Below are 72,089 nucleotides of genomic sequence, written 5' to 3'. Positions count from 1 at the left end.
TATCAACATTCGTGAGCGATTCACCCAAGGCAGTAATTAAAAATTTTAAAGCATTAACTAACACACCATTGTAAAGCAATTATACCCCAATAAAGATGTTTAAAAAAATTTTTTTTAAAGCATTAAAGTCCTACATAAAAATATCTGAAAACTTGATCAAAAGTTCCACCTTAAGAAACTACAAAAGTAAGAACAAATTAAACCCAGATAAGCAGAAGGAAGTAAATAATAAAAATAAGAGCATAAATCAACAAAATTGCAAAATTTGCAACTCAAAATATTAACTGCAGATAGCAAAATAATTTGTATGGCACATATTAATTTGTACTTATATGTATGCCAGATGCCTGCAGTGATTTCTGTTAGACTCTTAGTTCTCCAAAACCAGCCCCTGTCATCTGAGCAGAGGTGACTATAACCGAAGTCAATCTCGCTAAATGGTGCTCACAAAAGGTATGCAAATTCATTTAATCATCCTGCTTCACTCAAAATCCTCACACACAGGTGCAATCTAACTCCTGCTTCAGTATTCAGAAGAAAAGAATGGACAAACTCCATCACTAGCAACCGACCTCTGCTGAACTCAACTTCTCCATTCATAAAACAGTTATTTGCCAGAGTGCAATTATTGGCTTGTCAAGTCAATACTATAAATTGTTAAAAAGTAAATTAATTATTTAAATAAAATATATGTTCAGGGACAATGTTGGAACACTGTTTGGCTTCTGAGATTTAGAAGAAAGGTTGAAGTATAATTAACAAAAGACTATTTCTTAATATTTCTCCCCAGGATTACTTTTTCATGGATTTGCATGAAAGGACATTTATGGCAAAAAAAAATTATTAAAAATATATTATTAAAGCAAATCCAAATATTATGGAAATTGCCAAATTTTCTGAAGTATTGAATTCCATAAGGGCAACCGTGAAATCAGAACAAATTGTTCTAGAATTCCAGGTGCATGTTTTGTTTTCAGGGAGAGAACGAATGCCCTTAAAACTCTAATAAATTCAAAACTGCTGTTACATCTCTTTTAATTAATGTTTTAATTTACACAACTATCAGTGAAGGAGAAAATAGAAATCATACTAATGAAATCAAATGAGTATATTTCAACAATAAAAGAGAAAACATTAATATTTGTGACTTTAATCCATTGCAAACTACAATTAGTTGATTCTCCTCTAAACTATGCTGAATATTGCATACAAATTAAACCATTTACAGATTATGCCTACAGCAAGTAAGCATGCTTAGGTTAACATGTTTGACAAACTATCTCAAATGTAATCGTTTGCAAGATTGTTTCATGTGATTTTTAAGAGTTTGCAAATCACAATATATAACATTTGCTAGCAAAAAAATAAAGTTTTTATTAATTACCAAAAAAATAAAACTAAGTGAAAGCAAACTTGCAAAGCTTTGTCTTGAAAACACCAGAGGAAGATTATTATTATTATTGAAATATATTCATTTGCTTTGGCTCCTCCTGACTGCTTATAGAAAAATTGAGTAAAGAGAAATGACTTAAAGATAAAATTGTTAAACAAAAAGGAAGCAGAATTTCACCTCACACAAGTCAGAATGGCTATCATCCAAAAACCTACAAGTCGGGCTTCCCTGGTGGCGCAGTGGTTGAGAGTCCGCCTGCCGATGCAGGGGACACTGGTTCGTGCCCCGGTTTGGGAGGATCCCACATGCCGCGGAGCAGCTGGGCCCATGAGCCATGGCCGCTGAGCCTGCACGTCCGGAGCCTGTGCTCCGCAACGGGAGAGGCCACAACAGTGAGAGGCCCGCATACTGCAAAAAAAAAACAAACAAAAAAAACCTACAAGTAATAAATATTGGAGAGGGTGTGGAGAAAAGGGAACCCTCCTACACTGTCGGTGAGAATGGAAATTGGTGTGGCCACTGTGGAGGAGAGTATGGAGGTTCCTTTAAAAAACTGAAAATGTGAGTCAGCCATCCCACTCCTGGATATATTTCTAGAAAAAATGAAAACTCTAATTCAAAAAGATACATGCACCCCAGTGTTCATAGCAGCACTATTTACAATAGCCAAGATATGGAAGCAAACCAAGTGCCCATCAACAGGCGACTGGCTTAAGAAGATGTAGTGTACACACACACACACACACACACACACACACACACACACACACACACAAAATGGAATATTACTCAGCCATAAAAAGATGAAAGGGGCTTCCCTGGTGGCGCAGTGGTTGAGAATCTGCCTGCTAATGCAGGGGACACGGGTTCGAGCCCTGGTCTGGGAAGATCTCACATGCCGTGGAGCAACTAGGCCCGTGAGCCACAACTACTGAGCCTGTGCGTCTGGAGCCTGTGCTCTGCAACAAGAGAGGCCGCGATAGTGAGAGGCCCGCGCACCGCGATGAAGAGTGGCCCCTGCTTGCCACAACTAGAGAAAGCCCTCACACAGAAACGAAGACCCAACACAGCAAAAATAAATAAATAAATTAATAAACTCCTACCCCCAACATCTTAAAAAAAAAAGATGAAAGACTGCCATTTGCAGCAACACGGATAGACCTAGAGAATATTATACTTAGTGATGTATGTCGGACAGAGAAAGACAAATACTGTATGATATCACTTATATATGGAATCTAAAAATAATACAAATGAATCTATATATAAAACAAAATAGACTCACAGACATAGAAAACACACTTATGGTTACCAAAAGGGAGAGAGAGTGGGAGCAGAGAAATTAGGGGTATGGGATTAACAGGTAAAAACTGCTATACATAAAATAGATAAGCAACAGGATTTACTGTATAACACAGGGAATTATATTCAGTATCTTGTAATAACCTATAATGGTAATTATAATCAGAAAAAAAATAACTGAATCTCTTTGCTATACACCTGAAACTAACACAATATTGTAAATCAACTATACGTCAATTTTTTTAAAAAAGAAGCAGAATGTAAATATTTGGAAAATTCTCAGCCTATCCATATTGCAAAAAATGAGAACACTAAGGGTGTGGCCAAGTGACCATTTGATAGGAAAATCAGTCTGAGTATAATCTGCATACTTTATCAGCAAGCCCAGGAGGAAATCTGCCATTTTTGAACTGAAAGGGAAGGAGATGAGAAGGAATAAAGAAGACTGTTGAACTTCTTGGCTTTTACAGGATAGGACCGTAGAGGTATATGGCTGAGCATGTGTGCTATTCTTCAAAAAAGGAGAATGACCCTGAAAATGATTCAGAGATCATTAGGGCTGCCTCCTCAGTTTCAAAAGGGGGGAAGGGGCATTGCTTTGCTTAAACAAAAAAGGCAAAACAACTGTTCCAGTGTGCCCAGAAGACAGGATTGCCGCCCCAGTGGGCCTGAAGGGCAAAGCGTGGAGCCAAAGGAAATTATTCTAGAGCCTTAAGATCTCATGGAGTTTGTCTTGCTAGATTTTGGACTTGCTTAGGACCCATCACTCCTTCCTTCTTTCCTATTTCTCCCTTTTGAAATGGGACTGTCTATCTTATGCCTGCCCCGGCATTGTATTTTGGAAACATAATTTGTTTTGTTTCTTATATTCACAGCTGGAGAGGAATTTTGTCTCAGGATGACTCTTACCTTGAGTCTCACCCATATCTGATTTAAATGACATTTAGATGGGCCTTTGAACTTCAGACTTTAGAGTTGATACTGGAACAAGTTAAGACTTTTGGGGGTTGGGGGGTGGAATCAATGTATTTTGCATGCTAGAAGCACATGAATTTGGGGAGGACAGGGGCAGAATGTTACAAACTGAATGTCTGAGTGTCCTCCAATTCATATGTTGAAACACTACACTCCATTGTAATAGCATTAGGAGGTGAGGCCTTTGGGAGGTAATTAGCATTAGATGAGGGCAGAGCCCTCATGAATGGGATTAGTGTCCTTTCAAAGAGTTACTGGAGTTTGCTTCCCCTCTCTGCTCTCCACCATGTGAGGATTCAGTAAGTCAGCAGTCTGCAACCTGGAACAGGGCCTTCACTCAAACCTAGCCATGCTGGCACTCTGATCTCAGACTTCCGGCCTCCAGAACTATAAGAAATAAATTTTCTGTTGTTTAGAAACCACCTAGTCCATGGCATTTTTCTTATAGCAGCCCAAACGGACCTGTATTTACAACAAGAAAAAAGTGGGACAATCTGAAAATCGATGATTTTTCTCTTAGATCCATCAGAAAACTGAGTTGAGAGTCATCCAGAAGTCTGGAAAGACAGGTGAACCCAGAGTCACAGCCAATATCTGCTTACCTAGAATAGAAGCCACTGTGATCATAAACTGGTAAGAACACTAAAATGGTAATTTTGATGAATTTCTGTTGGCTTGCCACTAACAAATGATCAATCAATGGCAACTAAATTTAGTGTCTATTTTTTTATGCTGTATACATTCATATTATAGATACATAGGGATTATATTAAACCAGTCCCAATTATTTGCTTCAAATACTTCAGTATTGAAGAAACTGCAGTGATCATCCCTGAACATAATTTTTGGGCACATGAATAGTTATCTTCTTTAAAAACATCTGTAAGTGAAATATTTAATTCAAAGAGTATTCATTTTTTTGACATATAATTCATACACCATGAAATTCATCCTTTTACAATGTATAATTCAGTGGGTTTTAGTATGGTCACATGGTTGTGATACCATCCCACTATTTAATTCTGGAACACTTTCCTCTCTACAAAAAAGAAACCCCACTCCCACTAGCAGTCATTATTTGTGATAGTCAAATATTCATATTTTCATCTTTTCATTTTGGGGTCCCCAAATAGAAGCAGGGGAATTCTCAGCAGACAAAAGAGTAAACTGTTGATACACACAACAATATGGATGAATTACATAAGTAATTATGTCAAGTGAAAGAAGCCAGACAAAAACAGTAAATACTATCTGATTTATTGACATAAAGTTTCATAAAATAAAAACTATTACATGGTGACAGAAAGCAGATCAATGGATGCTTAAAGATGGAGTTGGAGAGAGAAGCAGAAGAGGGTTACCAGGAGGCATGAGGAAACTTCTGAGTTTTTTCTTTCCTGAGCAAAACAAAATCAAATTTAATGGTCTTCAGTGCAAAAGTAAAAACAAAAAACACAAAAAAGCAAATGAAAATTAACAGAACAACCCTAAACGTCAAGGCAGTTATGAGGAGAACTTTGAGCGTTAATCTTTAAAACTACAAACCAAAGATTTTTATTACTAGATAATTGGAAAAAAGTAGTTTTCTGCTGAGTGTTCATATGAAAGCAAAATTTCAAACAAAATCTGATGAACATAGAAAAAATTGGGGCGCTCACAAGATGGGATATGAGAAAAACAATGCTCAAATACTTATGTGTTACTAAAAAGAAATAGAAAAATCTTACGCATTCAGGCAACGTTAAATGCTCTTGAAAACTGGAGAACTGATAGTGAACCACAGTATCAGGTGTGTGTAGCACCACACATGCTAGGTGTGGACAGAAATTTGGGACGTGAGGGTAACAACTCTTCTCCAGGTGTGCCTGGAGCTTAGATACGACTTGGAATACACTGGACTTTCCCTGAAACTCTGGTCCATTCCCAGTGGCACCTGCACTTGTGAAACACCCAGATATGTTCACTATCTGGATTTTTTTTTTTTTTTTTGCGGTACGCGGGCATCTCACTGTTGTGGAGCACAGGCTCCAGACACGCAGGCTCAGAGGCCATGGCTCACGGGCCTAGCTGCTCTGCGGCATGTGGGATCTTCCGGGACCGGGGCACGAACCCGTGTCCCCTGAATCGGCAGGCGGACTCTCAACCACTGCGCCACCAGGGAAGCCCGACTATCTGGATTTTGGTTAAGGTTTCACAGGTGAATACATAGGTCAAAACTAACCAAATTGTATACTTTGTGCAGTTTACTGTATGCCAGTTGTATTTTAATAAAGCTGGCTTTAAAAATACCTTCTATGAGAAATAAAAAGCCACTTTGGAAAAGATCTTTTGGAGGAGGAGATTATTTCATCACTGGCATTACTTAGAAATGCTGGAGTATGGTAATGATAAAAACAGACTGGCTTTTACTTGGTTTTAGTCTTGCTTTAAAATTCTCTACAATGCTGTCCTTTATTGCCTGCATGGAGGGGGGTGGACCACCCCACTCCTCACCCTTGGGAGGCCACCACTCCCCTCCAAAGTTTCTTAGCAAGAAAGCAGTCTTACCAATGCCAGGTTTGTGGCATCTGGTTTAGTTTCCTACACAAAGGAAAGGATATGCATCAAATACATTAGAATAACTGCCTGGGAGAATGGGGCTGGGGAGTGGAAATAAAAGGCAACAGACAGTGAAGAAACAGGAGAGGGTCCTGAACCATTAACTCGAGGAACATGATTAACTCAATCCTCAATCCAGACATGAGTCAAAACAAAACCCCTTCAAAGTGTGGAACAACCAGCCACAGGTGGGGAACAACCAGCACAAAGCACAGAACAACCAGCCACAAGGACTCAAGAAATGGAGAGGATGACCCCCTGTCAATCCAAATGCAGAGACAGTGCCAAGGTCGGATGCCCCTACCCATGATCCTCCTCTTCCTCCTGGATCCCCCACCCCAGACGCCTATGCTGTCCGTGCAGAAGGCAGCCAAGCAGGTACACTTGATATTAAAACCCCTTCACCACCATCCCCCGAAAGTAAAGACTTGGGGGAAGAAGAGTATTTAATAACTGACATTATTTATAAATGTCATGGTGTGGAGGTGATGATAGAAACAGGACCAGCTTTTACTTGGTTTACTTCTTATATTAAAATTCTTTGCAGACTGTTCCCCGGCTCCAGGGGCAAACCACTCTGCCCTGTCCTGGGAGGCTACTGATCACCCCAGGTATCTTAGCAAGAAAGTGGCCCAATTAGTGTTGGGTGTGTGGTCTCCAAATACCTTTAGTCAATGAGGATGGTGTGCTGCTGGTAACTTTTAGTGGGATGAGTTTCTTAGTCCTTGCTTACAGCACAGGGTGGAAAGTAACAAATATCACTATGAGGTAGATGGCCTGGAGTCAGTTTGACATTTGTGGGTGGGAATGCCACCCACACACATCACAGTCTTCTTTATCTGGGTTCTAGCAATCTGAACTCTGATGCCTTCCCAAACCTCCATCCCATTGCATATTTGCGCCTCCTCCCACACACATACACTCATTCATGCAAACTCCAAATCCTTTTCTTCCTGCCCATGGGATAAAGTGTTCAGGAGGAATCTGTCTTCAGGTCTCAGTCCTCACCTCATCTTTATCCCCCATGTCTGGCTAACTGTGGGCCTGCAGGTCTGGCCCCTGACTCGGCAGGACTCTTCTCCCAGCCCTCAGACACACCTGCCCCTCCCTTCCCTCCCTCCCTCCCCACCAAAACAGAGAACTGGCACACGTATCCCCCCCCACACACACATATCTCTTTCTCAGATCCTGTTGATGTTATTTCAACCATCACCACCTGTGTACGCTGTTGGCGCCCACTTTGGTGTCTGCAAGGGTGGCCGTTTCTCCACGGGCTCCTCTGGGGACGCAGCAGACAGCTGCTGGTGTCCAGGCCTCTCTAGACACAGGGCGGTCTGGGACGGGCCGGGTTGTCCGCGGCGTCTTGGTTCTGCTCCGGCTGCAGCCGTGGTCTCTGATTTTGATTCCTTCTGCTCATCAGCTGGAGGTAACAGTCGGAGGTTGTTGCCCTTGTTTCTCTCGTGCGCTTTCCCGAACAGGTGATAGATGGTTCAGGGGATCTTGGGAGTGCACACTCTTGCAGGGACATTTCTACCCACCTGGCTACCTTCTGCACTGGGTGGGGGGTGGGGTGCAACAGGTGAGCACGGAGCACAGCACTAGTTTGGGGGCAGAAGATGGAGACTGGATGGGGAGGGGGCTTCACACGGAGTGCAAGCTGAGGATGGGGTTTGTGCCTGGCACAGACAGCATAGGCGTCTGGGGTGGGGGATCCATGAGGACGAGGAGGAGCATGGGTAGGGGCACCTGACCTTGGCACTGTCTCTGCACTTGGACAGGGGGTCATCCTCTCCATTTCTTGAGTCCTTGTGGCTGGTTGTTCCCCACCTGTGGTTGGTTGCTCTGTACTTTTAAGGGGTTCTGTTTTGACTCTTGTCTACAATTAGTAGTGAGCATACCACCCTGTCATGTGATAATTTTAGGAAAAAAATCAGCAGATTGCATCAAATAGGGCAGGTCAAAAAATGATGTTAATTGTTGGAGGTAACAGCCTTTCATTTTCTTATATAATTTTTTTCTAAATTTGTTTACCAAAAATGTCTTGAAGGGTCTGCTGCTACTCAACGCAAATTTATCGAAGTATTAGGAACACATTCAGTGCATATCTTGTATTAAAATGTTGCAATTGACTTTATAAAGTAACTCTCATTGATATCTTTAGTGATTCTCTTTTACATTTTCCACCAAAATGAATGACAAAAAGTTAAAGGTCCTCAGCATGCACTGGGTTCGTTTTTACTGAAATTTTCCATTTCCGACATGTTCAGTTTTCAAGAATATTCTTCCACCTTCCAGGTTGAGGAGCACACTCAAGGTGACTCTCCCACGTCACACTGCACATCAGAGACACATCCAAGCCCAGAACCAGGGGCGCCTACTTCCTTCTTCAGTTCTTGTTTTCTGGGCCGCTGTACAAGTGGTGATATAAAGTGACACTCATATCATTATAATAATAACCCTCAACTACTTTTGCAATGATTTCCTTCACCGTCTTGTATGTTTTAACTATAGAAGGCAGGTTTAGACACTCCACAGGGCACCAGATACAGGATGGAATCTGCTTGAGCGTTTGCTTCACTCTGGCCACAAAGGGCAGGTGTTGGAGGTCAGCCATCCATTCTCGAGTCCAAGCACAAAAGACAGGAAAGAGCTGTGTGAGGACGATGGGAGGGGTACTTCCCACACACTTTGCCAGGATTCGCCACGTGGCTTTGGACAACACCAGAGCCTTCACCTCCACCGCAAGCTCCCTGCCACGTAACACGCCTACTGCTGGGAGCAGATTCCTGCACAAAGACCCGACCACGTACAGGCTCTGTCCAAGCATCCAGTACCAGTCAGAGTGCAGGAAACAGGACGCATAGAGAGACAAGGAGCTGGGAACAGGGAGACTGTCAGGGAGAGGGCAATAACACAGAGCTCGCAGCAGCCCAGCCGCTGTCACCTCAGACCTAAAGACACGGGAAGAGGGAGTGGTCACCCAAACCTGGAAAGATCACTTATCATGAGGACAAGGCCATCTTGGGAGGAGCATTGACCTCTCCAAGAGACTGAGCCAGTCCTCGATGACTAGCAGGGAGGGAGCCGGGAGATGAAGCACCCTGCCCCCACTCTCCTCCCCCCAACTGTCCTTGGGGCTCCCCAGCCGCCAAACCCAATGGAGGTCCCGGGGACCCCTTGATATAATCCACAGGACACCGCCTCCCAAGATAGAGAGGGGTGTGCAGAGGGAAGATGCCTAGCAGAGATACAAGATGCACAGCAGTCGCAGGAGGTGGGTACCAATTACCGTTCCCACTGACAGTTCAGGGAATTGAGGCTCAGAGAAGCCAAATAACTTGTGCTACACTGTGAGGGAGGACCAAGACTCGGGTTCTCCAGGCCCTGCGTCTCGTGTTCTCTCTGGTCATCTGGATAAACCACATGCCCTATCTAGGCTCCAGTTCCCCATTCATGGGACGAGGGAATTGGGATAACTGATGCTAACCTGAGAAAATGTGCTATGGTTCTATAATTCTCACTTTTAATAATATTATGATTCCTCTAAATTTTCATCACTATGATTCTAGCCAACCGGTCTTACAACCCGGAAGTATAAAATGACAAGCGAGGGGCCATCCCGGCTGGAGCTGCTCTCTTGCTCCTTCTGATTCACTCATCCCTGGACGGACACCAGACCCAGTCGGCCCCTAAGAACAAGGTCTCTGGTTGAATCTGGGGGATTATCCTGGAAAGAGGGCGCTTTAGACAGAGGTAAGCCATAGAACAAAGACTGTTAAGCCACTCAACAACCCTTGAAGAAGCATGTGTTCTTTGTCGAGCACAGAGATACAGAGACCAATAAGACGTGGTCCTCGTCACACACTTTCTGAAGAAAATGTATCTGCTCCATGCCTTCCCGAATGGGTACTTCTGCATATGGCATCGTGAAGAGACGTCTCAAAGTCATTACCATGCTAATAGAAAATAAACCTGAACTCTTAAATCAAACATTATGAATATTCAGACATTTCCTACAATGCTCAACACTTTAAGCTTTTTTTTCCTCTGAAATGCCTAAGGCTGTGGAGTGTGACCCTTTATTACTAAGCCTAATATGAAAAATGCTTTAATGCCACATGATGGATGGAACATCAGTTTGCAGTAAGAAATACCTTCAATTGTACATATCAAAGAGAGAGAAAAAAGCATTCTGATTTCTTTTTACCCCGTGGCCTGACAACTTGAAAGAATATTCTTCTATTCCAAAGAGGCTATTTAGGGGCACTTTTCTGGAAATAATTGCTAGGTATTTAGGTATTTTGAGAGTGAACAGAAGATTGTGCTGTTAAAAGATTTTGCCTATCGTAATAACAAATCAATAAAATAAAAACGAAGAGACAATACATATAGGAACAAAACAAATGTGGATTCTTTAAAAAGACTAATAAAATAGGTAGATATTCAACAAGAATGAGCAAGAGAAACAAGAGAAGGCACAAAGAAACACTGTTGGGCATGGAAAGGAGCCATAACTATAAATACAGTAATGATTTTTTTTTAAGTATGAGAATTCGATTCTCTACTTTAAAGCAGTAAAACTAAAAACAGATGAAATGGAAAATCTCCTAGAAAAATATGTTACCAAAGTTGACACCAAAAAATAGAAAAAGAACAAAAGCTGCTGAATGTATCTTTATAAGTTCAGTCTAAAGCTATATTTTAGAAGTAGATGGTACAAAAAAGCAAAGCAATAAGGTCAATCTCAGTTAAAAACATCAATGCAAAAATCCTAAATATGATATTAGCAAACATATCCAGCAGTGTGGTGTGTGTATAAATGTATATTTATTTTAAAATATGTTTTTTGATATGATATACATCATGTATCATATATATCATTATCACATATATCATATTTATCACATGGTAAATATACGGTATGCGTGTGTGTTTGTGATGACCAGTAAGGTTAATCCCAGAAGCTCAAGGAAGATTCAACATTAGAAAGTCTTACTGTAACTCACCACACTGACAGATTAAGGAAAGACTAATCATCACAACAGATGCAGGAAAAAACATTCATAAAATTTAGTACCCATTCATAATTTAAGAGTACAGTAAAATACCTAGCCAACCAAGAATAGAAGGAAGTTTTTACTAAGCAGTTTCTACTAAAAACCTACAATAAACTTTAGGAACATATTTCCTTTAAAGTCAGGAACTAGACAAATATGTTTTTTCTAACACCACTCCACTCATCATTGTGTGACATATCTGGCTGACACAATAAACAAAGGAAAAGGAGTTAGAGAAATAAGGATTTGAAATGGAAGAAAAAAAGAAGAATCATGTGCACATAAGATTGTCTACATAGAGAATCCATGAGAAACTACAAACAATTAAAAGTCATAAGAGAGTTTGGCAAGAATGCTGGAGACAAGATTAATATACAAACATCCATGGCATCCTTACCAGCAACAATGAATTAGAAAATGTAATTTTTAAAAGATCCCATTAGCAATAACAATAAACTATGACAAACCTAGGAATGAATCTAAAGAAAGAGGTGCAAGAGTTAAATGAAAGCAAATTATGAAACTTCACTGAAAGTCCTAAGACCTAAATAAACAGAGATATATCTCATGCTCAGAGATGAGAGGATTCAACATCAACATCAGTTCCTCCTAAGTTAATACATAAATTGAATGTAATTCAAATTAAAGTCCTAGAAAGGTTTGTTTTTGTTTTTGTTTGCGGTACACGGGCCTCTCACTGTTGTGGCCTCTCCCGTTGCAGAGCACAGGCTCCGGACGCGTAGGCTCAGCAGCCTTGGCTCACGGGCCTAGCTGCTCCACGGCATGTGGGATCTTCCCAGACTGGGGCACAAACCCGTGTCCCCTGCATCGGCAGGTGGACTCTCAGCCACTGCGCCACCAGGGAAGCCCCTTAGAAAGGTTTTTCATGAACATTTTTAGCTGGTTTTAAAATTCATATGGAAGAATTAAGGTCAAAAAACAGCCAAGGCGATATTGAAAAAGTGTAAGATGGACACTTGTCCTACCAGATATGAAGACATTTATTAAAGCCTTATAATTAAGACACAATAAGATTGGTGCAGGGTTAGACCAACATAATAGAGAGAGCCCCTCTGTGTATAGGAACTTGGGATGTGACAGAGGTAGCATTATAGAACTGCGGGAAATGACTGAACTATATATTAAATGGTCCTGGGACAGTTGGTTATTTACAGGGGAAAAAAGTAGACCCCTAATTCATGCTGTATCCAAAAATGAGTTCCAAGAGAATTACAGTTAACTTTAAAAGATTTAGGAAAAAATACAGACACTATTTTTATAATTCCAGACTAGGCAATGACACAATAGCACAAACCATGAAGCAAAAAAAGAAGAAAATATTGACCAACATGATTTTAAAACTTATGTGACAAGACAGCAAAAAACAAAGGTTAAAGGCAAGAAATGGAGAGAGCTGGAAGCTGTAAGAGGCCAACCTTGCTGACACCTTGATTTTAGCTCTTTAAGACTCATTTTGGACTTCTGACCTCCAGAACTGTAAGAAAATTAATTTGTTCTATTTTAAACCAAACCAAAACAAAACAGAAATGGAAAGAGTAGTTTTGTTTTTGTTTTTTAAGTGTCCAGGATATATAGTGAACATTTGGTAACTGTAAGGAAAAACACAAATAACCCACTATAAAAAATGAGCAAAATCTATAAACTGGCAATGCATAGAAAAAGAAACCCAAATGACCAACAATCATGAGAAAGAAAAGCATAAATCACCAGAAATCCAGAGAAGTATAAATCAGTACCACAATGAGATACCTTTCAATCTATCAGATTAGCAAAATGTAAAAGCCTGATAATGCCAAGAGTTGGAGAAGATGCAGAGCAACAAGAACTCTCATACACGGTTCTGGAAGTGTAAATTGAGAGCAATTCAGCAACATCTACCAAAGTGGATGATGTTTGTCCCCTAAGACCCAGAAATCCACGTCTGCATCTATACCTTTGGGAAGCTCACATGTCCACATGGAAACAAGCCCAAAGAAGTACACAACAGGGGCTTCCCTGGTGGTGCAGTGGTTAAGAATCTGCCTGCCAATGCAGGAGACACGGGTTCGAGCCCTGGTCTGGGAAGATCCCACATGCCTCGGAGCAACTAAGCCCGTGCGCCACAACTACTGAGCCTGCGCTCTAGAGCCTTCGAGCCACAGCTACTGAAGCCCGCGAGCCTAGAGCCCGTGCTCCGCAACAAGAGAAGCCACCGCAATAAGAGAAGCCACTGCAATGAGAAGCCCGTGCACCGTAACGAAGAGTGGCCCCCCGCTCGCCACAATGAGAGGAAGTCCGCGCACAGCAACGAAGACCCAATGCAGCCAAAAATAAATAAATAAATTTATTAAAGAAAGAAAAAAAGAAGTACACAACAGCTCTGTCTGTAAAATGAAAAGGTGGAAACAAACTAAACTCCCGTCAATTAGAGAATGGATATATTATGATATATTCATTGAAAGGAATAATACAGCAGGTAAGGAAACTAACTCTACATCAATTAATTAGGGTAAATCCTAAAAACGTAACTTTGAGTGATAAAGCAAGCTGAAGAAAGATGGATTACTGAGTAAGAACATTACCATAAATGTTTTAAACTCACAAAATAATACTAGTTATTGTTATGACACATAGCCGGGAGCCAAATGCAACAACATGTATGTAACAACACAACCTTGGAAGACTGGCTCCCTCTAGGAAAGCTGCAGGGGAATGGGATCAGGGTGAGGTAGAAAAGAGGCTTTAACTGCAACATTTTCTGCAAAAAAAAAAAAAAAAAAACTTTAAAAAATGTGGCTAAATGTCAACATTTATTAAATCTGATTAGAGGACGAAACAAAAAAAAACGTTTTTGCCTATCAATATTTAGAATATTTCTTATTTTACTTTTTTTAATTAATTTATTTATTTATTTTATTTTTGGCTGTGTTGGGTCCTCGTTGCTGTGCGCGGGCTTTCTTTAGTTGCGGCGAGCAGGGGCTACTCTTCTTTGCCGTGCGCGGGCTTCTCATTGCAGTGGCTTCTCTTTGTTGTGGAGCACGGGCTCTAGAGCACAGGCTCAGTAGTTGTGGCGCACGGGCTTAGTTGCTCCACGGCATGTGGGATCTTCCCGGACCAGGGCTCGAACCCGTGTTCCCTGCACTGGCAGGCAGATTCTTAACCACTGCACCACCAGGGAAGCCCCTATGTTAATTTTGTCATGTTACCAGTGACAATGTAAATAAAAACCTAGAATAGTACAGAATTGAAATTTGCCCCACATTTTTCTTTACCCCCACGTGTATCCTGATGAGAAGAACTTCCTGTTTTACTCATATTTTAGACTCAATCATCTTTCCAAGGCCTTCTGAACTCCAAGCAGAAAAGTACCACCTGAAGGGCAGTTCAAAGACAGAGGTACTTAGGTCTGCAGTCCACACATGTCTCCAAAGTGAACCCCAAGGTGTCTTGTCCTTCTAACCCATGTGAATACACCAAGAAGGGGTTTTATTACTATAAAGATTAAACTGTTTGACATTTTAAAAATCATTTTATCAATTTCTATAGCCTTAATTAAATTATAAGTTTCAGGAAATTATAGTACCAAGCAGAAATGTCATAAAGCCAATAATAGCCTCGCTGGCATAAAAGATGATCCCCATGGCTCCACGCATAACCCACATCACTACTGTGCAGCCCACGTTCAGCTTGAAGTCAGCTCTTCTCACTTACCCTGGTTTACTTTCCTCTCCAGCTGATGGCTATTCTGAATGGGTGCACTTGGCAGATATCAACATATTGGCCAGGCATACTTACCTCGGTTAGAGACTATTGAGTTCACTACCCCAGGAACATAAACATTTAAGATGCATTGAAAATTTTGTTTTAGAATTTCCTTTCCAATCATTAAACAATAAGCAACTTTTTCCTGCTATTTACTTACACGTAAGTAAGATATTTTCTGTTGTATAGCACTTCACATTTAATAGAACATTTGCACTTTATAAAGCATATATTTCTAACAAACACAGGAACATATAAGTATAGGTAGGATGGGTGGCGGTTCTTTCTCATTTACATTCAACAGAACAGCGGGCTCCAATGGGCCACTGGATGAACATACACAGACCTCCATTTCTAACAGACCGGTTCTGTTCCTTCCACAGGGGACACAATCCACCTTTCACCTAAGGTTCACACACTCCTGAAGCCCTTTTGGTTCAATCAGAATCAAGAGCTGTCGTTTGCCAAGCTGTCAGGATGTCACAGAGGAGAACATGGATTCCACATGCTCTGCTGGGGGGATTCCAGGACAAGGAGGAAAGTAAGGGCAGACAGATATCCACTTTTCCAAAAACTGGACCTAGAATTAGCAAAGTTCTCACTCGGGATGAGCTTGGCTCTAGGATCAATGACAATTACCCACTGGCAATGATAGGGAAAAATATGATTTTCACTAATAATGGTTTGTTTCAACAGAAGTCTGCAGTTAAATTTATTTTGTCCTTACGTGGGAAGATGCTTACATTTCACCAGGATCAATCTGATCATGAGAAAAATTGTGGGTGCACTGCTGACAGATAACAAGGATTACAAATGGTGACAGAAACCCATGAGGTCACCCCCAGAAACAGCCAAAGTCATGAAGACATCCGTGTCATATTACTGGACATCCAGACGCACTTGCAGCCAGAATGCATTCTGCCCCTAGGAGCCCAGCATTGGATGCCCGCACCAGAGAAGCTCATGGGGACGCCAGGGTCCACTCCTCAGCATGTTCCCCATTGAAATCCCTGATCATCTCCTGAGCTCCTTCCCTGGGCCAGGCACTGAGCTGTGAGGGACACCCCGATGAATTGACATGTAGCTTCCATGGGAAATAGCATGTGATATGGCATGAGCAAGAGAGACAGTTAAAGAGGGGTAGGGGACATTGTCGGGGCTCAAAGAAGGGCAGATCATATATTCACAATGGCCAAGATGTGGAAACAACCTGTGTCCATCAATGAATGAATGAATAAAGAAGATACACACACACACACACACACACACACAATGGAATACTATTCAGACATGAGAAAAAAGAAAATCCTGCCATTTGCAACAAGATGGATGAGTCTTGAGAGCATTAAGCTAAGTGAAACCAGTCAGAGAAAGACAAATATGTATGATCTCACTTATATGTGGAATCTAAAAGAGCCAAACTCGTAGAAACAGAGAATAGGCTGGTGGTTACCAGGGGCTGCCAACTGTCACTTATCAATGAGTTTCTGCAGCTACTTTTTCTTATACCGATTATATTTCATTAATTTATGTTGCCCCCCGCAGGCCTTGACTTTGCAACGCCTGTTCTCATCCAATCTCCTCCTTTTCCAGATAAGAACATAGCAACCCAGAAGGAAATGAAAGGACTTACTTAAGTCACACAACTGCTTTGTGGTGGGTGGGGTTAAAACTCAGGTCCCTGACTCTCAGTCCAAATCCCATACAGCATCATCCAGTTTCCCCCTCACTCTAGAAAAGGTTTTATAAATGTCTCATACTGTTTATTTTGTTCAAAAATAATCAGGAACAAATTCAAGAACAGCAAACACATAGTATCTCCAGAGGGCCAGACACTGCCCTGAGTGCTGGTGGAGTAGAGATGGAGCAGACAGGACCCCTTCCTGCTCAAAGAAACTCTGTAAAAGTCTGTGGGAGGACGGAGGAAGGAGCCCCTCAACCTCCTGAGGAGCCAGGAGACAGCAGGGAGAGGCTGATAAGATGGAGGGAACTACACCTTTGCCCAGTGGAAAGTCAGTGGGGGCACATAAAGGGGGAAAAGTTACTCTGGACAAAGAGAGTCAATCATCTTTTTCCTTAAAATTCTTCATAGCATGTAACAATATAGGAAGTCAATTTTCCCTGGCAGATCTATATGCTTGCAAAAACAGGTCCAAACAACTCAAGTCATATACTTGGAGTTGGGGATGGAGTGAAGAATTTGACCCCTCACGGCTCAATGCCAACCGAACATCTGTTCTTGAATCCTCTTTTAGTTCAAATCCCAGCCCCACATCAGATTAGAGAACTGTACATCCAATGAAAATCAGCTCCACCTGTTAGGCCACCCTCTGGCAGAATAAGGGCACCTCATGTCTCACCAGTCAGTAGAACCCACCTTCAGACTGGCGTTACTAGCAAAGTTAAAAATCACTCAGGAGAACAGATGGTCCAGAAGTAGATAATCATACATAGACAACAGATGTTCAACAAAGGCAAATCAATGGAGAAAGAATAGACTTTTCAACACATGTTGTTGGAGCAACTGGACATCCATACGGAAAACAAAATTAAACCTCAACCTAAACTTCATACCTTATAAAAATTAACTAAAATTTGTACATGGACTTAAAAGTAAATTTTAAAACTATAAAGCTTTTATAAGAAACCATAGGAGGAAATATTTGGAACTTAGGGCTTGGTGAAGAGTTCTTAGATATGACACCAAAAGCATGGCCCATAAAAGAAAAAAATGAATGAACAGAACTTAATCAAAATGTGTAAAAAAAAACCTTTACTCTGAGAAATTCACTATTATGAGAATTAAATGACAAGCTACAAACTTGGAGAAAATATTTGCTAATCTTTTTTTTGGTGTGCATATATCTTTTATCTTTTAATTGGGGTAAGTTTCTTTACAAAGTTGTGTTAGTTTCTGCTGTACAACGAAGTGAATCAGCTATATGTATACATATATCCCGTCCCTCTTGGACCACCCCCACCCCATCCCACCCATCTAGGTCACCACAGAGCACCAAGCTGAGCTCCCTGCACTATATAGCATGTTCCCACTAGCCATCTGTTTTACACATGGTAGTGTATATATGTCAATCCCAATCTCCCAATTCATTCCATCCCTCTTCCCCCCCCCCACCGTGTCCACACATCCATTCTCTACATCTGCGTCTCTATTCCTGCCCTGCAATATATTTGCTAATCTTATATCTGAAAGAACTTGTATACAGAGTAAAGAACATTTAAAACTCAACTAAAAAACAATTTTTAAAAATTGGCAAAGCTGTGAACAGACCCTTCACCAAAGAGATATAGAAGGCAAATAAACACATTAAAAAGGTGTCATTAGGAAAATGCAAATTAATGCCACACTGAGCTACCACTCTACCTGTTAGAACGGGAAAATAACAATCTGGCAATACCAAGCCCTGACAAGGATTCAGAACGACTAAATCTCTCATAAACTACTGATTGGGATGCAAAATGTATGACATTTTTTGAGAATTATTTTGCAGTTTCTTATAAAGTTAAACATATATTCACCATATGACCCAGCAATCCTACTCCTAATGTATTTGCCCTAGTCATTTACCCAAGTGAATTATGTTCACATAAAAACCTGTAACTGAATGCTTAATAGCACCTTTATTTATAATCATCAAAAACTGTAAATAACAGGAATGTCTTTCTGTGGGAGAATGGACAACCAGAAGTGGTACATCTATATAATGGAATACTACGCGGTGATAAAAAGGAACAAACTACTAATATAAGCAACCTGGATGATCTTCCAGAGAACGATGCTGAGAGAAAAAAAAGATAATCTCAAAAGATTATACACTCTAGGATGACTTTCTTAAAAAGGCAAAACTATAGAAAGAAGTACAGATCAGTGACTGTCCGATTTTCTGGCTGTGCGAGAGTTTGACAATAAGGGGGCGACATGAGAAAATTTTAGGGGGTGATAGAACTGTTTTGCATCCTGACTGTGTTGGTACTTATGTGAATTTATGCATGTGTTAAAATTCATAGAACTGTACACACCAAAAAAAGTTAATTTTATAGTATGTTAATTAAAAACAATCACAGAGACAAGACTGGAGTTGGGGAGAGTTAAGTATGTGAAAAAAAATAGTGGTATTAGTCAGGATTCTCCAGAGAAAGAAACCAATAGAATGGAAGGATGGATGGATGGATGGACAGGTAGAGAGATAGATAGATGACAGATACATAGATATATAGATACACAAATAGATATATTTATTATAAAGAATTGGCTCATGTGGTTACGGAGGATGAGAAGTCCCAAGACCAGCAGTCAGCAAGCTGGAGACCCAGGAGCTCTGATGTGGAGATCCAGTGTGAGTAGAAAAGCCTGAGAACTAGGAGAGCCAATGGTATAAATTCCAGCCCTAAAGCTGGCAGTCTCAACTGTCCTTGAGATCCAAGTCTACTATGGATGCTTTTATTCCTCCTCTTCCTATTATGAGACTTGTTTGGTAATATTGCTAAACCTACATCAACAATGGAGGCTAGAAACCAGTGGCATGGACATATATACACTACCAAACGTAAAATAGATAGCTAGTGGGAAGCAGCCACATAGCACAGGGGGATCAGCTCGGTGCTTTGTGACCACCTAGAGGGGTGGGATAGGGAGGGTGGGAGGGAGGGAGACACAGGAGGAAGGAGATATGGGAACATATGTATATGTATAACTGATTCACTTTGTTATAAAGCAGAAACTAACACACCATTGTAAAGCAATTATACTCCAATAAAGATGTTAAAAAAAAAACCCAGATATGAATTGCTTTAACGTCTCAGACAGCAAAATCTGATGTAAATTCCCCAACCCTAGTGCTATAGACTGAATGTTTTTGTCCTCTCAAAATTCATATGTTGAAACCCTAATCCCAATGTGATGGTATTAGGAGGTGAGGCCTTTGGGAGGCAATTAGATCATGAGGGTGGAGCCCTCAGGATGGGATTAGTGTCCTATAAGAAGAGAAACAAGAGGGACATGGCTCCCTCTCTCTCCCAAGATGGGAAGACGGCCTTCTGAAAACCAGGAAGAGGGCTCTCACCAGACACTAGACCTGCTGGCACCTTGATTTTGGACTTCCCACCTCCGGAACTGTAAGAAATAAATGTCTGCTGTTTCTGAGGCACCCAGTCTGCGGCATCTTTGTTACAGCAGCTCGAACTCATGAGGACCCCTAGCAGCAATGTGAGTGCCTCGCGGAAGAAGGAATAGGTGACTCGGTCAGTGTTTGACAGGATGAGGTTCCGGGATCTATGGGGAAATCCAAGTGGAGACGCCAAGGAGGAAGCTGCGTCTCTAGAAGATAGGCGTGCACGGCGGATCCGGGTGTGAGGGTGTCGGCAGTGAGGGTGAGGGTGAATGAGGGCCCGTGACCACGTCTGAAGAGCAGGAATGCCCAGTGCACTCAGGGCAGAGGTTCAGGAAACATAAACTTTTAAAGTGTGAGTAGTGAAAGAGGATTGTCCGGCAGAGTCTGAAGAAGGATTGCACTCAGGACTGCAATCAGGAGAGAATGGTTTCACACGAAGAAAGCATATCAGGAAGAGGGTGGTCACAGTGCCAACGACTGCAAACATTCCTATAGGAAGAAAAAACGGGGAAGAAGAAAGTATCTCGTTCATGGATTATTTGAAAGAGTCCAGACCACTAATTTTCTACTGTGCACCCACTTTATCCAGGGAAGGTAATGTTCTTCTCATTCGAAACGACAGAGCAGACAGTTCAAGGAGGGAATGGCAGCCACAGGTTAATCGGGAGACGGCAGGAGATTATTTAACCATTTACAACACATACAGGCCCTCCGGTCAGCCTAACGACTGATGTTCCTGCTACTAAAGGACCACACAGGTATCATCTCAGTCACTGTCAGCAAATTTTGTCATCACTTGTAGAACAGGGGACAGGTGACAGGAGATTGGGGATGGGCAAAGGTTGCTGAGAATTTCAAGACAAGGGAAACAAATGGGGACTTAGAGAATAACACTGTCAGTCTGGCCCTGCATCCTAACAAGGTGTTTGGAAGCAGGAGGGGTCAGAGGTGACTCCAGGGCTTAGGACCAGGTCACTGATTGATGGTGGGGACATCAAAAACTAACATAGAAACCTGGGCCACACTTTTGCAGGAAAGAGAATGTAACTTGGCTCTCTTGGGCCCGAGCTGATGCTGGGCTGTGCACATGTAAACACTGCAGATGAGGTGACACTCCAGAGAAGAGGACCGTCCCAGCTGCAGATTCACACATGGGAGCCCCCGCATGGCTGATGTTTCCTGTTATGGTATGAAAATAACCGTTCTCAGAAAGTGGTAGGAAGAGGAAGGCCCTGGGCTAAGGACTGGGCCTCGAGTGCTTCGTGCTGTTGGCAGTGAGAGGAGAAGGATGCTCAGGAAGGTCGGGGGAGAAGCAGGAGCAGGCAGCGTCAGGAGTCCCGTGAGCGCACCAGCCTCTCACTGCCCCACTCGTGACCTTTCACGACTTGTCCCCTCTACCTGGGATGCCCTTCCCCCACACCTCAGCCCATCACCAGGGAAACTTCTCTTCCCCCTTAAAACCGCACCTCACGTGTCACCATCTCCAGAGGACCTTCCCTGACCCTCCTCCCTTCTGCCCCCTCAAACACACACACACACACACACACACACACACACACACACACACACACAGCTCACCCCCACCCCATTCCTTTCCTGTGCATGTGTTTTTACAGGCGCGCACACCACACGAGTATCAGTTGCCTGTGAGGGAAGGATCTTCCCCAGGCCTCTCTCCTTGGCTTGTGGATGGCCGTCTTCTCCCCCGTCTCTCACATCATCTCCCCTCTATCCATGCCTCTGTGTCCACATTTCGCGTTTTCATAAGACACCAGTCACATGGGATCTCATGGTGTTTACTTGGTTACCTCTGTAAAGACCCTGTTTCCAAATACAGTCACATTCTGTGGTCCTGGGAATTAGGATTCAACATGCGTATTTTGCAGGATACCATTCCACTCTTAACGATGTCCAAGCTGAACCGGTTTTCTAAGGGCTGGTCTTCTCCTTACTACCCATAAACAAACAGAACAGAAAAATAGTGAATGATGATATCCTATGTAGAGGGTCCAGTCCTCAAATCCTTTCCATTTTATGTGAAAGAAAAACAGAAACGTTGGTATAGACCCATTTGATCACATGCGCAAACACAAAACCAAAGGAGTTCTGGAACTTCAGCCTCGTCTACAAATGCTTCCCTGGAACAGACCCTTCCCTGCCTTGGCTGCTCGGCTGACTTAGGGTTACTCATTCACCAATAGCGTGAGTCAGAGGGATCTCAGAATAAGCAAGACGTCCACTGCTGCCAAACAGAACAGGTCCCAGGAAGCCCACGGCCAGGTAGAGCAACAGAAGGGGCCAGGCTGAACCTGGGAAAGTCTCCTCACCTCTCTCAGCCCCAATTTCCCATCAGTAAAGTGCAGATGAGGATAATAGTACAGCCCACTGGCTCATTCTAAAGATTAAGCAAGATATGGAGCTAAAATGTACATCACAGTGCCTGACAAATAGGAAGTGGTCCATAAACGTTAGCTTAAAACGATGTAAAGCGTAGCCAGGTGTGAGCTAAGTACTCATTCTTCCTGGTTCACTGGATTTAGAAGCGATAACCAGGTGGCCTCTTACTTCACTTAGCATCCTCTGGAGGCCCAAATGCTAGCCCACTCCCATTGCTGGAGTTTAATGTGTTAAGACAGCTTCACTCTGATGATTCCTCGTTTCATAGAAGCCTTGCTTTGAGATCCATAATACAAGAGGGGTTCTCCCAAACACACTCAGGCAGTATAGACCGAGGCAAACGTTTCCATGACAACAAGGAACGTAGGAAAGTGACAGGTAAATTTCTGCCACGTCCGTGCCTCATCCCACTCTTCTCACAGGTGAGTTTTTTGCCTCATGGTTTTGAGACACTGAAAAATCCAACAGCCCACCTTAGAATATGCGCCACAGAAAAGATACTTAAAAGGCAAGTCCAGTCTGCCTAAGGTTTTGACTGGACATCAATCATTCCTTTAGATTAATGCAGATGTCAGACCAAGGGTAAGAGAATGTGTGTATAGGGTGGGGGGCATTCATAGCTTGTCATTATGTGTTGAAACAATTCTTTTTTTTTTTTTTTTTTTGCGGTATGCGGGCCTCTCACTGTTGTGGCCTCTCCCATTGTGGAGCACAGGCTCCAGACGCGCAGGCTCAGTGGCCGTGGCTCACAGGCCCAGCCGCTCTGCGGCATGTGGGATCCTCCCTGACCGGGGCACGAACCCGTGTCCCCTGCATCGGCAGGCGGACTCTCAACCACTGCGCCACCAGGGAAGCCCATGTGCTGAAACAATTCTTGATTTCACTGAGGATAGGCAACAAGAAGCTCTTTTCTTCAGGTCAAAAAAGTCTGGTCAGGTGAGCTCTGGGGCGCTTGCTTCATTAAAGCAGAGGCAGGAGATAAAAACACAATATGCAATTGCAACTGGTATAGCTACATTAACATGAAATAAAATAGAATTACAGCAATATCAATTAGTAAGGAGAAAGACTTTAACTTCAGAATGATAAAAGGCTTAATTAATCATGAATATATAACAAAGTGTCCATCATTTTGTTTGTGCTAAAAATATGGCCAACAATATATAAAAGGATAATTAGTAGAATTATAATAAAATTGAAAACTTTTCAAACATTGCATACTGGTCTCCTTAATGGATAGGTTGAGCAGACAAACATATTAGTAAACATATTGAAAACTGGAATTAAACCATTAACAATTTGAACTTTATAACTGCTGTGTAATTCCTGAAGAATACATATTCTAAAAACCATACACTGAACACTTGTAAACATTGCCTATATCCTTGGCTACAAAGCTCATCTCAATAAAAATCAAACAATTTCAGTTATGGCATATTCTCTGTGATCACAATGTCAGAAATCAACATCACAAAGATAAAATGAAAATTCTTGCTTTTCAAAATTTTTAAATATGCTTTAAAAATCTTTAGGTGAAGAAATAAGTCTTAATGGAAATTAGAACTATTTTGAAATAAAAGTTAATACAAATGCTATATCTAAATGTGTGGGATGAAGTTAAAGCCATGCTTAGCAGGAAATTTATTCCTTAAATACATATATCAGAGAAAAAAATAAAGGATGAAGATTAATGCAGTAATAGTCTATTTTAGTAAGTTTAGAAACAAAATGGAAGAATTAACCCCCAGAAGATAAAAAAGAAAATATTAAAGATGAGAGCCAAATTAACGAACCAGTACATGAATATACAATAAAAGAGGGTCAAGAAAACCAAAAATTTGTCCTTTGATATAAATAATAAAATTGATAGACTTCTGGTTTCAGCACTTATAGGAAAAGAGCTTGAAAGTTGCCATTTCCTTTCTTACAAAAAGAAAAAAGCTGAACAATTGAAAATCAACAACTTTTCTTGGATCCTTCAGAGAATCAAAGTATCAGAGCAAACTACCACCCCAAAGTCTATAATGACAGGCAAATACAGAGACTCATAACAGAGAACAGCTAACTTGTAGCAAAAGGCACTGGAGATAACACTTAAATGGTAACAGACAAAATGTTGGAGTTTGAGTGTGGCCTAGCCAGAAAATGAGAAACTTCTGGGGACCCAACCTCAGGGAGAATCCCATGCTTTCATGGGCTTTCACTCCAGGAACCACACCATGTTCTCCAAGTAAGGATCCAGGAAAAATTTTCCCTCCGTTTCTAGCAGGAGGGGAAACATAACCTCTTTGAAATATTCCCAGAGAGTTCTCCACAACAAAGACCTACCCTCCAGCAGAAAAGACTTTAACTGAGCCTTATCCCACCTGGGGGATAGAGCATGTGCCTGACTGCCGGCACCCTCTGTGTGTCACCTAAAAGGGGGATATCTGAGAAGCGCTTCCGAAGCTCACAGTTCAGGGACATAGGACCACTAAAATTTTAACTGTAAGATTATAGAACATTTACCCTCTGACACACACCACCACCATACCAATATAATTCACAGATGGAAGCAGAGACCCAGAGGAAGTATTTTCATGGAAGCCAATAGACAACAGGGGAGACAAAAAGAAAAAAGAAAAAAAAAAAAAAGACATGACAAGAATTTGAAACCTCTGTCATCTACAGCTACAGCAAACATTAAATATAGGCAAACTTAACCAAAATGCATAAAACCTCACACTACAAGTTTATTTAACTTAGTTTGTATTACTCAATACATCATGCCTAGTTGTAACAACAAATTACAAGGTATGTTAAACAAAAAGAAAAAACAGTCTGGAAAGACAAAACAAGCATCAAAATAAGACTCAGATGTGACATATACTTTGGAATTATCAAGCAGGAAATTTAAAATAACAATGATAATATGTTAAGGAGTCTAATGGAAAAGTAGACAATATGAAAAAATAAATGAGTAATGTAAGCAGAGAAACAGACACTATGAGAAACAATCAAAAGAAAATTCTGGAAAACTAAAACATGGTAACATAAATGAAGAATGCCTTTGATGGGCTCATCAGAAGAATGGGCATGGCTGAAGAAAGAATCAGTAAACTCGAAGATGTGTCAATAGAAACTTCCTAAATTATAATACAAAGGGGAAAAAAGAATGAAAAATAAAAGAACAAAATAAGAATTCCAAAAATGTGTAACACATGAATAATTTGAATATCAGAAGGCAAAGAAAGAGAACAAAGTAGAAGAATATTTGAACTAGGACTTTCGATGTCCAAGGGCAAGAGAAGGTGGATGTCTCAGCTCAAGCAAAGACAACAAATTCACCCTTTCTCCACCTGTTTGTTCTATTCAGGGGCTCAAGGGATTGGATGATACCCTTCCACATTAGTGATGGAAGATCTTCTTTACTCAGTTTACCAATTCAAATGCTAATCTCTCTAAGAAACATTCTCACAGACACACCTAAAAATAATGTTTTACCAGCTATGTGGGCATCCCTTAGTGTAGTCAAGTTAACACATAACAAGGTTAGGGGGCCTCTCTTATTTTCTAAAGCCTTCAACTAGTTGGAAGAGTCTCACCCAACTTATGGAGGAAAATCTGTTTTACTCAAAGTCTGTTGATTTAAATGCTAATCTCACCTTTAAAAAAATACCTTCACAGTGACATTTAGACTTGTGTTTGACCAAATAGCTGGGTACTGGGCCCTAGCCAAGTTGACACTTAAAATTAACCAGAGAGGGGCTTCCCTGGTGACACAGTGGTTGAGAGTCTGCCTGCCAATGCAGGGGACACGGGTTCGTGCCCAGGTCCGGGAAGATCCCACATGCCGCGGAGCGGCTGGGCCCGTGAGCCATGGCCGCTGAGCCTGAGCGTCTGGAGCCTGTGCTCCGCAGCGGGAGAGGCCACAGCAGTGAGAGGCCCACGTACCGCAAAAAAAAAAAAAAAAAAAAAAAAAATTAACCAGAGAGGACTTCCCTGGTGGTCCAGTGGTTAAGACTCCCTGCTTTCACTCCAGGGGGTGTGGGTTTGATCCCTGGTCAGGGAACCAAGATCCCACATGCCATGTGGCACGGCAAAAAAGAAAAAAAAAAACAGATTAATGAGGGATATTACATAATGATAAAGAGTTAAATTTTATAAAAAGACATAATGATTCTAAACGCATATGTTGCTAACAACAGAGTGCCAAAATACATGAAACAAAACCTGATTGAAATTTAAGGAGAAATAGACAAATCATCTATTGGGGTTGGAAACTTTTGTCAAATAAAAACAAATCTGGACTTAGATAAGGAGAGATTTTATTCAGAAGAAAAACTATTGTAACAGGGAGATCTACCCCATCTCAGAAATCTGCAAGCATCTCAAAATCAAACAAAAACGTAAGCAGTACCTTTGGTACTGCCAATTAGAAGAAATGCCCAGCAGGGTCTGACAGGACACGTGTCACACTGTGGTCAGCCAATTCTCAATATAAACTGATAAGGGAAGATGTTCTGCACTTTAGTACTTGCTCACACTTGGGGACAAGCAAAGTTCAGGGGCCCTAGGGAAGAGAGAAACCTGACTAAATTTTGGTCAAGACAGAATAGAGAGCAAGGAATAGACAACTGTGGACACTTGGTCAGTCAAAACTCCCCTGTTAGTAATTGATAAATCAACCAGGTGGAAAATCAATAGGATGTAAATGACCTAAACAGCACTATCAGGCAAACTGGTCTAATTGAGACTTATGAAATACTCCATCCAACAAGAGTAGAATTCACCTTCTTCTCAAGTCACATGAATTTTCTCAAGAACAGTCACCAAGATAAACCACTTTCTAGGCCATAAAACACACCTTAACCCCTTTAAAGGAAAGCGTATGGAGTGATATCAGCAAGATGTTGGAAACCATGGATCCTCCTTCCTCCCACAAACAAACTGGTTCAGCAACAATTCATGGACAAATTCCCATTGTGAGAAATCTAGAAACTAAGAGAAAGTCTCCTGCACCCGAGGAAAACTAAGCCAGACTCACTGAAGCGGGTAGGGAGATTTGGGACACCTCTCACTGGGGTCCCTGATCCCAGCCCAGCTCCATAGGATCCGGAAGAGATCCCCTAGCTCCCAACTTCACCCAGGGAAATGAAGGGCTTGGTTCACATATCCAACACCCCAACTTTTTCAAAGGGGCTCCCTAGAGGACTGGCTTTTGTCTTGCTAGTTGGACTTCTGACAGGTCCAGCATAGTCTAGCAGCCAGGGGCAGAGCTGAACTGATGGCTTGGGCTGGTAGATGCCATAGATTCTTTCCTCTGCTCAGCACAGAATGAACAGATGGAAAATCCCAGCTTTCAGCTTCCTCCTGGGGAAGGAAAGAGTTGATCCCTGCAGCCAGCTTCCCAACTTCTCCTGAGATGCCCAAAGACCTAGCATCTATCTCTCTAGTCCTAGAGTTCAAACAGGTCCAGCACCATCTACCAGCCCCAGGAGAGACAGAAGTCACACAGCTTGGGCTAGTAGATGCCTTCTCTTGCTCAGCACACAGTGAGCAGATAAAAAGCCCAAGCTCTCAGTTTCCCCCTGAGGAGGGAAAGAATTATTAGAGGCCCCAGAACCTCTGGCAGGACTGATTTGTTGGAGTCTTGTCCTATACGTGGCCAGCCCATGAAGACTGGGAGAAGTGCCTGCTTTGTCTAATGCACAGACACCAACACAGAGAGTCAAGGAAAATGAAGAAAAAGATATCCTAAACCAGTCAAGTCTAAAGAACAAGGCAATTCTCCAGAAACCAATCCTAATAAAAGAAATCACACAATGTATATTCTCATACCACAAAGCAATTGAATGAGAAATAAACAGCAGGAAGGTAGCTCTAAAGTTCCCAAATATTTGGAAATTAAACAATACATTTTTAAATAATACAACAAACAAAAAGTCTCAAGAGAAATTTTTAAAAATACTTTGAACCTAATGAATATACAATACAACTTAGAAATTTTGTGAGATGAGTGGAAAGTAGTGCTTAGAAGGAAATTCGTGGTATAAAATACATATTTTAGAAATGAACAGTGATCTGTTATCCATAATTTAAGTTTATATCTTAGGAAACTAAAGAAAAAATACATTTAAGTCTAAAACTAGAATAAAAATAGAAATAATAAATATTAGAGCAGAAATCAATAGAATTTAAAACAGGACAGAAATAGAGAAAATCAAAGAAACTTAAAGCAGTTTCTTTGAAAAGATAATAAGTGGTAAACCTGCAGACAGGCTAACCGAAAGAAAAAGAGAGAGTACAAGATACAAATATCATAATGAAAGAAGGATCATATAACTGATCCTATGAAAATTTAAAAGATAACAACAGAATACTATTAACAATTCCATGCCCACAGTTCTGATAACCTGAATGAAATGGACCATTTGTTTGAACGACACAAACTACAAAAAGTCACACAAAGAGAAACAGATAATCTGGGTAGGCCTAAAACTACTACAGAAAATAAAAATTAATAACCTTCCAAAAAGGGAAGCACTAGACCCAGATGATTTCACTGGTGAATTCTACCAAACACTTAATGAAGAAATAATATCGAGTCTCTATAATCTCTTTTGGTAAATAGGAACAGAAGGAACACTTCCTAACTCATTTTATGAGGCCAACATTACCCTTTTATGAAATCCAGATAAAGATATCACAAGAAAGAAAAACTATAGACCATTCTCCCATGAGCATAGATACAAAAATCTTCAACAAAATATTAACAAATTGAATCCTGCACTGTATTAAAAAATATACACCATGATAAAGTGTATATGCAAGGCTCATTCAACATGCAAAAATCAATCAATGCAAACCATATCAATAGTCTAAAGAAAAAAATAACATGTGATAAGATCAATTGATGCAGAAAAGCATCAGACAATAACTTACATCCATTCATGATAAAAACTCTCAGCAGGGGCTTCCCTGGTGGCGCAGTGGTTGGGAGTCCGCCTGCCGATGCAGGGGATGCAGGTTCGTGCCCCGGTCCGGGAAGATCCCACATGCCGCGGAGCGGCTGGGCCCATGAGCCATGGCCGCTGAGCCTGCGCGTCTGGAGCCTGTGCTCCGCAACGGGAGAGGCCACAACAGTGAGAGGCCCGTGTACCGCAAAAAAAAAAAAAAAATCTACAAACAATAAATGCTGGAGATGGTGTGGGGAAAAGGAAACTCTCTTGCACTGTTGGTGGGAATGTAAACTGATACAGCCACTATGGAGAACAGTATGGAGGTTCCTTAAAAAACTAAAAATAGAAATACCATATGACACAGCAATCCCACTACTGGGCATATACCCTGAGAAAACCATAATTCAAAAAGAGTCAAGTACCACAATGTTCACTGCAGCACTATTTACAATAGCCAGGACATGGAAGCAACCTAAGTGTCCATCAAGAGATGAATGGATAAAGAAGATGTGGCACATATATACAATGGAATATTACTCAGCCATAAAAAGAAACGAAACTGAGTTATTTGTAGTGAGGTGGATGGACCTAGAGACTGTCATACAGAGTGAAGTAAGTCAGAAAGAGAACAACAAATACCATATGCTAACACATATATATGGAATCTAAAAAAAAAAAAAGGTCATGAAGAACCTAGGGGCAAGACGGGAATAAAGACACAGACCTACTAGAGAATGGACTTGAGGATACGGGAGGGGGAAGGGTAAGCTGGGACAAAGTGAGAGAGTGGCATGGACATATATACACTACCAAATGTAAAATAGATAGCTAGTGGGAAGCAGCCGCATAGCACAGGGAGATCAGCTCAGTGCTTTGTGACCAACTAGAGGGGTGGGATAGGGAGGGTGGGAGGGAGGGAGATGCAAGAGGGAAGAGATATGGGGACATATTTATATGTATAACTGATTCACTTTGTTATAAAGCAGATACTGTTACACCATTGTAAAGCAATTATACTCTAATAAAGATGTTTAAAAAAAAAAAGAAAAGATGAATAGAAGTAACTTTACCCTGGAGAAACCCTACCTCAGCCATGTGATCAAGGTCATTAAAAGTCATAAGTCTTGTTGATAGTGTATAACCTAACCCCAGTCTAATTATAAGAAAAGCATCAGACAAATCCCACTTTAAGGATGTTCTATAAAATACCTCACCAATACCTAAAAATGTTGACACCGAAACTACAAGGAAAGTCTGAAAAATTGTCACTGTCTTAGAGGAGCCTCAGGATACATGACAGCTAAATGTGATGTGAGATCATTGATGGGATCCTGAAAGAGGAAAAGGACATTATGTGAAAAGTTAAAAAAAATTGGAATAAGGTATGGACTTTAGTGAATAATAGGATACCAATATTGGTGGCTTGTTACCAAATTTATGATACTAATATAATATGTTAATAATAGGGGAAACTGGGTGCAAAGTATACAGGAAGTCTGTACTGTCTTTGCAATTTTTCTGTAATTAAATTTTGCAATTTTTCTGCAATTAATTAAAATTAAAAATAACATTTATTCTAAAAATTCAATAAATGCCTGCCAAAACACATTAAGAATGAACAACAGGGATTCCCTGGTGGCGCAGTGGTTGAGAGTCCGCCTGCCGATGCAGGGGACGCGGGTTCGTGCCCCGGTCCGGGAAGATCCCCCATGCTGCAGAGCGGCTGGGCCCGTGAGCCATGGCCGCTGGGCCTGCGAGTCCGGAGCCTATGCTCCGCAACGGGAGAGGCCACAACAGTGAGACGCTCGCGTACTGCAAAAAAAAAAAAAAAAAAAGAAAGAATGAACAACAAAAGATTGTCACAGATCTTTCAGATATTAATAAGGGAATGTCATGAACAACTTTATGGTAATACACTTAATATTTAGATACAATGTATAAATTTCTAGAAAACTATAATTTACCAAAAATTACCCAGAAGCAATTTAAAACTGAATAGTTCTTTAATGATTAAAGCATTTGCATTAGTAATGAAAATCTTCCTACATTGAAAGCTGCAGGTACAAAGAGCTTCACTAGTGGTTCTACCAAACATTCAAGACAGCAATAATTTGAGCATTACACTAACTATCATTCCCAATAATTGAATAAGAAGGTACAGTTTGCAACTCATTCTGTGAGTCTAACAGCTTGTTAAAAACTCTAACAAGAGTTGTATAAGAAAGGAAAATTACTTGTGAATCTCATTCCAAAGTGTACGTGCAAAAATCCTCACAAAGTATCAGCAACAGAAAAAAAGGATAATATATCATTAGATTGTGGAGTTATTTCAGAAATGCTTGTTCTGTTTTGCTTTAAAATTTTAATTAATGTAATGTACCATATTACCATATTAAAATGGGAGAATCATAGGATCATCAAAATAGGTGGAGTTAAATCACTTGATATAATTAATAACATAGTCATAACAGAAAGACTTGGCTAAATTTCTATAAGAAAACTAACTTCCTTTAAGGGAATTCCCTGGCAGTCCAGTGGTTAGGACTGTGTGCTTTCACTGCTGAGGGCCTGGGTTCAATCCTTGGTTGGGGAACTAAGATCCCACAAGCCACACAGTGTGACCAAAAAGAAAAAAAATTTTTTTAAACTTTCTTTACTTGAAAACTGACGGTTACAAAAGATACTTAATGGTGACACACTGAGCAATTTCCATTGAAATGTGGAACAACACAAGGAGGCCCACTACCGCCACTTCAACTTAACATTTGTACTGAAGTCCTAGCCAGCATGGTCAAGTTATATTCATCAGAAAGGGTGCAGGGGAAGATGACATTTTATATATATATATATATATATATGTGCACATTATATATATAATTATGCACATAAAAATACAAAATAATATAGAGATAAATTATTAGAATTGATAAGTAAGTTTAGCAAGTTCTCCATAAAAAAACACGTAAAAGAGAATGGTATTTCTATGTACCATCAACAACAGATAGAAAGTGACATTTAAAAAGATAACATCTGGGACTTCCCTGGTGGTGCAGTTGTAAAGAATCCACCTGCCAATGCAGGGGATATGGGTTCGAGCCCTGGTCTGGGGAGACCCAACATGCTGTGGAGCAATTAAGCCCGTGAGCCACAGCTACTGAGCCTGTGCTCTAGAACTTGCAAGCCACAACTACTGAGCCCACGTGCCACAACTATTGAAGCCCATGTGCCTAGAGCCCATGCTCTGCAACAAGAGAAGCCACCCCACAATAAGAAGCCCGTGTACCGCAAAGAAGAGTAGCCACAACTAGAGAAAGCCCACGTGCAGCAACGAAGTCCCAATACAGACAAAAATTAAATTAAATTAAAAAATAATTATAAAATTATAGTAATTAAGGCAGTGTGATATTGGTATAGGGACAGTAAAATGGGCAGAGCAGGAGAAGGCAGAAATAGAGTTGCTATAATTGTTTGGGTCACCAATTTCCAATGTGGTGAGAGGGGTTTTTCCATACCAACAATTTTTGGGACACCAGCTGGGTGTCCTACAAGTTATCTCAATTCTGACACTATCTACCTGGAGACAGCATCACATTCCACAGGTTAAGGGCTCAGTTCTACAAGACTGCTCCTGACCCCAACTTCAGAGGCCAGTCTCAAGTCCAAGTTATCACCTGTTCTTCTGACCAACCAGCTATAAATCAAAGGTTCCCACAATCCCCTCTTTGGGCTTGATTAACTTGCTACATCAGCTCACAGAACTCAGAGAAACGTTTTACTTACTTGATGGATCACCGGTTGGTTATAAAAGGACATGACTCAGGAACAGCAGGATGGAAGAGATGTATAGGCAAGTCATGTGGGAGGGGGTGCAGCGCTTCCAAGCCCTCTCAAGGCACACCAGGCTCCCCAAATCTCCACGTTTGCCAAACCAGAATCTTTCCAAACTCCGTCCTTTTGGGGTTTTATGGAGGTTTCATTACATAGGCATGATTGATTAAATCATTGATCATTGGCAGACTGAATTCAACCTTCAGCCCCTCGGCCCTCCCCAGAGGTGGGGGAGGTTAGTGAAAGTTCCAACCCTCTAATCACGTGGTTGGCTCTCCTGGCAATCAGCCCCCACCCATAAGTTTCTTAAGTACTCTCCAAAAGTCACCTCATTAACATAACAAAACACCATTATGGCTCTCATCCTTAGGAAATTCCAAGTGTTTTAGGAGCTCTGAGCCAGAAACAGGACAAAGACCAAATACATACTTCTCATTATAAATCATAATATCACATAGAACCTTGCATAAATGGATATTTGATTTTTGACAAAAGTAGCACTGCAGAGGAGTGGGGAAAGGTCAGGTTTTTTTTCTTCTTAAATGGTGCTGAGACAATTGGGTATACACAGGGAAAAAAATGAACTTTAACCCTGATTTCACCACACACACATACATCAATATACACAATCCCTCCTCATTATTTACAGATTTGGTACTTGTGGATTCATTTGCTCACAAAATTTCATTGTAATCCCAAAATCAATACTTACCGTGTTTTTGTGGTCATTTATGATCATGCACTGAGTGGTGAATTTAAGTCTTTCAACACAGACATTGCCAGCTGAGGTCGAATAAGGCAATGCTCTCTGCCTTATTTCAGCTCTCATACTGTAAACAAGTGTTCTTTTCAAGGTCTATTTAGCGCCATATTTCTTGCATTTTTTTTTCGCTTGTTTTCAGTGATTTTGCTGTCTAAAACGGCCTCCAAGCACAGCATTGGAGTACTGTCCAAGTGTTCCGAAGCAGGCTATGATTTGCTTTATGAGTATTAATAAACTTTGTTCAGGCATGAGTTACAGTGCTGTTGGCCATGAGTTTGTCAACCTAAATAAACCTAGGAGGCAATAATCAAGTAGAAAGCATTTATTTGTGTCGACTTAAAAAATACACAACGTGAGAGTTGCAAGTTAAGTTTTATTTGGGGCAAAATGAGGACTGGAGCCCGGGAGACAGCATCCCAGATAGCTCTGAGAAACTGCTCCAAAGAGGCAGGGCGGAAGGCCAGTATATATGTGATTTTGGTGAAGGGGGAGTACATGCAATAGAGCACATATATTTTTACAGAAGGTTTCTGCTTGTCTTGTGCAGGTTACTGCTAGTCACAAGGAGCAGTCGTCACCATGAAGGCTTTTAGTGCTTTTCTAGATACGAGGAGATGCAAAAATTGGGCTCATAAAATCAGCTCCTGGAAATATCTAACTATCTGAAGACCTGTTCTGCCAGTTTTTCCCAGAGCACAGAGTGCCTCATTTCTGCTCTCCACCCTGAACTGCTTTCAGGGGTGTTGAAAGTCAGCAGCTGCAGCAGCACCTGATTTAATCCTTGTAGCGATAGATGGCAAGTGCCAATGGTGAGTGCCAATTCGTAGTTGACATTTGAGATCAAAGAAGTGCAACTGGGGCACACAGATTCGGGTTGCAACCCAAAGTGTCTCACCAGGGCGTAAAAGTCAGGAGCTTTTAAAGGCAAAGAAGAGGGTTTTGCATTACAAGGAATTTTAATTGGAATTAGAGGCAGAAGGGAGGTAAAGTTCGTTACTGTGACAAGTTGCAGGTGTTCTTGCCGACTCCCAGTCCTTGGTTTGTAGTTTGACCCAGTTCAAAAGTTCATGGCTCTGAAACCGTGCAACACAAATTGGGACTTGAACCCACACGCTGGGACTCGAACCCAGCCAGAACCCAGATTGGGGTTCCACCCAGTTGGGACATGCATAAAGTCCACCTTGGTAATGGCCTCCCAGCTCTATTTTAAGACCCCTTAACATAAGTGACTCCATTTTATTTCACAAGTTCACAGTTGATGAGCCAACGATTTGGTATATCCAGAAAAAGGAAGAGGAAATTTGTCCATCTTTACATCAGGCAGCTCTGGAAAGTGCTAAAGTAACAGCTATAGTGTGTGATGATGCTATGGAAAAGATGGAAGAGTGGTTAAGTCTGTGGATTTATAAGATGATAACCAATTAATAAAAGCATAGTGGGCCTCAATGTTGTGAGGCTGAAAGCCAAAGAAATTTACAGTCAGATTACTCAGGGTTAGGAAAATATTAAACCCTCTTGACTAATCCTGGCTGACTGGCTTGCTTGTTTCAAAAGGCAATATGGTGTGAAAAACGTTAAACTTGTAGGTGAGGCAGGTTCTGCAGGTCAGGAGGCTGTGGAAGAATTTTAAAAGTATCCACTAAGTGTTGTACAGGAAAAGAGTAATGGGAAGAGAAGATTTACAATGCTGATGAGACTGGCTTATTTTAAAAGGACATTGGCAAAGAACCTATACAACACAAATGACACTTCAGTCAGTGAAAATGTCACCAGAGACCCGTAGGAACCTAATCCTGTATTTTTCCTAAGAGCATAGTTCATAATTTGCTAATTCAGTGTTTATGGTGACTTTGTAGAACATAACTATTGTGAATAATGAGAATCAGGTATATATATTTATAGATAATCTTACAAATCAATAAGGAAAAGACAACAAAGACCTCTACAGAAAAATGAACAAAAGATTTGAACAGTTCCTTCAAAACAGAGTAATTCCACATGTCCAAAGATCATTTGAAATGGTACTCAACTCAGGAAAATATAAATTAAAACCACAGTATCAGAGGCCTTGCAGACGCCGCCGCCCTGAGCCTCCCGCGCTGCACACCTTGGTCAACTCCATTGTGTTCTTCGACATCGCTATCCAGGGAGAGTCCTTGGGCTGCATCTCCTTCGAGCTGTTTGCAGACAAAGTTCTAAAGACAGCAGAAAGCTTTCGCGCTCTGAGCACTGGGAAGAAAGGATTTGGTTACAAAGGTGCCTGCTTTCACAGAATAATTCTGGGATTTATGTGCCAGGGTGGTGACTTCACATGCCATAATGGCACTGGTGGCAAGTCCATCTATGGGGAGAAATTTCATGACGAGAATTTCATCCTGAAGCATATGGGTCCTGGCATCTTGTCCACGGCAAATGCTGGCCCCAACACAAACGGTTCCCAGTTTTTCATCTGCACTGCCAAGACTGAGTGGTTGGATGGCAAGCATGTGGTCTTTGGCAAGGTGAAAGAGGGCAAGAATATTGTGGAAGCCATGTGCTTTGGGTTCAGGAATGGCAAGACCAGCAAGAAGATCACCATTGCTGACTGTGGACAAATCTTATAAATCTGAATTGTGTTTTATCTTAACCACCAGACATTCCTTCTGTAGCTCAGGGGAACACCCCTTCACCCCCATCTGCTCGAAATATCCTACAATTTTTGTGTTCTTACTGCAGTTCTTTCGGTTCCATATTTTCCTTATCCCCCTCCAAGTTTAGCTGGATTGCAAAGTTGTTTATGATTATGAAATAAAAACTAAAAAACAACAACAAAAAACCCGACAGTACAAGATCATTACCCACATTCCAGACTGGCAAATTTTTACAGTCTGATAATATCCAGTGGTGAAAAACATATAATTCTAATACTCTATCAGTGGACGTGTGCAATTAATATAACCACTTTGGAAAACAGTTAGGAATTATTTAATAAAATTGAAGACACACGTACTCCGTAGCCCAGCAATTCCACTCTTGAGTAAATACCATAGAAAAGTGCTTGTATATATGCATCAGTTTTCTTAATAAGTATGGAAAATGTTAGAGCTCAGAGCAGCCTCCAGAGAATGGTAATGTGCTCTAGTCTAGAAGTAACTGAGATCTTTTTACCAGATTTGCTCTATTTTTAAAAGCATAACAATTTTCATTTTCTTAGCTTAAGATTCCATTTAAAATATTTTAAGTGTATTAGCATATTAAAATGTACAGAAAGCTAAAGACGCATTCCCCTGCTGTTGTTATGTTAATGGACATGTCATTTCTCATTTTAAGTTTTATTGTCCTTACCTATTAAATAGCGATGAGCCAATTCCATTAGCTAGAAATGTATTAGCAAATAACAGAATACCTGAAGAACAGTGGTTCAAATAGGAGTTATCTTCTCTCACAATAACAGAAATCCAAAAATGAGCAGGCAATGTTTGAATTAAATTGTCTTTGAATTAAAAGACTTAGTCCTTTGAATTAAAGGACTAAGGCTTTTTGTGTTTCACCATCATTACTGTAGGGGAGTAAAACTTGCCACCCCAAAATGTCTCTTTGGCATGCGGATTATTTGGAGCTGAAAACAATCAAGGCCCAAAAGACTCAGGAAGAACCTTTGACTTTCCCCCTAAGTGCCTAAAAGAATGTAGATAGAGGACCTGTTCCAGGAAGGGAGCTATCCCTAAAGATAACTACAATTACGAACTAGGTGTGTGGACAGGGACGGACTTAGCTAAGTCTGTTGGTTAAAATTCCTTTCTGTGGCCCAATGTCTCTGCCTGGCCCAGCAAACGTTTATTTACCAAACATTTGCTTTTCCATCTCCATGTCAATTGCCTTTCTCCCCCATGAAATCCCAAACCACTAACTACATCAACATCCTCTTTTGCTTTTAGCTGAGGATGGTATATAAGGTGAGGGTTTCAGCCATTTTGGTGAGTTACTCAGTGTTCCTGGGTCTCTTCCATGCATACATGTTATTAAACTTTGTTTGATTTCCTCCTGCTAATCTGTCTCATGTCAATTTAGACTAGCCAGAAGAACCTAGAAGGGTAGAGGAAAATTTCTTCCTCCCCAACATTGCCATGTGGCTGTACGATGGCTCCTGTACTTCCAGGCATCACATCTGTGTGTTATAGGCAAAGAGGGTAAAGGAATGAGGCTAAACACATGTTATCTGTCCTTCTTTTCATCAGTAATCAAAATGATTTCTCAGAACACTACTTAGATTTTTCTTTCTTTCATCTTTTTGGCAAGAACTATGCCACAAAGTCAGTCTTGGTTGCAGGGGAGACTGGAAAACAAGAATTCATCTTTCCAGCCTCTGGAGTAGAAGAATGTAAAAGAGAAATGCTTAAGGAATGAACACTGTATGAGCCAATACAATGCCAGGTACACTCACCTTATCTACCCCAAAGGGTTGTTATGAGGATCAGTTGTGCTGTCAGATTTGAAAACCTTTAGAATTTACAAAGTACTAAACACATGTAAGGAATTATTATGCTCATCTTTTGGAACGAAGTATTATTTGGTACGTTAGTGAACAGACATTATGATTCAATGATTAATTACTGAGAAAAAGATCTTCTATGCAAATATTATACTAGATGATTTAAATCTATCTATTTTTATCTATTTTGAACATCAGCTAGCAACTGCTAGCTTGGGACTTTGCTCAGGATAGGATATCTCTACTTAATGAACCAATGTAAAAAATTCCTTTCTTTTCTGGGAGAGGAATCTGGAAAGCTTGTCATATTATTTGTCTCTGACTAAAGATTCTACTGAGGATGGATGGAAGGCAAAGAGAAAATATTCCCTATAGAAATAGGCAAAGGAAAACTGATACTGATTTTTAAGATAAATTCAGAGCAAATCTCACAGGCTCTGGGTATATCTAGGTCACTGGAAGAAAAAAAAAGACTGTAGCACTTTGCTGACAGATAAGAGAAATATAGTTATTTCTTATACATGGTTATTAAATGGATTCAGAAATTTTTATTATTATACCAAGATTATTTCAACCAAGTAGGAACTACATACATATATGAACAGAATGCAAGAAAATAATTTTGACAATACTATGCATTTAGATCGGTTTTGAATAAGGAACTTGTGGTTAAATTAACTTTAAAATCCCAAATAAAATGACTTCCAAATTCCAATCATTTCAAAGTGGCAGCTACTTCACACATGATTATGTGGTCCAAACAGAATACAGTGAATTCGTCAGTGGTTATTTCTCTCTCATCCAACTCCAAAATCCTTCAAGGTACCGCAGGGCCATTCTAGGCGTTTTCAGAATTACTAGCCTTAAGTATTGACTGAAGTGGTAATTTAGCAATCTCAACAAATGAATCCAATGGACTAGAAAGAAGAATACCTTCATTAGTTAGGAGTAAATAATAAAGTTAGCAATAACATCTTTAACTACTTAACCAGTCAACAAAGATATATTAAGCACCTAATACGTGGCAAGCTCTACACTAGGCACTAGGGATACAATGGTGAAAGAAAAGACATATCTGCCATGTCTTTTTATGCTACATACAGTGGAGGGTAAAAGACAAATTTTAAACGTACACTCAAATGATATCGTTCTTAAGTGCTTAACACAATTCCTAGCATATAGTACTCATTCAATAAATGTGTACTACTACTATTGATGATATAAAAACAAACAAATGAATAGTGCTATGAAAGCATAAAGTAGGAGGACTAAATCTATTCTGGAGAGGTCAGAAAATGCTAGATCTGATATTTAAAGTAAGTTCTGAAGGGTGAGTAGGTATTAACTCAGCAAAAAGAAGGCATACACACCTTATTCGTTTCTAAAATGAACACTATATGCAGATTGCTCTATTCTCTGATCCCTAAAAATTTCTTACAGTTACACGCTGATAACTTTGCTCAAGTCAATATCCCCTATTAAATGCTTTCCCTCCACTTTTTCACCAGTTCTGATCTCATTTCTTTTTCAAAGCCTAAATCTGTGGAATTACTCTGCAAAATTATGCCTTATTCCAAAAGTGATATTTGGTCTTAATCATTAGTTATCTAGGAGCTAAGATATTTGGAATGTATCAATAGATGTGGTACTTTATTAAATAAGTCTTAAATGTGTACAACTGGACTGTAAAAAGAAAGCCAGAAAAGGACAGAAATAAATATTTGGAGAAACACTGGTGAAGAATTTTCCAAAATTAGTGACAGCAAACCAGAGACGCAAGAACCTCAGAGAATAAAAACACACACACAAACCTCGAACAAATATAAGCGTATCATACTCAAAAACAAGGACAACTTCCTATTTCAGCTTCAACATGTAGAGAGCTTAGAAATCATCATTGCCATACATACAAGAAAAAAACTGAACAAACTGAAAACCAGTGACTTTCCTTGGAACCATTAGAGAATAAAAGTTGCAGGGCAAACCTCTATCCCAAAATCTGGAGAGAAAGAAGAAGAGTTGAGATCAATTTACTTGGATTAGATGCCAGTAGAGTCATAAAGTGATAAGAACACTTAAACCATAACTTTGAGAAATTACTGGAAGCAGTGTGTAGACTAGTTTGAGAGCGAGGAATCCTTAGGGACTGCAGTCTTAGGGAGGCGTCCACACTTGTGAGTTTTACCTCCAGGGATCCCACCAATTTCTCATGTTAAAAAGCCAAGAAAAATTCTTTCATTTCTATAACAAGGGTGGGGGAAGTAACCAAGACCCAACTCTATGTTGTTTACAAGAAACTCACTCTAAAGGCAGAGGTTAAATGTAAATATATGGAAAAAATATACCATGCAAACATTAAGCAAAAGGAAGATGAAGTAGCTATATTAATTTTAAATGATGCTGACTTTGGAACAATAAAAATTATCAGGGATAAATAGGATCATAATCATAAAAATGTCAACTCTCCAGGGAAATAAAAAGACGTGTGTGTAACTTAACGACAGAGCATTAAAATTTGGGAGACAAAAACTGGTAGAACTGCAAGGAGAAATAGAGAAATCAACTATTATACTTCAACAACTGTCTTTCAGTAAGAATATAGTTAACCTGAACAGCACTAGCAATCAAACTGATCTAATTGACTTTTATAGAATACTCTATCCAGCAACTACAGAATACGTGTTCTTCCCAAGCTCACACAGAACATCTGCCGAGACAGACCACATCCTGGGCCATAAAACATACCTTACCAAATTTAGCCTGCTGTATAGCACAGGGAACTCTTCTCAATACTCTGTAATGGCCTATATGGGAAAAGAATCTAAAAAGAGTGGATATATGTATATGTATGACAGATTCACTTTGCTGTACCCCTGAAACTAACACAACATTTAAAATCAACTATACTCCAATAAAAATTTTAAAAAACCTTACTTTACCAAATTTAATAGGAATTATGCAAATTATGTTCTCAGAGAGCAGTAGAATTAAACTAGAAATCAATAACAGAAAAATACTTGGAAAAGTCCCAAATATTTGGAAGTTAACCAACACACTACTAAATGACATATGGGCCACAGAAAAAGTCTCGAGAAATTTTAAAGTATTTTGAACTAAATTAATATGAAAATACAACCTATCAAAATTTGTGAGATACAGGGAAAGCAGTGCTTACAAGGATGTTCATAGTCTTCAATGCATATATTAGAGAAAAACAAAGATCTACAATCTATAACTTATGCTTGCATCATAGAAAGCTAAAGAGAGAAGAGCAATTTAAACCTAAAGCAAGTATAAGAAAGGAAATAATAAAAATTAGAATAGAAGTAAATGAAACTGGAGATAGCAAAATAACAGAGAAAATCAAATAAATCAAAGCTGGTTCTCTGAAAAGTTCAGTAAAATTGATAAACATCTTCCATGCTCACCAAGAAGAAAGAAAGAAGATGCCAAACACCGATATCAGAAATTAAAAGGGGTACAGCGGAGATTGGCACAACGTTGTAAATCAAGTCTACTTCAATTAAAAAAGTTAAAAAAATTAAATAACCCCAAAACAATAAATAAATAAATAAAATTGATGCAAAGAGAGAAAGTTAAAAAAAGAAAAAAGGGGCCATAGCTATTGATCCCAATGAACATACATAGAACTTTCAATTATGATGATGGGGAGTCTGTCTTGGTTTTAATTATACAATGCTTTGGACACATGAAAGGTTGGAGAGAAACAAAGAAAGATGAAGGTAACAGTTCTGTTTTATAGTAGTACTAATCAACTGGAACAATGAGTACAAAAACCCGTTGAAAATAGAGATAATAATAAAGTACCAAAGAATATTTATTAAGAAAAATTCAGGAAAAGTATTAAGTAAAATGCAAAAATTTACACTGAAAATAATTAACTCATTTAACAAACATCTACTGAGTACTTACTATATGTCTGACACCATTAGAATTTCTTGGGTTATAGCAGAGAATAAAACACTCAAATATCTCTGCCCCCATGGACTTTACATTACATTGAAGAAGAGAGGTAATAAGCTGTCAACATATATAATAAGAAAATTGTATATTAGAATTTGATGACTGCTATGGAAAATTGAAATATGGAGAAAGATAAAAGAGTAGGGATATGGCTACAAGTTTAATACAACACAGGGTGGTCAGAGTCAGCCTCGTTGTGAGGTTGAGACTTTAGCAAAAAAATAGAAGGAGGTCTTGAGGCATAAAGTAATACAGATATCTGGGGGATAATGTTTCATGGCAGAGGAAACATGGCACAGGCATTCTAGGAAAATCAAGTTCAATGTGGCTGAAGAAGAGTGAGAGAAATAAAAGGTTAGGTCATATAGGCAACAGGGGATCAGATCAAATAGGTCTTTGTAAGACCTTGTGGAATTTTTTACTTTACTTTGATTGAAAAGAAAAGCCATTAAAGAATTTTGGGGAAGAAGATTAATACAGTATAGTTTTGTTTTTGTTTTTGTTTTTTCGGTACGCGGGCCTCTCACTGTTGTGGCCTCTCCCGCTGCGGAGCACAGGCTCCGGACGCGCAGGCTCAGCGGCCATGGCTCACGGGCCCAGCCGCTCCGCGGCATGTGGGATCCTCCCGGACCAGGGCACGAACCCGTGTCTCCTGCATCGGCAGGCGGACTCCCAACCACTGCGCCACCAGGGAAGCCCTATAATATAGTTTTAAAGGGATTATTCTGGCTACTGTGTTGATCACAGACTATACAGAGGCAAGGGTAAGATGCAGAGAGTCCTGTTAGGAGGCAATTTCCAAGATTTTGGCCTGAGCAACTAGAAGGATGGAGTTGCTAACAGCTGAGACGGAGTAAGCTCTGGGTGAAGCAGGTTCATAAGGGAAATACTAGGAGTTCAATTTGCAATGTGCTGAATTAAAGAAGCTTATTAGATATCCAAGTGGAGACGTAAACAGTTGATATACTATTATAGTTTAGAGCTGGAGAAAGTAGACTGAGGGATGTAAATTTGGGAGTTGGTATCGTAGAGCTATGCTTCCACATGAGATAATCAAGGAAGAGAGAGGAGAGATGAGGACCAAGGCCTCAATATATTCAAAATTTAGAAGACAGAGAGACGAGGAAGAACTAACAAAAGAGACTTAGAAAGAATGACCAATAAGGTAGAAGTAAAGCCAAGAGAGTGAAATGGAATGCCTAAGGATTGAATCCAGGAGTATATGCATATTTAACTCTCTTTATGAGAAGATTTACTGTTGTAAAAATGTTCATTTTCCCCCCAAATGCATTACAGTTTTAAGGCAAGTAAACAGGGAGAGACTAAAAATCCCAGCATTATATTTTCCCCTAGCTTTTTATTTTGAAAAATTTTTTAAATACTCCAATGAATACCTGTATAACTTAATCTAGACTCACCAATCGTTACATCATACCATACTTTCTCTTTTTGCTGACCCATTTGAAAATAAATTACATAGATCTTGACATTTGACCCCTAAATACTTCAGCCTGTAATTCCTAATAATGAGAATACTTTCTTACATACAGTAAGAAAGTTACTGTAAATTCAACATCATCTAATATCCGGTTTAGATTTGTATTTCCTCAATTATCTTCGGAATTTTCATTTATAGGTATTTAATTTTCAATTCAAGGTCAAATCTAGGGTTATATTTTGTCTTTGATTATTATGTCTCTTTAGCTTCTTAATCTAGACTAGTGTTCCTGACTTTATTTCTCCTATGATAGTGATAATTTTGAAGAACCCAGGTCTATTGCCCTTTAGAATGTCTCATGTTCTCAACTGTCTGTTTCTACATTAGTAGATTCAGGTTAAACATTTTGACAAGGACTTTATATGATTTCTATATTTCTTATATCACATCAGGAGACATATAATGTCAAATGTCCCATATTGGTGGTAATAATTTTGAATACTGGATTAGAAGAGTGACGGCCAATTCTCTCCATTTTAATAGTATCTTTGTTTCTTTGTAATTAATAAGTAATCTTCGGGGTAATATTCAAGGCTATGTGAATACCTCATTGCTCAATAACCTTTCATGCAATTGGAATCTTTTGAATATACTTGATTGAATCAAATATTGCATTGGGAATTGCACAGTGGCAATTTAAAAATTCTATCATCATTTCTTATGTAATTATTAGTTGGCATCGGTACAAAGGAGATTTCCCTCTGTCCTTCTCTCCCTTTTTTTAAGATATCATGATAGACTCATGTTTTCTTTTAATCCATATATTATAATCCATTGTAATAATTATTCTTTTTTGAAGTCAGTAGAATATAATCAATTGTTAGAGCTCATGCAAAAAAGAGGTAAAACTGAGATAAATTCCAAAGAGATGAATAATAAAGCCATTATTAACACCACTGAAAGATCAAACTTTTATTTAGCATGAGATAAAAACACCTAACAGATATATAAGAAGACAAAATATGTGGCTCAGATTCTTTGGAGAAAATTTTACATTTGAGGAAAAATTAATATATATATAAATGCAATGTATACTACAGAGACAAAAATTTCTTCTAGAGAAATAAACATAAGATTTTGAGATTAAATTAATTTGCAAAATAATACACAAACACACACAATGATCTTGTTATTATACATAGAATGAACAACAAAATTTCTATGTACTGAAGTGAGAATAAATTACATTCATGTGTGTATATATTTGCACAGCTGTGTACTGATTTGTTTGAGCATGGAGAAGGATATCCCAGGATATGTACCAGGCTATTAACATTGAGTAGTACCCTTGGGTGAATATAGTGGGTTGTAGTAATGGGAAAGTTTTGACCAGAAGCAGAATAATGGAGGAACGTCATTACTTATCTGTATTTATTTTTGCAGTTTCTCTAGCAACAATGACCATATATTCCTATTGAAATAACAATGTTAAATAAGAAAATATATCTTAAAAGATGAAAAATATTGGATTATCACTTTTTCACTTTTTGTGATCTTACAAAAGGTATTTAACTTTTCCTCTTCAGGTGTCCTTTTATGTAAGCAAAAGAAAAAATTTATTACTAATAAAAAGAGCAATAGCAGCCTCCATTTATTTATTACTTATGAGGACTCAGCTACTATGTTTCATGCAGTTATATGGATTGTCTAATTTTAGTTACCGCACAATAATAATAATAGAAACTACTATTACTATATTAAAGGGTTGTTGAAAAGATAAATGCTCACATATATGTTTTTTTATTTTATTTTATTTATTTTTGTATACAGCAAGTTCTTATTAGTTATCCATTTTATACATATTAGTGTATACATGTCAATCCCAATCTCCCAATTCATCACACCATCACCCCCACATATATGTGTTTTAATCATGTAAGCTGATAATCAGGATATAAGTTAAGGGGTTATAAGTATCATGAAAGTACTTTACAGCATAACAATACATGATAATAGGTTGTATGCTTATGTAAGGCCTACATATTTACTGCATAAGAAGATAATGTTAGAAACCATCCTACTAACTTGTTGCCTTTACCTTTTGCTACAAAATTCCTTTTATTCTGCCATAATGAAGGATCACTAGTGAGTTTAGGTTTTATGAGTAGGTATTATAGTGCACACTAAGTACGTTATCTGAGAACCTATAGCATGGTTGAGACATAAAACGCAGTTATATAAGAAAGGAATTGTCTGGGTGGAGAAGAGGGAATCAGTGCCAGAAGTATATCTGCTGTCACATTTGTTCTGTATGACCAAATATAGCATAAACTGAATACGATTCATTGAAATGTGAATTGTTTCCAATACTACAAAGCTTCAAACACATTGATGATATTATAATTACCTACCTAGAAAAATCTAAAGGATCATTAGGAAAACTGGTAAGTTACAAAGTAGTTCAGAAAAGTGTATAGACAGAAAACAGGTATACAAACATTTAACAGAATCTCTATATACTAGTAATAATCTTTCGTAAAAGGCAACAGAATTAAGAAGCCATTTACAATAGAAAGAAAAAGCAAAATGCTCAGAAATAGTTTATCATGAATGGTTAAAACCTATGTAAATTTAGGTGGAAAAACAATCATTTTCCTGGAAAGGATGAATCTAGGTGAGACTGGGGTAATTTCTACATAATTAGTTTGATATTTAATTAATTTATATTAATATATAAGTTAAAATTCCAATGAAGCTTTATTGGTTATTTGAAAAAAGTTGTTTGATAAAATATTACCTGCATGAATATGGATAAGGTTAATCAAGATAAACCAACGAAAACAAAAAGAATGAAAATCTCTGGTATATCAGGCAGGAAATCGTATGGCAAAACTGCAGTGAATAAAAAGAGGCACATCTGGCTCGAAATTCAGAGAAAGAGAGAGAGAGAGAGATCACTGAGAGAACATGAATGCATAAAATATTACTGAATGAAATTCACCAGGCAGGTTAGCACTGATTATGGAGGAAGTATAGTATGAAAGATATGTACCTGTGGGGATTGAGGATTATTTGTTTTATAAGTTTGCATATTTTTGTGAGAAAAGATTACACTTGTTATTTATAATATCAACATAAACACACATGTATGTAAGCATATATGATGTATTTGTGTATGCGTGTGTGTTAACCTTAGAGCAGACACTGAATGTAAGACTTTAAAGCAGTCATTTAACCCCCACAAGCCACACTTGTGCCTTCTGTAAAAATCCAGTAATTGCTCTTGAAATTAAATAAGAAAAAAATTATTAAGTTTTACTTAATGGTTACATATCAAGCAGGGGCTTAGTAACTACATTTAGGTGTTATATAATATATATCACTTAGAAAATCCAAGCAAACGACTAAAAGATGAGGTCTACCGGATGAATACTTCAGTTAGAAAGGCAGAGAGCAGAAAAAAATTAATGGCATCCCAAAGGCACAAGTATGCACGTCTGAGAAGGAGAGGAGGAACTACTGAGACATAGAGAATGATCACGTTTCTGGTAAAAATTCAGCTCCAAATGCCAGGCTTACCTCTTTGGGTTTCTGTTGGTTCGAGAACTGGTCCCCTTACATGGAGGGCAAGGAGAGAGGGAAGGAAGAGGTAGGCCGCCCCAGATTGGTAGGAGGCAATTTACTGAGTAAGGGAATTAACATACAAGGCTTGTCTCCCAGGGCTGCATCCCCACTTGCTTGAATCTTAAAAGTTCATATAGAGGACTTAACGGGGTTCAGTCATATATTCAGTCCAGATGGTCTCAGCAACACGTCGCTCTCTCGAGGCTGTGTCCTTGGAACAGCTCCCACTGTGGGAACACTGGGCAGAACGTATCTTCCAAGGGCGGGGAGGGGAGAGGAACCTCTGATTGCTCTGAACCAGCTCACGGGTCAAGCAGCAGTCACATCCTTCTCCAGGAGCTCCCCCAAGTTTCCTTCTTCCAGATCTTGTTTCTAAATATCTCCCTGCTTTGTTAGATGATTTTTTTGTTGGTTTGTTTTGTTCAATTTTGGTTTCATTTGGTAATATTAGTGGTGCTCTTTGAGAAGAGTGGCACAGATTTCCTAGTCTGCAATTATTCCAAAGGGATGTCCATACATAGAGTTTCAGATGGATTATGCTCACTTCATTTTCACAACAAAGCTATATTCTCGAAACGTACTAATTCCCTAGTAAATATTTTATAATGACTGTATACAGCATAAAATGAACCAAATATTTTGACGCTTTCATTGTACAGCAAACCAACAAATAAAAAATTCTTTTGGCTGTGTAAATAGGTATAATGTCTATGTACAAATAAACGTGACTGGGTTTTTTTGAGCATGGAGTAGGTTGTGGAAGGGTATGTATGAGAACGCTTGCCATAAGAACATTGGGGTGCAAACTGCAATCAGAAGGGTAATGAGGGACATCAATAATTTCTCTGAACCTAGTTTTCTACTGTGTCTCTAGCAATAATAACCAGATATCTTGAAAATAAATAAGTGTAAGAGAAAAAGACATGTTTAATAAACATCTTAGGAGAATTACTTTTTTCCAGCATCACTGAGATTTAATTACAAGTAAAAATTTATATCTTTAAGGTGTTCAAAGTGATGCTTTGATATATGTATATATTACGAAATGACTGCCACAAACAACCTAATTAACATATCACCTCACATAATTACCATTTTTTTCTGTGAGAACAATTAAAATCTACTCTCTTAGCAAATTTCAAGTTTACAATATAGTATTAAGTATAGTCACCATGCTGTACATTATATCTTCAGAATTTATTCATCCTGCACAACTGGAACTTTGTGTATTGGTAATTCCCTGGTGGTCTAGTGGTTAAGACTCTGTGCTTCTACTGCAGGGGGCATGGGTTCCATCCCTGGTCCTGGTCAGGAAACTGAGACACTGTATGCCGCGTGGCGCAGCCAAAAAAAAAAAACCAAAAATAAAAACACGAAAAGACGTTCAACATCATTAGCCATGAGGGAAATGCAAATTAAGACTGCAATAAGATATCATTACATACCATTGGAACAGCTAAATTAAAAAACAGTGATGATACCAAATGTTAGCAAGGATGCAGAGAAACTGGATCTCTCATATATTGCTGAGGAGAATATAAAATTGTACACCTGCTCTGGAAAAGTTTGGTAGATAATTTTAAAACTAAATATACACTTACCACATGACTCTTCAATCTTCCTCCTCAACATCTATCCCACAGAAATAAAAATTTGTCTACAAAAACTGTTGTACATGAATGTTCATAGCAGCTCCATTTATAATAATCAAAAAGTGGAAATAACACAAATGTCCTTCAATGAGTGAATGGTTAAACAAACTGTGGTACATATATACCATGGAGTGTTACTCAGCATTACAAATGAATGAACTATTAATACTCACACAAGCTAGATGGAGCTTAAGGTTATTACACTGGGTAAAAAAAATAGAACCTCAAAATATTACATATTTATGATTTCATTTACATAACATTATCTAAATGAAAATAACGTAGAGGTGGAAAACAGATTCCCAGGGTCTAGACATGGAGGTGGATGAGGAGTGTGTGACTGTAAAGGGGTATATGATAGAGTTCCTTTGTGGTGATGGAACAATTATGTATCCTTACTGTGATAGTGGTTATACAAATCCATATATGTGATAGCATTTCATAGAACTTACAGATGCACACATACACACAGAGAGAGAGAGAGAGAGAGAGGGAGAGAGAGAGAGAGAAATGAGTGCATGCAATAACTAATGAAATCTGAATAAAGTCTATAATCTAATTGATAGTATTCTACTAAAGTCAATTTCCTGATTTTGATAATGTACTATGGTTACGCCACCATAGTACCTACCATATGGTAGTATGCTACCATAAAGGGAAGCTGAATGAAGGATACACAGGAATTCTTTGTACTATTTTCACAATCCATTATGAATGTAAAATTACTTCAACATATAAAGTTAAATAAAAGTAAATAATAATGAAAATAATTAGAACAATAATGATAATTTGTGTTAGTATTAATTGATGGATAATCTCATATGATCCTCACAGCAATCCTATGATTTAGAAAATATTATTAATTCTACATCACAGGATTGCCATGAGGTGTCAATGAGGAAGTCTTTTGGAAAATTAAAAGCAGCATAGAATTATAAGCCATTATATTATCACAACACATCTCAAATTTTTGTATACATCCCCTATAAAAGTACACAGCCATGCACACACACTTATATAGACACATTTACAAATCAAAATGGCCAATTTCACATATCAGAAAGGAGAAAACCCTGTCTTGGAAAGATCTTGCATTTCCTTTAATTTAGTCATCCTAGAATAAAAGGCTGTCATGAATTTGTCAAATTAACACTTGTTAAGTGGAGCACAGAGTGTTGGATCACAGCAGAATTTGAAATAGAGAAGTTTATTACTCACAGGTCCTGGAGGAATTACCGGGCACCCCTTGAGGGGTCACATAGGGAGGTCAAGGCAGAGTGCAGCCAGAGGGAGAGACAGGACCTAGGGCACATGCCTTTATTAGGGTCCATGGGTGGAGTGCTTTGGGGTTTCCAGGTTATGGTGGGATTGATCAATTCAAGTCAAAAGAGTGGAGTTTTGGTAAGCCCCATGGGTGTCTTATCTAAAGGGCACATAAGAGGGGAGACTGTTGATCACAAGGACGCTTGGGGAAGTTGTATCAGGAACTTATATTTACTTATAACTTCGCCAGCTGCTATGTAGGGCATGTGCTTGCATGAAGGACTAGTGTCTGTGTAAGGCCCCCTCAGGCCATTTGGTTGAACAAAATGGATGCCAAGGCAGCAATATCATGGAGTAGCTTAGCTAAATTTTCAACAAAAGCACAAAGTGACACTTTCATAAATATGGAAAGCCAATATTTAGATTAATATCTAAATTTAAAATATTTCATGAAATCCTTAAATAAAGAGGGTATAGCAGGCATTTGAAACACCAGATCCTCAATGATATTGTAATGCTACAATCATGAAAACCTTGTACTATTGGCTCAATTAATGACAAAGATCAATATACTTAACTGAGAGTTGAATTGCTCTTGCATAAAGTAGGTATTTAACAGAAGTAAACATCCACAGATATATTGTCAATTTATAACATAGCCAAACTCAGTCCATGTGTGTTAAAATTTAGATTCTAAAAAAATAAAATTAAAAAAAGGCATCATTATTTACAATTGCTAAGACATGAAAGCAACCTAAGTGTTCACAGATAGATGAATGGATAAAGAAAATGTGGTACATATCTACAATGAAATATTATGCAGCCATAAAAAAGAAGGAAACCTTGCCATCTGTGACAACATGGTTGGATCTTGAGGGCATTGTGCTAAGTGAAATAAGTCAGACAGAAATAATCTCACTTATATGTGGAAGCTAAAAATAAATAAATGAAACCAAATTCATGGAAAAAGAGATCAGATTTGTGGTTACCTGAGGCAGAGGATGGGATTGGGAGAATTGGATGAAGGTGGTAAAAAGTCATACACTCACAGTTATAAAATAAGTATTGGGGATCTAATATAAAACATGATGACTATAATTAACATTGCTGTGTAGTATATTTGACAACTGCTAAGAGAGCAAATAATAAAAGTTCTCACAAGGAAAAATCATTTTTTTATGACCATATGAGGTGATGAGTGTTAACCAAACCTCTTGTGGTAATCATTTTGCAGTATATGTGTGTCAAGTCATTATGTTGTACGCCTTGAAATTATACAGTGCTCTTTGTTAATTATATATCAGTAAAACTGGAAAAATAAAATAATTTTCAACACCCCCCCCCAAAAAACAGGCATTACTTACTTTCACCCAGATGGAGGTTCATGGTGAGTTATTTAATGAAAAAGATGGATTATGTAAGATTAATTCTACTTGGTAAAAATGCTATTTTGTTTCAAGGTCTCCAGTGGGTCACCTGATCAAGATGTAGCCTTAGTCAAACTCTATAACCTCCCTTGGAAAATTACTCCAAACTGATTACCTGAAAGCTCAGGTAACAGCCCAGCTAATGGACAGGTGTTGAAGTCAGTGAGAAAAACACACATGATCCCATGTTTTCAGAAGCTACCAAGGCCAAACTTTATGGACTGGCTTTGAAGAGACAGAGAAACATAAATGCTGTTATCATCACAATATTTGATTCTATACAACGACTTGCATGAATACATGCGATTTTGGAGTATTATATATATTTCTAAATGTGGCAAATGTTGAATAAAATGAACTAGGCAATTAATATTGATTAAAGAAGAAGTATGAAATGAAGGGTAATGGAGAAGGTATTACTTTTGTTTTTTTATGTTCCTTTGCCTGGTGTCACTAGCAATGGTGAAAAATAATTTGCAATGTTATTAAGAAAATTATTATGAAAAATAATAAAATAATTGATACCATAGATCAGTTATTTGATATGCTGTTGCAAATAAGAAAAAATGATAATAATGATAATCATTAACACTTGATGCTTACTTACATTTTCTGGCAGAGAGCTTAGTGCTTATATGTAGATTATCACCCTTGACCCTCACAACAATCTTACTCTATAAAAATATTATGAATTGTATATCACAGAATTTTCATGAGAATTCAGTGAGGCAACATATGTAAAGACCCTTTTGGAATCTGAAAAGTAGTAACAGAAACATAAACGGTTTTATTTATACTATCACAAAATTAAATTTCATTAAAAATACACATTTAATAATCACATTTGAGGGAGTTCCCTGGTGATCCCTGGTTAGGACTCTGCGCTTTCACTGCCACTGGGAAACTAAGATCCCACAAGCTGCACGGCACCGCCAAAAAATGTTTTTAAAAATCATATTTGATTTGTTGTTTAGAATTCACTTTGCTATCTGTGAGATATGAAGTTGAACTAGCCCGGGACAACTACGGTAAGAAAAAGAAGAGGAAGTGAGAAAAGCAGCTGTCCCAGACCCCCTCCCAGCAGCAAGTCCAGGAGGCAGAAGGTGCTCTGGCCTCCAAAAGGAAGAAGCCATGTGTCAGGTACCTGCCCCCAGAAGCCCTGTGACAGCCCTGCCTCCTCCCTCGGCAGCATGCTGGACTCCCCGGCCACCGCCTCAGCGGCCTTGGCCTCCCCGGCTGCCTCGGCTGCCACCCACTCGGAGCAAGCCCAGCCCCTCTCCCTCACCACCAAGCCAGAGACCCGGGCCCAGCTGGCTCTCCACTCAGCTGCCTTCCTTCCAGCGAAGGCTGCCGCCACCTCCTCTGGCCAGATGCGCAGCCAGCCCCCCTTCCTGTCCCGGCCCCTCCCCCTGGGGTCCGTGCCCACAGCTCTGCTGACGTCCCCCCCTTCCTTCCCAGCCACGCTCCATGCCCACCAGGCCCTCCCCGTGCTCCAGGCCCAGCCCCTTTCCTGTCACCAAGCCTGCCCACTAAGCTGCCCCCTGACCTATGCAGGCTGTCACGTGACTCATCGAGTAGTAACGATGCAGCAGAAGAAGAAGAGAAAGAAAAAGGAACTTTATTGGTCAATATTTGACCACTTCGGACTGTTCTGTAAAGTGACTGGTAACAGCAGTACTTTACGTTTTGTAGATGTAACCAGTAGCTGATCTTAAGGCTTTTTAAAAAAACAAAACAAAACAAAACAAAAACCTTTAAAAAACAAGAACTGAAAAGTAGTGTGTTATTCTTCCTATATGTGCAGCGGTGGATGGACCTGGGCAGAAGGCACCTCTGTCTCTACCTCCTGGACTCTCTGCCCTCCTCCCTCTTCCCATCACCCCACCCCCACCCCCCGCGTCCCGGCTTCCCCCACCCAGCCTGCATGTTGGCCGTTGCTGCCATTTCTAGCCCATAGCCTCTTCATCTACATCGCATTCCTGGACATTCCCTTTTACTTGGCCCACGTTTTTCTCCTTTGCTCAGCTCCGTGGGTTCTTGCCTTCACCTTCGTCCTCTGCCCATGTAAGGCTGTCACCGTGTGAGAAGACACTTCGGCCTCGTTTGTCTCCACCAGCGTCCCCTTTCCCTCAGTGGCCCTAATGCCCCAGCCTCCAGCTTTTGTTGGGGGGAAGAGGTCCTCTGCAATGGTTCTTCCCCGCATTTAAAGGGACTCAAGGTGCCTGCAACTTCCTCAGCGAAGTAGCCTGTGCTCCACCCGCTTACCAGTCGAGATGTCCCCTCACAGCCCCGGAGTGTCAGACAGGACCTGGCTCTGAGGTCTGGCTCCTGTCACCTGGGTCGGTCCGTGCTAACACAATCTGCCAAAGCTCTAAAGACCCTCCTCCCTCCCCCATCACCTCACACACTTCTTCTGTATTTCCTTTCATTTTTATGGGGGTTTTGGGAACAATTCAAACTCCCAGTTTGTTTTCACAAAAGAAAATAAAATTGCCATTGCAAGAAAAAAATGTTTTTTTAAATCTTGTGTGATTTGTTTAGAATTCACTTTGCTATCTATGAGATATGAAGTTGAAGTAGGTTGTTAGTCATATAGTCCCTAAAATAAAAGCTCTGCTTATCTTGTTTCATGTGATTATTCATGAAACATTCTGATTATGATGATGTAGTGTGTAGTTTGGTTTTAATATCCCAATGCCCCAAACAAATGAATATTATTAATCACCTTAAAAAAACTAAGAAAATCCACTGAAAAATTTTAAAAATCAGTAATATAGTTTGATGAGAGAAGCAGTATTTAAGGAAGTAAATACAACCAGTGGCTTCCCTATGTATCAGCAATAAATCTTTTAAAAATAACAATTCATAAAAGAATCTATCCACAGCAGAAAGAAAATATTAAAAGATGTCAATGAATAAATTTAAGCATACAAAATATCCTGGTTGTATATAAATACTGTCCTCTTGTGTGTGTGTGCGTGTGTGTGTGTGTGTGTGTGTGTGTTCCCACATGCAATAGATCCTGGATGGAAAAACAACCTACTGAAAATAGCTAATCAAATTATAATTTGAAAGTGATTTTGTTTTTTAGGCAGTGGACATAGTATTATTACAGTCTAAGCAAATGTGAATACCAATAAGAAACCAAATAATGCCAATGAATAATATTTAATACATTAAACTGTACTATAAAGATATAATCATTAAACAACCATTAGATCAATAGCTCAAATGGATATGGGGAAATTCAGCACTTGCAACTCAATTCTCACCATTAAATGGATACATTACACACATTTTTAAAGGTTGTATTTGAAAATATCTCCCAAATAAAAATCTACTAACAAGTACATCCTTAATGATTTGTTGAATGAGGAAAACAATTAGCAGATGAGTGTGTAAGTTATGACTTCCTTTCTGTGAAATAAAAAAAGTTTTAAAAATGTCTCTCTGTTTACATATTAATGGTCAGCATATATAATTTTATGGGAGGAAAATGATGACGAGAAATTCTTACATGCTATTAGTAATTGTTAAGGTTAGGCTTCCACTAAGTTTGATAATTAAATGGAAGTATCAAGGTGTATTCTCCATTGCAACTCAATCCATTCATTATTTATCAAATGTGTAATGTGAAAATAATAAAATAATATAATGATAGAGAAGTTAATTCCAACACTTTAGCATTTTACTTACTTTAAAATACATATTATACATTATTTCCAAATACCAGAGTTAGTTTTCTTAAGTTATATGAAACACTAGTTACCCATACCAATTGTGATACCTTTAAATTTTTTCTATTAAAAAAATCTATCAGGGGCTTCCCTGGTGGCGCAGTGGTTGAGAGTCCGCCTGCCAATGCAGGGGACACGGGTTCGTGCCCCGGTCCGGGAAGATCCCACATGCCGCGGAGCGGCTGGGCCCGTGAGCCATGGCCGCTGAGCCTGCGCGTCCGGAGCCTGTGCTCCGCAACGGGAGAGGCCACAACAGTAAGAGGCCCGTGTACTGCAAAAAAAAAAAAGCTATCAGCAACCAAGTTAATTGGTTTCTTGACCCACTAGGTGGGACATTGAAATAGAACAATTTGGTAATTGTGGGTTATTAAGATAGAAAAATAATGGAGGAAATGTTTAAGAGTAATCCTGTATCTTTAACAGCAAAACAACAAAATAGCAATATATTTGAACGTTTGTTAATATATAGTTTTGATGCTAAAAACTTAGTTTTGTACTTAAAGTTTTATACTTACTTAGAACTTACCAACATATAAGTAACTTGAGTAAATCTATTAACTAGCTAATATTAAGTCCCATTATTAAGTTGACATCTCAGTGTTGTTTGGTTTTCAGGTGGCTGTCAGTGCAACCCTGGGTGAGTTGGCACCAAAGTCTCTACAAACTTGTTTTGTGAGGACCTGGATCCCAAAATACAGAAGAGCATCAAAAGTCTAAGAGGCTCATATTAGGCATAATCCCAAAATAAGTACCACCTGAATTGTTTGAGAGACAAACCTATGTTTTTGGGATGATGTGTGTGGAGGATTATTTTAATTGTGATTCATGAAGAGAGCTATTACCATTCACTTAGGAAAACCAAGAAATTCATGTTGAAAAAAATTGAGAACTTATAGTTTGCTCTGGAAGGAGGCAGGCAGACAGCAATTGTATAATAACCAATAGCTTTACCAATTATCAAAGTTAATCCATCAGTAAGGGAAAAACAAAACAAAATGAAGAGATGATCTAAAATTCTAAAGGATAAACTTATCAGGTATTTTCAAGGACACTTAGGATGAAAAAAATTTTTTTCACAGAAAGATTTAAAAAAGATGTTTCAAAAATGATAAACATATGGAAAAAAGGCTCAATATTGTAAAGTTGTTAATATTTCATGAATTAACTTATAGTCATTTTAGAATTAAAAGTCCTAATATAGCCTAACGTAATTTTTGTAAGTTTAATTAAGTGAGGTAATGGTAATCTCCAAAAATAAATTGCTGGTATATGACACAGAAGCAATGGATAAATAGAATAGGAAAAGCAATTGAATAATGGTTACTCTACTATAAAGCTATAATAATTTAGACAGTTTGCTGCTGGGTCAGTCATTGGTCATTGCAACTTATTTGAGAGGTAGCTGTAGCACAAAGTCAATATCTGTCAGAAAACCACACATAAATCCTCAATTTAAAACATATGCCTGAATTCAGCCCACATGGGTTAAAATTTAAATTTCATAATTTTCAAACATTTCAGACATTAATTCATGAAGCAATCTGACTTAGACATCTGTGATGTACTTAGTTTTTATAGTGTGATGAAACATGAAAAAATAAATTTATACAATATTTCCCATTGTTAAAAAAAACTCCCAAAGTTTTTTGAGAGTTTGTGTGTATGTGTGTGTATGTATGTATATATTAGGATTTCTTTTGAGCATACAGAAAGGTATCGAGGAAATACAGCATATCGAGGAAATATCGAGGAAATACAGCATACAGAAAGGTATCGAGGAAATACACTAAACAATTTGCATTGCTTATAAAAGGACTGGAGAAATATATAGGATGTGATGGGAGATCATTGCACTTTCTTTATGTCTTTACATTATTTACTATTTCAAAATGAGCAAATATTTCTCTTTAATTAAGATACAATTTAAAAAGAAAATGCAATGTGGTTAAAAATGAAAGGAAACTTTGCTTAATTCTTCTATAACTGACAAGCAGTACACTTTGTGCTTTTAAGTGGATTACCTTGTTCAGTCTTTACACACATACAAAAATATAGTATAGTTGTTAGTTCTACATTATAGACTGCTCAGAGTGACTAAAGAGATTGGTACATGAGAAAATTATCACTGAAAGAGCTTACAATGTTCAGGTCCATCCTTAAAAATTAAATATAAATAAATATAAAATAGATAAAAACATTTTCACTGCTGACTTTTGAAATGTTATTTAGAATCTATGAATTTTTACTAAAGTTAATCACATTATCAACTTACAATCTTGGAAAGTAACTTACAGTCATCCTCAATTTACAAAAAAAAAGGCAATAAAAAATCTTGTTTTTCTGTGTATATTTAAATACATACAGGCATATGTATTTTTAAGAGAACAATCAGGAAATATACCACATTGTTAATACTTCTTACTATAGGAGATATGAGGCAGAGAAGGTTGGTGTGGGTGAGAAGGATTGCTAATTTTTATTATATATCCTTAGCTAGTTCCATTTGAAATAGTGAAAAGGAGCTATTTTGTTATTTAAAATAGTCAATAGAGATAGAGATAAAAATGAAAGGTTCTACAGGCAAATCAATTCACAAGACAATTTTAAAAGTCACTTACCTTCTAGAAACTATAAGTTTTCTCTTCTGTAAACCAAAGATATTAACCATACTTAATATTAAATTTGGACAAAAGTAACAGCACTGATGATGATTATTAAGATTTACAGACTACTTACACGGCAGGCTGACTGCTTGGTGTGTATTTGTGGATAATCTCACTTGAACCTTGTAAAAGTTCTATGATACAGATGATATTATTAATTCTGATGATTCAGTTCCTCTTGGAAATTGAGAAGAGATAGAAACAAGCTATTAAATTATCACATTTGCTTCAAAGCCAAAATACACATATAATTATGTTCTCTTGATATCCTCTTTAGAAGCCAATTATCTATATATCAGGATGTGATTATCCAGACTAATCCTCCGTATTAGCTATGCTTAATCACCCCTATTCCATTAATTGTCATTTTATGCCTCAAGGTCTCAGATGAAACTGGAGTTCAAGAAACTTGAAACTCAGTTCAAGGAACTGCCACAGGTAAACACTGTGTATTGGCTGCCATGTGACTCTGAACTGACCACGTGAAGACCAGAATTTCGGAATAGAGATGAAGATCCCAGGTCTAAAGAACATGAGGTAAGGAGTGGTTAGGAAGACCCAGTCTCTAAAGCATGAATACAGTCTGAGTTGCTCTGTACTATTGTACATGTAATTTGCTGATTATAGTAATGCAGTAAACAGTTGGGGCAGCACTTAACATTTAGTAAATCCAAGAAAATGCAGTAAAGAATGATGACCTTCGCTAAGATAATTTGGTAGAAGAAACAGTTTTATTGAGATATAATTTATATGCCACAAAATTCACCCATTTTAATGGTGTATAATTTAAAGATTCTTAATACATTTACAGAGCTGGGCAACTATCACCACAACCTAAGGCAACTACTAATCTACTTTTTTTCCTTTATGGATTTGGAGTTTCTGGACATTTTGTATAAAAGCAGTAATACAACATGTGGCCTTTCTGTCTGGCTTTCATCTAACTTAATGGTTTTGAGTTTAATCCACTGGCAGCATATACTGATACTTCATTCCTTTTCATTACCAAATAATATTCCAGTGTATGGCTATATCACATTTTGTTCATCCATTCACCGCATTGCATGGACACATGCTTTCACTATTTGGGGTAAATACCTAGGAGTGGAATTATATGCCAAGTTAATGCTAAATGAACATTTAACATTTTAAGAAGTTGCTATACCATTTTCCAAAGTGGCTGCATCATTTTTCATTCCAACAGCAATGTGTGAGAGTTTCAGTTTCTTTACATCCTTTTCAACACTTGTTATCATCTGACTTTTATATGTAATATTTTGCTAGGTCTGAAGTGGTATCTTATTGTGGTTTTGATTTGCATTTCCCTAACGACTAATGATTTTGAGCGTCACTTCATGTACTTCAGGCCATTCCTATGTCCTGTTTGTTAAAATTTCTATTTACAATTTTGCCTGTTTTTAATGGGATTATTTGCCTTCTAATATATTCTGGGTACAAGCTCTTTATTGAATACATCATTTAAAAATACTTACTCCCATTGTATGAATTGTGTTTTCACTTTATTAATGAAGTCATTTGAAGTACAAATGTTTTTTAATCTTGATGAAGTAAAATATACATTTTTTTAAATCTCTTGTGCTTTTGTGTCATAGGTAAGAAAAATTTGTCTAACTCAAGGTTTAAAAATGTACCATTAGCTTTTTTCTAAGAGTTTTATACTTTTAAGCTCTTAATTTACATCTATGATCCATTTTGAGTTAATTTTTAGGCTTGGTTTGAGGCAAGAGTCCACATTAATCCTCTTACATGTGGTTATCCAGTTGTCTCAGAATAACTTATTGAAAAGATTATTCTCTCCCAATTGAAAGGTCTTGGTGCCCTTGTCAAAAATCAAATAACCATAGATATATGGTTTTATATCTGGACTCTCAGTTCTATGCCATTGATCTGTATGTCTATCGTTTTCCCAATACAACACTGTCTTGATTACTATAGCTTTGTAGTAAGTTTTAAAATCGATCAGTGTAGGTTTTCCAATGTTATTCTTCTTTTAAATATTGTTTTGGACAGAAATATAGATCAATGGAACAGGATAGAAAGCCCAGAGATAAACCCACGCATGTATGGTCACCTTATCTTTGATAAAGGAGGCAGGAATGTACAGTGGAGAAAGGACAGCCTCTTCAATAAGTGGTGCTGGGAAAACTGGACAGGTACATGTAAAAGTATGAGATTAGATCACTCCCTAACACCATACACAAAAATAAGCTCAAAATGGATTAAAGACCTAAATGTAAGGCCAGAAACTATCAAACTCTTAGAGAAAAACATAGGCAGAACATCTATGACATAAATCACAGCAAGATCCTTTTTGACCCACCTCCTGGAGAAATGGAAATAAAAACAAAAATAAACAATTGGGACCTAATGAAACTTCAAAGCTTTTGCACAGCAAAGGAAACCATAAACAAGACCAAAAGACAACCCTCAGAATGGGAGAAAATATTTGCAAATGAAGCAAGTGACAAAGGATTAATCTCCAAAATTTAGAAGCAGCTCATGCAGCTCAATAACAAAAAAACAAAAAACCCAATCCAAAAATGGGCAGAAGACCTAAATAGACATTTCTCCAAAGAAGATATACAGATTGTCAACAAACACATGAAAGAATGCTCAACATCATTAATCATTAGAGAAATGCAAATCAAAACTACAATGAGATATCATCTCACACCTGTCAGAATGGCCATCATCAAAAAATCTAGAAACAACAAATGCTGGAGAGGGTGTGGAGAATAGGGAACACTCTTGCACTGCTGGTGGGAATGTGAATTGGTACAGCCACTATGGAGAACAGTATGGAGGTTCCTTAAAAAGCTACAAATAGAACTACCATATGACCCAGCAATCCCTCTACTGGGCATATACCCTGAGAAAACCATAATTCAAAAAGAGTCATGTACCATAATGTTCATTGCAGCTCTATTTACAATAGCCAGGAGATGGAAGCAACCTAAGTGTCCATCATCAGATGAATGGATAAAGAAGATGTGGCACATATATACAATGGAATATTACTCAGCCATAAAAAGAAACGAAATTGAGTTATTTGTAGTGAGGTGGATGGACCTAGAGTCTGTCATACAGGTGAAGTAAGTCAGAAAGAGAAAGACAAATACCGTATGCTAACACATATATATGAAATCTAAGGGAAAAAATGTCATGAAGAACCTAGGGGTAAGACGGGAATAAAGACACAGACCTACTAGCGAATGGGCTTGAGGATATGGAGAGGGGGAAGGGTAAGCTGTGACAAAGTGAGAGAGTGGCATGGACTTATATACAGTACCAAACGTAAAATAGATAGCTAGTGGGAAGCAGCCGCATAGCACAGGGAGATCAGCTCGGTGCTTTGTGACCACCTGGAGGGGTGGGATAGGGAGGGTGGGAGGGAGGGAGACACAAGAGGGAAGAGATATGGGAACATATGTATATGTATAACTGATTCACTTTGTTATAAAGCAGAAACTAACACACCATAGTAAAGCAATTATACTCCAATAAAGATGTAAAAAAAATAAATAAATAAACATACCTTTTGACTTTTAAAAAAATATTGTTTTGGCTTTATAGATCCTTTGTGTTGTCATATGAATTTTAGAATGAGCTTGTCAGTAGCTGTGAAAAAGACAGCTGGGCTTTAATAGGGGTGTGTTGAATCTATAGATCAGTTAGAGAGTATTGCCATCTTAACATTATTGATTCTTCCAATTAATGAGATGTTCCTTCATTTATTTAGATGTCCTTTAATTTCTTTCAGCGATGTTTTATAGTTTTCATTGTACAAGGTGTGGACTTTTTTGTTAAACATATTCTTCAGTATTTTATTCTCTTTGATGATATTGTGAATGGAATTTCTTCATTTTCATTTTTTGTTGTTGTTGTTTTTTTGGCCACACCACAAGGCTTGTGGGATCTTTGCTCTCCAGCCAGAGATGGAAACCAGGCCCTAGGCAGTGAAATTGTGGAGTCCTAACCACTGAACCACCAGGGAATTCCCTTCATTTTCTTTTTGGACTGTTAATTGCTAGCATTTACACATACTATGACGTTTGCATGGTGACCTTGGGTGCTGAGACCTTGCTGAGCTTGTTTATTAGTTCTTGGTTTTTGTGTGTGTGGATTCCCTAGGATTTTCTACATACAGGGTCATGTTTTCTGCAAATAAAGACAGTTTTAATATTTCCTTTCCAGTCTGGATTTTGCTTCATCTCTTTTACTTACTTAACTGCACTGGCTAAAACTACCAGTACAATGTTAAATAAAAGTGGTAAGGGTAAATATCTTTCATTTGTTCCCGATCTCAAGTGGAAGGCATATAGTCTTTCATCATTATACACTATGTTTTTAGTGGTGTTTTCTTGTGAATGCCAATCCCTGCTATACATGATCTTGCTCACCTTCTATCAGTAGACTTCTGTAGCTTGTTACTCACTGCATGCTAGCCCGATGTTGGGGATCTTCTCTGTTTCCCTGGTATAAGCTAAATCTTAGGTAGGCGAGATATTAGGTTCTTGTGGGCAGGCCTTTCTCAGCAATGTTGTCCCTCCCCCACCTGTAGGAAACCTCTAATGATCTGAGCCCAGATCATTGTTTTATCTCTCCCCCAGGAGTAAAGAATATTTTACTTTCCTGTACACCCAGTTTCAAGTGTAAATAAACGACTTATTTATGGTCGTTAAGTTACAACATAAACTATGATCCCTGACACTCACTCAGTAAGCAAAACATGACTTTTTAATTACATTTTTAATGAGGAGTTAATTTTTATTTTAATATAAAACATGCAATGGAAATTGTATGTGCCTGTTAATATTTACAAATATATCCTGATAACTTGCTTATATACCAATGTAATAATTTTTATGTATTTATAACAGTTTATGCATAGGTTTGCCTACAATACCAAGTAGATATATGTTAATTGTGGTTTCTGCTACTCTAAATAATTTTAATAAAATTTGCTATTTTTCTAATGAAAAAAGACTTCCAAGCCTATATTACATGATAATTTCATGTTAATTTTAGAAGCTAAATAGCTGTCATATATTGATCTCTGCAGTCCCCATAGTAACCATGAGATATTAATCTCTTTAATATTAAAATCTCAGCCAAACTACTGCACATTGTGCAAAGTAAATACAAAAGATATGATTTTATTGAAATAATTTATTAAGAAGGAAATTCTCCATAAGCATTTTTAGGATTTTTGGTTAGAATTATAGTCACAGTAATATGGAGTAATTTATTAGAATAATAAGTTTAAAGAACCATATAAACTCAAAATTACCAGAGTCAGTTTTTTTAAAAAAGGAAAATTATCTATAATGTTCTTCAAGAATATTTATATACTTAAAAAGGCCTTCATAGAAACTAATAATCTCAAATATTTTTGAGTTTGCAGAGTGCTATTCATTGACATTGTAATAGTAGTAAATAGAAAATTAAATGTCAAAAGGTTTTCTCTAGAGATCTTTTATATCTTCCTCATATTAATGAAAAGAACATATTATATTTATTAATGGGATTATGGGGAAATAGCTCAATGTGAAATAATTATGTGACATCAGGCATTACTCAGTGCTCTTGGATTCTTTCAGCAGCAGTTTTCACTAATATAAAATCGGGAGATAAATAAATGTGCTGTTAAATAACTTACTTAAACTTGTATATATAAGGCAGATAGTGGTGTTTAAAATTATAAATAGATATAAATGTTTACTTATTTAACTTGAGGTTATTTTATGCCTGTAAAATATAATAATGAAAATACTTCCATTGCTACATAAATTATTCATTTTGACTACATAAAAGGTTTCAGTTGGATAAATAAGGCAGTAATTCAGCTCCATATTCTTAATGTTTCTGTTTAGATCAAAAGCCTGCATTGAATTAGTACATATGTTTCACCTATTTCTTTAAGCAAAGCATGCCTACTTTTGTAAAGTTAATGTGGAAAATGGTAAGAAAAATTACCATTAAATAGTTAAATATTTCAAAGAATATACTTATACATTATACAATATATATTATATAAATATAATTATATATTATTTTATATCATCTATTATAAAACATAATTATTTTATAAAATATGTAACATACTATATATTATAAAATATATATTATACAATAGATACTATTTTGGTATATCTAAAATTTATATGTAACTGGGTATCCTCTATTATTTTTGGGTAAATATGACAACCCTACCATTGAATAATACAGAATTAGGAAAACATACACTATTGTGAGTCAACAGCTATATAAAATATTACAGTGAACATGATACTCCCAAATCTTCCTTCCAGTTATATGGCAGAAACTGTTTCTCACCTGTATCTCTTTGCTCAGAACATATTAGTTAATATTTAGAATGATAATTACCAGGTATTGTGAGAGAAAATAGAGACATCATGTTAATGAATATGTAGTCAACTTAGGTAGAAGGGAGAAGAGTGCAAATTTGGGGAGGATGGTATGAGGCAGATAAAATAAATTCTGGTTCCACAGGAAATAATAATTTAAAAGTAGTAAATGTCTCAGGGACTACATTGAGATAGAGAGCAAATAAAAGACCATAACTAGTACACATAGAAAAAGTCATTTTTCATAGGGATTCATGTACAGAAAAACAATTTGTCTTAAGGAGTTAGAGGAGAAATAAGCAATCTGTATTTTCCCCTTGTGTCTTGCTCTGATTTAAGAGGATTATAAATTTGCTTTCATCATTTTGATACTTGAAATGAAATACCATAATAGAGGATTTTTAGCATGAGCACATTAGTTTAAAGTCACTTATCTTCCTTCTCCTCTTGGGATTCACAAGGAGAATAAGGCAACAGAAATGCATACCTCTTATATGACGCTAGGAGCAGCTGAAACCTTAAATAATGAAATGATGTCTGTGCTGCCATACGCAGCAGATATAGGACAGTAGTATGACCTGGAGTAAGTAGAGGATATGCCACAAATGCAGATCCCAGAGGCATCTGACAATGTACAGTTCTCGAATTTGAAGACAGGAGCCTGAGCTGAAAATAATAGATCCCTGTGTGCAATACTGGGAACAGTGTGCAAAGGCTGGAGGTAAGGTTTTGTTCTGAGAAGCTGAGAGCAACCACGGAGGGGAGGAGGAGGAGGAGGAGGAGGAGCAGGAGGAAGTGGAGGAGGAGGAGGAGGAGGAGGAGGAGGAGGAGGTGGAGGAGGAGCAGGAGCAGGAGCAGGAGGAGGAGAAGGAAGAGGAGCAGGAGGAGGAGAAGGAGGAGGAGGAGGAGGAGGAGGAGAAGCAGGTCATAGATAGAGAGGTGGTGGGTGGGGTGTGGGCAAAATGTGTGAAAGGGGCCAAAAGGTACAAACTTCCAGTTATAAAATAAATGTCATGGGGAGGTAATGTACAGCATGGTGACTATAGTTAATAATACTTTATTGCATATTGGAAAGTCACTAAGAAGAGTAAATCATAAAAGTCCTCATTACAGGAAAAAAAATTTTTTGTAACTGTATGGTGATGGATATTAACTAGACTTATTGTGGTGATCATTCTGAAAACCCAAAGGTTTGTTATAATACAAGCTGATGGCGGCTTCTAATATTTATATGGAAATGCAAAAGACCTGGAATAGCCAAAAGAACTTTTATTTTATTTATTTATTTTTAAAATTTATTTATTTATTTATTTATTTTTGGCTGCGTTGGGTCTTCGTTGTTGCGCGTGGGCTTTCTTTAGTTGCAGCGAGCAGTAACTACTCTTTGTTGCGGTGCACGGGCTTCTCATTGCAGTGGCTTCTCTTGCTGCAGAGCACAGGCTCTAGCACTGGCTTCAGTAGTTGTGGCACGTGGGCTCAGTAGTTGTGGCTCGCGTGTTCTAGAGCGCAGGCTCAGTAGTTGTGGCGCACGGGCTTAGTTGCTCCACAGCATGTGGGATCTTCCCAGAACAGGGCTTAAACCCATGTCCCCTGCATTGGCAGGTGGATTCTTAACCACTGTGCCACCAGGGAAGTCCCAAGAACTTTTAAAAAGAACAAAGTTGGAGGGGTTGTACTACTTGATTTCAAGGACTTTTTATGAAGTAACAATAATCTACACAGTGCTGTATTGGTATAATGATAAAAATATATAACTGGAATGTGATAGAGATTCCAGTAATAGAACTATACATACATATGCATATATAGACAAATCGATTATCAACAGAGATCCGAAGATAGATTAGAGAGGATAGTCTTTTCAAAATCTGAGTCTGGAGCAATTGCATATCCACATGCAAAAAAATTAATTTTGATCTCTACATCTCACCACATAAAAATTAACTCAGAATAGATCATAGACCTTAATAATGCTTCTATATGAAAACCCAGGGAAAATATTTGTTGCTTTGAAACCATTTCTTATGTACAAAAAACCCAATCTATTAATGAAATAAAAAGATATATTGGGTTTAATTCAAATTACAATCTTTGAAAAACACTGTAAAGAGAATGAAAAGACAAATCACAGATGGTGAGAAAAGGTTTGCCAATCACATATCTGATAAAGGACTTGTGTCAAGAATATATAAAGAATTCTCAAAACTCAATAATAAGAAATCAAACAATCCAATTAAAAAACAAGCAAAAGATTTGAACAGACACTTCATCAAAGAAGATATAGGGATGGCAAATAAGCACATGAAAAGATGCTTAGTCATTAGGGAAATGCTATATCACAATTAGATTCTACTGTGTACTTATTAGAAGGTCTAAAATTGAAAATACTGCTGATACTGTGTCCGTGAGGATGTGGATCACTGGAGCACTACTATACTTCCGGTCAGAATGTAAATGGCACAATCATTTTGGGAAACAATTTAGCAGATTCGTAAAAAGCTAAACATTTACTACCACATGATCAATCCGTTCTAAACCTTGGTATTTATCCAAGAGACATGAAAACATATGTGATGCAAAGAACTATACACAAATGTTCATAACAGATTTACTCATAATGGCAAAAAAAAATAGAAACAACAGAAATGTACACCAACAAGGGTATGGATAAACAAAATTTGGTATATCCATACAGTGGAATACGATTCAGCCATAGAAATGAATAAGCTATAGATACACACAGCTACATGGATTAATCGCAAAATAATTATGCTGAGTGAAAGAAAGAAGACAGAAAACAATGTATATTGTTTGATTCCATCTATATAAATTTCCAGAATATTTAAACTGATCTATTGTCACAGAAAGCATATCAGTATTTGCCTTGGTTTGAGGTTGGAGAAGGGCAGCAGGGATTAACAGGACAGACGGGGTTACAAAGTTGCATGAGGAAAATTTGGAGATGATGGATAGGTTCCCATGTGTGTATAAATGTCAAAAATTATCATAGTTCACATTTTAAATATGTGCAGTTTATTATATATCCTTTATATCTCCAAAAAGCTGTGAATATTTTTAAAAGCTAGTTAGCAGCAGAAATGAAATGACCAAAGTCAAAAACTCTGCCCTGTTCCATACATAAAGGGATGATGAAAAATATGGTTTCTACCAAAAATAAATAAAAATATATATTGTAGGGTCAGGTTTTCCTACTCTGTATTTTTCCATTGTACTCTGTGGTCATAACAATTACTACTTTATTAAAAGTACATTATGGCTACTAGGTAATTCACATATAATTATGTTGCTATCAAGATGATGAAAGAATTTCTGTTTATGAATTTGTCTGTATTTCAAGTTTTAGTTGTTTCAAATGTACACAATGGTATTTGCCATATACACACAATCCTACAAAAGCAAACTCAAAGGCTCATATAACCCATTTGTCTACATCAACCAAGGATAATTCCTTCTTAAAATATAACCAAACTGTAGAAATTCAACAAACCTATGAAAGTCACTGCATTTTAAAATAAAAACCTGTCCCAGAACAATCAAAGTGAACATCCTTATGCTATTCCCCGGTGTTTCGTGCTCTAATTAAAACCTGGTTCTCTGCTGAGAATGCTGCTTCTCTTAAATCCTTCTCAAGTGTTTGCTCTTCCTTACTCCTGCATCTCATGACTCACACTCCCATTGCCACTTCCATACCATTCTCTCCCTGTCATGCTTTATAACCCCAGTTATGAATCTATTGCCTTTAAGACTATACCAACTCTACTACCCAATTCCCACCCTTGTTGTAGTTATTCAGAGACTCTCAGCATACCCCTAATCCCATTTGTAAAATTACACTAACATTTGTTGATGATGACTGAAGACTAAAAGATTAAAGACTATCATTTCTGGGTTTGGCAAGGTCAAGTTGTCTGTGTTTGCATAGGTCTATTTGTGGGCTTTCTATTCTGTTCCATTTGTCTATATGTCTATTCGTTTTAAATATCATGCTTTCTTGTTTATTGTAGGTTTTAATTATCATGCTTTCTTTATTATTGTAGATTTGAAATAAATCTTGAAATTGGGAAATGTGTTCTTCATCAGTATTGTATAGACTACTCAATGTTTAAAACGAGTTTGTCAATATCTACAAAATAGCCTGCTGAAATTTTCATCGGAATTGCACGGCATCTTTAGATCAATTTAAGAAGAATTGACATACTAATAATACTGTGGTTTTCAATCATTGAAAGGGAATATATCTCGGGCTTCCCTGGTGGCTCAGTGGTTGGGCGTCCGCCTGCCGATGCAGGGGACGCAGGTTCGTGTCCCCGTCTGGGAAAATCTCATCATGTCGCAGAGTGGCAAGGCCCGTGAGCCATGGCCGCTGAGTCTGCGCGTCCGGAGCCTGTGCCCCACAACGGGAGAGGCCACAACAGTGAGGCCCGTGTACTGCAAAAAGAAAAAAAAAAAAGGGAATATATCTCAATTAATATTTTTTTCATTGCTGTCAAGAGTGTTTCATATTTTTTTCCACAGAGATTTGTAAATATTTTATTGGATTTATACTTGAGGATATTTTCTCTTTTTTGGTGTATTGTAAATGGTATTGTTTCTTTCATATTCAAGTTATTTATTACTGGTATATAGAAAAATCAACTAAATTTTGTTTACTGACTTTGAACTTAGCTTCATGTTATCGCTAACAGAACAATGGGCTCCATTTCTTCTTGAACTTCCCAAATCATGGCACTGAATCATCTGAATACTGAATTTCAGTGATTCACCTGGACCACCAAGAAGGGACACCACCACCGATGAACAACTAGGTTCAAGCTTCCTGCGCTGTGCCCAAACGGCCAGCAGGGAGCGCTCGAACCCGCTATTTCTGGCCGGCGTGGAGCGCATGCGTGGTCGGAGCGCATGCATGGTCCTTCCGCAATGTTGGCGCCTAGTCCACAGCGAGGACGACGAGAAGTTAGTTTTCTTAGGACCAAGGAGACGCCCTCGCACCTGCAAGACAACTTGTTGCCCCATCCATAGAAAGGAATAAGCTTCCTGTTACGGCTGCAACTGCTAAGAAGCCGGCCTTGCTGCGGTTTCTCCCAGACGTTTTTCAGATAGTGAGTATTTTCTAGAATGTTTCCAGATGCTTTAGTCTTTACTTTCTCATATAATATTTTACCAGGAATTAATTTGCACAATTAACCATTCACTGAAGGTTTTTTTTTTCTTATTGCTGTACGCGGGCCTCTCACTGTTGTGGCCTCTCCCGTTGCGGAGCACAGGCTCTGGACGCACAGGCTCAGCGGCCATGGCTCACGGGCCCAGCCGCTCCGCGGCATGTGGGATCCTCCCGGACCGGGACACGAACCCGTGTCCCCTGCATCGGCAGGCAGACTCTCAACCACTGCACAACCAGGGAAGCCCCACTGAAGGGTTTTAAGGGTCAAATTCATAGCATCCTCTGTCATTTTTTACGGATTCAGGATTGTTTCTGGGGAGAAATCCCGATACAGTTTCAGACAGAGGGAAACACATAGAGACGGGAAATTAATATTAAAAAATTGGGGTCAGCCAGCCTTCTGTGGAGCCATAGCATAGCCTGAGGCAAAGGAAAAAATGTTTCACCCCAATGCATGCACTCACTCATTTGTATTATTAATTTTTCTACCAGGGACTCAAGCGAGAGCAGCTCTGTGCTTTACTCCCACTGTGTTCCCAAGGCCACCCCCAGTGTTACTTTGTTGAGCATTTCTCCACTCAGAAAGTTGCAGCTCACATTGTCATCGATGCAAGGCCACCTTCCTGAGTAGAGCACTGCAGGTAATGTGGCTGAACATGGCAGCCCTGGTCTTTAAAAAAAATTAGAGGTATAAATTACATACCATAAAATTCACTGGTTTCATGTAGTACAATTCAGTGAGTTTTAGTCAGTTTAGAGGTGTACACCCATGACCACAATCAAATTTACAGCATTGCCTTCAACTCAGAAAGAAACCTAATGCTCAGTTGTATCCCCTCTGGTAACATTTTATTCACTTGGCCTCCAAGGCACTTATTTTCTCTTAGTCTTCTGCTTAAGTCACTGGCTTTTCCTTCTTAGTCTCTTTCGCTGGATTCTCTCCTCCTTGTTGTCATAAGTTTGGAATGCCTTTGGGTTCGGCTCTGGGATCCCACCTCTTTTCTCTCTCCGTACACACCCTGAATGAATGTTTCCAGCCTCATGGCTTTAAATACCATCTGTATGCTAATGACACCTACTTTTATATTTCCAACTTAAGCTTTCCTCCTGAACTCCAGAGGACACCCTTGCCTATTCAGCATGTCTATGTGCATGGCTAACAGTCATATTAAATTTAACTCATCTCCTAACCAGCCCCACATTCTCCTTGAACTGGAGACCTCTCTATCTGAAATACTGGACATTCTATTCATTAGTAAAACCTGTAGGCACTCCTTTTAAAAATATATACAAAATAATTGTTTTAACTGGTAAGTCAGATAAATACTTTGCAGCACCAAACCTGCAGTGGCTCCCCTATTGAACTAGGATTAAAAGCCAGTCAGCGCAGTGGCTTACAGAGCCCTGTTTAACGAGCTTCCCTTTATTTTCCTGAACTTCATCCCTAAAGACTCTCCCAGTGTGCACTCCAGCCACACTGGCCTTGGTGTTCTTAGAGCCGGGCAGCCACTCTCCTCAGGGCATTTGCATAGGATGTTCCTTAGGTGTGCTCTTCTATGCTGGCTCATGTTATTCCTCTCTCACATCCTTCACATGTTCTAGATATTTGCTCAGAAATCACCTTCTCATTGAGACTATAGAGGAGGACAAATAATTTTTTCTCTACCCATCTGAGTTCTTGGTGGAGACCCAAGTCATAAAAGACAGATTAACAAGAGAAAAGCAAGCAAGTTTATTAACATGTATACCTCCGAGATACTCAGGGAGAGTAACTCAGAGGTGCTTAGAATTCAGACTTAAATACCATCTTAATAGGGAAGGCGGAGATGGTATGTAGGCCTCTTAGGGGAGAGTAAATAATTTTTAGGAAAGGTGAAGGGACCGTTAGAAGAATAGATGGGAAGTATGATGGTTTGTGAGAACATGTGTCTGGCTGTAGTGTTGACTTCTAGCCTCCTATCCTGTGATAAAAGTCAGTCTTACCTGGTTGACGAAACTCCGAGGGAAAGGGTCTATGACAGTTGAGTTCCTTTTGGAGGATCTGTCAATAGGCAGATAAGGGGAGTTCAGAAAAAGCCTCTTCCTAAAGTTGCTATTGTTTTCAAAAGCCTACA

General features: G+C 38.6%; 1 protein-coding gene and 1 pseudogene across 1 annotated transcript; both read left to right on the top strand.

Moving 5' to 3' along the window:
- The first annotated feature begins 36,163 nt into the window (after positions 1 to 36,163).
- On the top strand, positions 36,164 to 36,748 carry LOC101281307 (peptidyl-prolyl cis-trans isomerase A-like). The gene has a single exon (XM_033416290.2). The coding sequence runs from the start codon at positions 36,164 to 36,166 to the stop codon at positions 36,746 to 36,748; it is 585 nt and encodes a 194-aa protein (XP_033272181.1).
- A 15,203-nt stretch (positions 36,749 to 51,951) lies between these two features.
- LOC101281061 (transcription factor 7-like 1) lies at positions 51,952 to 53,713 on the top strand (annotated as a pseudogene).
- The last annotated feature ends 18,376 nt before the right edge of the window (positions 53,714 to 72,089 follow it).

This window comes from Orcinus orca, chromosome X (assembly GCF_937001465.1).
Source record: "Orcinus orca chromosome X, mOrcOrc1.1, whole genome shotgun sequence".
NCBI lineage: Eukaryota > Metazoa > Chordata > Mammalia > Artiodactyla > Delphinidae > Orcinus > Orcinus orca.
This window is presented reverse-complemented; position numbering and strand designations above follow the sequence as displayed.

Excerpts from the sequence above, each read along its gene's own strand:
- LOC101281307 (XM_033416290.2), top strand. The coding sequence starts at position 36,164 with ATGGTACTCAACTCAGGAAAATATAAATTAAAACCACAGTATCAGAGG.